Genomic DNA, 70677 nt, shown 5'->3' with positions numbered 1-70677 from the left:
ATTTGATATACCCTGAGAAAACCAACCACCAATATTACAGGGCAAGCCCTAATTTGGAACCCAGAAGGAAAAAGGAAAAGTGGGCACCCAAGGAACACATGATGAGCTGCGTCTACACGTGCACGCTACTTCGAAGTAGCGGCACCAATTTCGAAATAGCGCCCGTCGCGTCTACACGCGTCGGGCGCTATTTCGAATTTAACTTCGACGTTAGGCGGCGAGACGTCGAAGTTGCTAACCTCATGAGGGCTGCGTCTACACGTGCACGCTACTTCGAAGTAGAGGCAGTAACTTCGAAATAGCGCCCGTCACGTCTACACGTGTTGGGCGCTATTTCGAAGTTGAAATCGACGTTAGGCGGCGAGACGTCGAAGTCGCTAACCCCATGAGCGGATGGGAATAGCGCCCTACTTCGACGTTCAACGTCGAAGTAGGGACCGTGTAGACGATCCGCGTCCCGCAACGTCGAAATTGCGGGGTCCTCCATGGCGGCCATCAGCTGGGGGGTTGAGAGATGCTCTCTCTCCAGCCCCTGCGGGGCTCTGTGGTCACCGTGGGCAGCAGCCCTTAGCCCAGGGCTTCTGGCTGCTTCTGCGGCAGCTGGGGATCTATGCTGCAGGCACAGGGTCTGCAACCAGTTGTCAGCTCTGTGGATCTTGTGTTGTTTAGTGCAACTGTGTCTGGGAGGGGCCCTTTAAGGGAGCGGCTGGCTGTTGAGTCCGCCCTGTGACCCTGTCTGCAGCTGTGCCTGGCATCCCTATTTCGATGTGTGCTACTTTGACGTGTAGACGTTCCCTCGCTGCGCCTATTTCGATGTTGGCCTGAGCAACGTCGAAGTTGAACATCGACGTTGCCGGCCCTGGAGGACGCGTAGACGTTATTCATCGAAATAGCCTATTTCGATGTTGGCTGCACGTGTAGACGTAGCCCATGGTGTGCAGACCTGAAGGCAACCACAGATAAATGGAATACAGCTGGTCAGAACTGGAAAAGGTTGCCCAGGGCAGGGGATGCTGGTGAATAGCCATCAGTGGCCTCTGCTCCAAGAAGTAGGTGTGGAAGAGGCTTCCTACCAGTACTACAATGTTGCTGGATCTTTGCCGCCCCAGTGCAGACGTAGTTTATGTGGACACAAAACACGTCCTTGGATGAAGAGCTAGGAAGGTACGATATGTCAGGAAGTGTGCAGAGGAAAATCAATATATGTATTTCCGGCATATTGGCATGGGTACTTTTGCAATGATAACATGGATCTCCTACTTTTCTTGCAATGTATCTGTGGTTTAATATTCATTGCATTTGGAGAAAAAACAGTCTTATTTCCCTCTCTCAGATTTTGTCTCATTCTACCTCTATACGCCTCCTTTTTCTCCATTTCTCATTTCTCTCCAGGCACTTTTTCCTTTCTGGGTGAAAAATGACACTCTGCTTCCTCTTTTTATGGGCTTTCACGTTTATTTCACTTGTATTTCTTCACATGGGTTGGAATTCAGAACTCCCCTCCACTTATGGAAATCCACAGGCCCCTGATGTAGTTCACCTTGGAGAAAATGAGATTGGGTAGGACCTCAAGTGTGTGATTAGAGGTTTTATTTGTGTCTTTGTCTCTTTCTGAGAGGCATCTTTCAAATGATGTGGGTTTTTTTCTTCAGATATGCTCAGGCACAGAACAGCTGGAGAGACCTTCGGACAAACCTCAGCCACTTTGGCGTTTTGTTTTTTTGTCTTATTTGGTATATCTGTTTTCAACCTCACAAGTGTAATTCCCTGCTCCTTTAGAGCTACTCACACTGTCTTTGATTGTCCTATTATGCTACTAACAGCAGTGTAAGAGATGGACTCGCTTTGAACTTTAAATGTCTTTCATTTCCACTCTATTGACTTTTGTCCCATCCTGTGAGTAACCTGATATGACACTGACATGCTGAAGCGATTTGAAAATTCCAGGATAAAAGTATTTATTTAAAGTGTAAGAGAGCTGACTGTAGTTAGGTGGGACATTTCTGTAACATATTAAGGTTTCAGGCTCTTGATTCATGTCTATTGGTAACTTCATGTCTTAATATGAGATTTCCTCACCTTATTGACAAATCCACTCTCCCAGCGGACAGATACAATGGTAGGAGGTTACTGACCCAGGCTTCTAGCAACATAGCCACCAACACAACTGGAGTGAACGTCCTCCATAAATATGTAATGCTTTTGTGTTTCTAGATACACATGATGGAGCAAGCGGTAGGAAGAAATGAAACTCCCTTTACAGAACTAATCCTGTTAGGATTTGGGGATGTCCCTGAACTGCAGCCCCTTCTCTTCCTGCTGTTTCTACTGATCTACATTGTGGCTGTGGCTGGGAACCTCCCCATCGTTGTGCTGGTGGTGTCTGATCAGCACCTTCACACTCCCATGTACTACTTGGTGGCCAGCTTGTCTGGTGTGGAGATCAGCTATGTCTCCACCACCCTGCCCAGGCTGCTGGCCAGTCTCCTGACCGGGGACAGAACCATTTCTCTTAACGACTGTATTGTGCAATTTGACTTCTATTGTATCCTGTCCAATATAGAAGCTCTGCTGCTCACGGCAATGTGCTACGATCGGTACTTGGCCATATGCCACCCGCTCCGATACGCCGCTCTGATGAATGGCCAGGTCTGTTGCCGCATAGTGGCAGGGTGCTGGATCAGCAGCGCTCTGTATTCCATCATGGTACATATTTTCATTTTGCATTTAATATATTGTGGTCCCAGAGAAATCGACCATTTCTTTTGTGACTTTGGAACAGTTAAAGACCCGTTCTGTGGCAACACCAAGACCCTGCAACTGCTGACATTTTTCTTTTCTGTCATCGCGACACTTGTGTTCTTTCTACTGAACCTGACATCCTACGTTTGTATCATTGTCGCCATCCTGAGAATCTCGTCCAGCATGGGCAGGAAAAAGGCCTTTTCCACCTGCTCCTCCCACCTCATTCTGGTCACAGTTTACTATGTGTGCGTAATGACTGTCTATGTGGTTCCACTGCTCAGCCCTCCTGCGATCCTCCACAAAATATTGTCTGTCTTGTATGCTGTCTTGATTCCCTTGATCAACCCTGTCATCTACTGCCTGAGAAACAAGGAGGTCAGAGAGTCCCTGAGAAAAGCGATTTTGAAACTGGTTGCAAATTGGCATGGAGGGTAAAATGTCATGTTTTGGCATATCGTGAAACAGAAATGAACTGATATATTTCCTTACATATGGCCCATTTGATTCCTCGAGAACAAGGTTATACCTCATTACTTCACCTTCCTTCCTTTCTCGTTACTCTACTTCGTGTCGAGCATTCACCTTTTTACAGTGACTTATGCGGTGAACAGTCAGAGGTGTATATAGTTTGCAGTCTTCTTCGTCAGGCTGAGTTTGGATGAATAGTTGATTTGTTCAGCCCCAAACAATATGTGGATTTAATTCAAATTAGCTGAATATTCTTATCAGAAATCTCTGGCCTCTTTGAGGACTTCCACGTCCTGCTGGAGGTTAGTGCATGTGTGTGTTTTCGATATCCCTCCCCTCCATGAGCGGGAGGGGAGTCATCAGTTTACTGCTTTGGAAACAAGTGCGGGAGTGGTTCGATTTTTGTGTAAAATCTTAACGAGGAGCAGTGGCATTCTCAGACTTGCTCCCTGGCCCACTGGGTGTTGATTCTCTTCAGAAGAGAACAAGTAGTTCCTGGGCTGGGACCTGCCAGAGGAATGTAGAATCGCTGGTGTACTGAGCTCTCATTGTCATCTTCTGCCACAGAACTGCCAGCAGGACAGAACTGCACACTCCTTGGCTGTTCTATCAAGGGCTGGGTGTCCTGGGGTTCAGAAACTGCTGTGAGCATCAGGAGTTTTCATTTCTCTACCCAGGCGAGCCACTGATTCCCTGTAGGTCAGAAGCTTTGTCGCGAACTAGTTCATCCTCATCCTGAGTGTGGTGTTTTGCTAGAATGCCAAGCTCTCACTCCCACTCCAGCCTGCAGCCTGGGGAGCTCTGCATGGAAACATATGCTCTTGTGGTTGTGAACCATTCTGCACAAGCCAGCACAGAATAATGCCTTTGTGCTTCAGGGAGCAGCCTGCTTTGTCTCTCAGTTTTTGTGCCTGTGCATCTTCCAGGTCTCACTTGTAGGTAATAAAATCTCGTTATATTGCAACTTTTCCCTGTGTTTTTACTCTGCCTTCTTTCCTTTTAACTTTAACAACTTCAGAACATGGAAGGAAATAGTGAAAAAGGCATCAGACACCTATGGGTGCTAAGCCCAGGACTGTTGATGAAGATGATCTTCAAAACCAGCTCCATATTGACAAAGGCATTCAAGACAGGAAGGGAAAAACACAGCTGACTTTTCCAAGCCCCTTGAGCTAAAGCATTTGCAGCCACTGGGGAATTTGGGGTTTAAATAACTGAAGTACAAACACAACACAAGAATTCCTTGATGGATCCTCAGCTGTGCCTTCACTTAGATATCCCACCAGGGATGGAGTGTTTGCAGTTAAGACCTCTGGGTATTAATTAACAGCAACTTTGAGTCCATTGTGTCCTTTGAAATATTGCAGGCAAGTGTTCCATAGCTCGATCCAAATTGTCCCCTGCTGTAACTGCGCCCTTCCTCCTGTGGTTACACCTGGGATGTGTCTGCCCCAGCGTTTTTATCGTTGGATGGGGCTGCACTAGACGGATCTTTGGAAAGAGCCAAGTCTTTTCTGACAGAACCCATGGATCGTCTACACACGAAAGGCATTACTTCAAATGTAAGCGGAAGGATCAGGGCCCTTCTTTTGGAGGCGCGCCTCTGCACCTGGCTCAGAAGAGCGCCTTCGTTCGGAAGAATCTTTCAGAAAGAAGTGTGTGTAGCTGCTCCATGGGCCCTTCTTTTAGAAGAGGGGTCCTCCCTGGCTCCGGCCAGCTGGCGCAGGGAGACGCACCGGCCAGCACTCACAGAGCTCTATGCTCCTTGTGTCCTGCTGCCTTACAGGCGCAGGGAGCCCTGGAGACCATGTGGCACAAAGCTGAACGTGTGGTGGCAGTGAGCACAGGAGCTGCTGATACCCACACCCTCTCAGCCACCCCTGCAGTGACCGGCGCCACGTGGCGGACAGCCAGCCACTGTGCAACCATGAGGGCCCCCGGCTGAGCCAGGAAAGGTGTGCCAGGAGACAGACCCTGTCCTGAAAAGGAGGGCGCCCTCCTGGACTGAGCCAGAGCTCAGAGACTTGCTGGGCCTCTGGCATGAGGAGGACATGCTCCAGACAACCAGCGGGAAGCGGAGCAACGCCCCCGCCTACGGCCAGCTGGCCAGTGGAATGCGCACCCGTGGATGCCCCAGCCACACCTTGCAGCAGCTGCGCTCCAAGGTGCAGGAGCTGCTCCAGAGCTACGTTTGGGCAAGGGAGAGAGCCGGGCACTCGGGGGACAGGCTGGCCACCTGCCCCTTGTACAGGGAGCTGCACACCCTCTCCAGGGGCAAGGGCAGATTCCCAACTCCCAGCATCATAAACGCAGCGGCAGAGGAGCTTCCCGTGGCATCCAAGGAGGAGTCAGGGCCACCCCCGGACCAGCCAGGACCCTCCCTCTGGACCAGCCATGCAGCTCCGGGCTACGTCTACACGTGAAGCCAACATCGAAATAGCTTATTTAGATGCAGCAACATCGAAATAGGCTATTTTGATGAATAACGTCTACACGTCCTCCAGGGCTGGCAACGTCGATGTTCAACTTCGACGTTGCGCGGCACCACATCGAAATAGGCGCTGTGAGGGAACGTCTACACGCCAAAGTAGCACACATCGAAATAAGGGTGCCAGGCACAGCTGCAGACAGGGTCACAGGGAGGACTCAACAGCAAGCCGCTCCCTTAAAGGGCCCCTCCCAGACACAGTTGCACTAAACAACACAAGATACACAGAGCCGACAACTGGTTGCAGACCCTGTGCCTGCAGCATGGATCCCCAGCTGCCGCAGCAGCAGCCAGAAGCCCTGGGCTAAGGGCTGCTGCCCACGGTGACCATAGAGCCCCGCAGGGGCTGGAGAGAGAGCATCTCTCAACCCCCCAGCCGATGGCCGCCATGGAGGACCCGGCAATTTCGACGTTGCGGGACGCGGATCGTCTACACGGTCCCTACTTCGACGTTGAACGTCGTAGTAGGGCGCTATTCCGATCCCCTCATGAGGTTAGCGACTTCGACGTCTCGCCGCCTAACGTCGAAGTTAACTTCGAAATAGTGCCCGACGTGTGTAGCCGTAACGGGCGCTATTTCGAAGTTAGTGCCGCTACTTCGAAGTCGCGTGCACGTGTAGACACGGCTCTGGAGACCAAGGCCCCCTTGCATGACAACAAGGTGACCAACTGGACCTTGGTCACTGCTGTCCCTTTGGGGTTCTCCAACCAGGCAACCTCCAGTCAGGCATCTCCTGACATCACCCTGGGACCCTCTGGTAAGTGCTCGGCACACCCTGGGCCAGGGGGCACCCACCCCTGCCATGGCTGAAAGTGGGCGATGCCCCACAGAGAAGTGAATCCCTGGCACGTGGGTACGCCCACAGGTGACACGCATGCCCACCCCCATGGAGAGCACCGTGCGCTGTGCACAGAGTGGAGCTGGGGGGCGGAGGGCAAGATTGTGCCTGGCTCGCCCCGTCACTCATGCAGGGGACTCCTCTGTGGTCACACCCCCCACCCCCTTGGCCATCAGCCCATTTCCCGGGGGGGCGGGGGGCAGAGGCCCGCAATGGTCACACGCAGCCCATGGCATTGCAGAGCTCTTGTGCCACAGGGCCCACAAGCCCCATCCCTTGGCCTGGAGCTGGGGGCTGCTGCCCGCAGGAGACAGGAGCACAGCCCTCACAGCTGGGCTGGGCCAGCCTCCCTCCCCGTCTATCCCTACAGGTGCAGAGTCTGAGGGGCGGGAGAGCAGCCAGCCCCATCCCAGACACTGGGACAGGAGTCCCAGGACCGGTAGCGGAGAGGGCCAGGCACTGCCACCGCCATTGCCGGGCGGGCCCAGGTCCAGCAGGAGCATCACTGCAGCGGGGCCGGGGGCGGGGGCTGCCGTGTGCACCACTGCCCTCCCCAAGCAGAACCTGGTTTTGAGGGAGCGGCTGGCCCTGGAATGGGCCGACCAGGCCTGGTGGTTGGAGGTGTGGGGAGAGGTCACACTGACCATGCACAGCCTCTGCAGGGCCCTCAGCAACCAGCCGGTCTCTCCACAGCTGCCCCCACTGCCGCTGTCCTGCCATCCCCTGCAGCCGGTCCCAGTGCCACCCCAGCCCTCCCTACCTTGCACCCGCCTGACCTCCCCGCTGCCAGCATGTGGGGCCAGGGCAAGTAGCTTATGGCCAGGCCCCCCCCGACTTCTCCACCACCCATCTCCTGGCCTTGCAACTGCCCTTGCCCCACCAACTTCACTGCCGAGCTCCAGGCTGCTACCTCCTCCTGACCCCTCGCCCATCCCAGCTCTGATGGGGACTCCACAGCCAGGTGGGAGGGGCTCCTGTGGCTCACAGCCCCCCCGCCACCAAATGACTGAAGCTCCCCACTGTCTGCACCAAGACCAGCTCCAAATGTAGGTGTCCCCCCTTCCCTGTCCCCCCTGCCACTGCATATAGCTCCCCTGCCCGGAATAACTGTGAGGTTGTTTAACTTGTTTGCATTTGATTATTTAAGGGAATTGCTCATTTTCCTGCCGCCTCCCCTTGTTGGGAGGGATGGATGGGTGAGGGGAGAAGGGGCCATGCAGGGTGGGGTGGGCTGCAGGGACCCTGCAGACGGAGCCCGTCATGGAGGGCTTGCTGGCTGGGGGCCATGGCAGGCTGCTCAGAACCGTGGCCAGTCTCAACCCCTGGAAGAAGGTCTCCCACTTTACCTCGAGCAGGTTGTAGAGGGGCCCTTCCCACACCCCCTAAAGCCACCCCTCCATCACTTGGCCATGTGCGGGTGGGGCATCATGGGCCCCAGGTGCGAGCTCTGCCTGCCCCCTGCACCCCCCCGCCGGCCTCTGAGCGTCCCTCTTACCCAGCAGCCCCTCCTCATGCTGCGCCAGTGAGCAGCACATGCTTTACCTTGGAGAAGGAGAGGCAGAGGAGGCCGGGGCCAGTGTGGGGCACAGGGGAGGCAGAAGAGGCCGAGGGCAGTGTGGGGCACAGAGGAAGCGGAGGAGGTCGGGGGCAGTGTGGGGCACAGGGGAAGCGGAGGAGGCTGGGGGCAGTGTGGGGCACAGGGGAGGCGGAGGAGGTCGGGGGCAGTGTGGGGCACAGGGGAGGCGGAGGAGGTCGGGGGCAGTGTGAGGCACAGGGGAAGCGGAGGAAGCTGGGGGCAGTGTGGGGCACAGGGGAAGAGGAGGAGGTCGGGGGCAGTGTGGGGCACAGGGGAGGCGAAGGAGGCTGGGGGCAGTGTGGGGCACAGGGGAGGCGGAGGAGGCTGGGGGCAGTGTGGGGCACAGGGGAGGCGGAGGAGGTCGGGGGCAGTGTGGGGCACAGGGGAGGCGGAGGAGGCTGGGGGCAGTGTGGGGCACAGGGGAAGCGGAGGAGGTCGGGGGCAGTGTGGGGCACAGGGGAGGCGGAGGAGGCTGGGGGCAGTGTGGGGCACAGGGGAGGCGGAGGAGGCTGGGGGCAGTGTGGGGCACAGGGGAAGCGGAGGAGGTCGAGGGCAGTGTGGGGCACAGGGGAGGCGGAGGAGGCTGGGGGCAGTGTGGGGCACAGGGGAAGCGGAGGAGGTCGGGGGCAGTGTGGGGCACAGGGGAGGCGGAGGAGGTCGGGGGCAGTGTGGGGCACAGGGGAGGCGGAGGAGGCTGGGGGCAGTGTGGGGCACAGGGGAAGCGGAGGAGGTCGGGGGCAGTGTGGGGCACAGGGGAGGCGGAGGAGGTCGGGGGCAGTGTGGGGCACAGAGGAAGCGGAGGAGGCTGGGGGCAGTGTGGGGCACAGGGGAAGCGGAGGAGGCTGGGGGCAGTGTGGGGCACAGGGGAGGCGGAGGAGGCTGGGGGCAGTGTGGGGCACAGGGGAGGCGGAGGAGGTCGGGGGCAGTGTGAGGCACAGGGGAAGCGGAGGAGGCTGGGGGCAGTGTGGGGCACAGGGGAGGCGGAGGAGGCCGAGGGCAGTGTGGGGCACAGGGGAGGCGGAGGAGGTCGGGGGCAGTGTGGGGCACAGGGGAGGCGGAGGAGGCTGGGGGCAGTGTGGGGCACAGGGGAGGCGGAGGAGGCTGGGGGCAGTGTGGGGCACAGGGGAAGCGGAGGAGGTCAGGGGCAGTGTGGGGCACAGGGGAGGCGGAGGAGGTCAGGGGCAGTGTGGGGCACAGGGGAGGCGGAGGAGGCTGGGGGCAGTGTGGGGCACAGGGGAAGCGGAGGAGGCTGGGGGCAGTGTGAGGCACAGGGGAGGCGGAGGAGGCTGGGGGCAGTGTGAGGCACAGGGGAGGCGGAGGAGGCTGGGGGCAGTGTGAGGCACAGGGGAAGCGGAGGAGGTCGGGGGCAGTGTGAGGCACAGGGGAGGCGGAGGAGGCTGGGGGCAGTGTGGGGCACAGGGGAAGCGGAGGAGGTCGGGGGCAGTGTGGGGCACAGGGGAGGCGGAGGAGGCTGGGGGCAGTGTGAGGCACAGAGGAAGCGGAGAAGGTCGGGGGCAGTGTGGGGCACAGGGGAGGCGGAGGAGGTCGGGGGCAGTGTGGGGCACAGAGGAAGCGGAGGAGGCTGGGGGCAGTGTGGGGCACAGGGGAAGCGGAGGAGGCTGGGGGCAGTGTGGGGCACAGGGGAGGCGGAGGAGGCTGGGGGCAGTGTGGGGCACAGGGGAGGCGGAGGAGGCTGGGGGCAGTGTGGGGCACAGGGGAGGCGGAGGAGGTCGGGGGCAGTGTGGGGCACAGGGGAGGCGGAGGAGGCTGGGGGCAGTGTGGGGCACAGGGGAGGCGGAGGAGGTCGGGGGCAGTGTGGGGCACAGGGGAGGCGGAGGAGGCTGGGGGCAGTGTGGGGCACAGGGGAAGCGGAGGAGGTCAGGGGCAGTGTGGGGCACAGGGGAGGCGGAGGAGGCTGGGGGCAGTGTGGGGCACAGGGGAGGCGGAGGAGGCTGGGGGCAGTGTGGGGCACAGGGGAAGCGGAGGAGGCTGGGGGCAGTGTGAGGCACAGGGGAGGCGGAGGAGGCTGGGGGCAGTGTGAGGCACAGGGGAGGCGGAGGAGGCTGGGGGCAGTGTGAGGCACAGGGGAAGCGGAGGAGGTCGGGGGCAGTGTGGGGCACAGGGGAAGCGGAGGAGGCTGGGGGCAGTGTGGGGCACAGGGGAGGCGGAGGAGGTCGGGGGCAGTGTGGGGCACAGGGGAGGCGGAGGAGGTCGGGGGCAGTGTGGGGCACAGGGGAGGCGGAGGAGGTCGGGGGCAGTGTGGGGCACAGGGGAAGCGGAGGAGGCTGGGGGCAATGTGAGGCACAGGGGAAGCGAAGGAGGCTGGGGGCAGTGTGAGGCACAGGGGAGGCGGAGGAGGTCGGGGGCAGTGTGAGGCACAGGGGAGGCGGAGGAGGTCGGGGGCAGTGTGGGGCACAGGGGAGGCGGAGGAGGCTGGGGGCAGTGTGAGGCACAGGGGAAGCGGAGGAGGCTGGGGCCAGTGTGGGGCACAGGGGAGGCAGAGGATGCCGAGGGCAGTGTGGGGCACAGGGGAGGCAGAGGATGCCGAGGGCAGTGTGGGGCACAGGGGAAGCGGAGGAGGCTGGGGGCAGTGTGGGGCACAGGGGAAGCGGAGGAGGTTGGGGGCAGTGTGAGGCACAGGGGAGGCGGAGGAGGCTGGGGGCAGTGTGGGGCACAGGGGAGGCGGAGGAGGCTGGGGGCAGTGTGGGGCACAGGGGAGGCGGAGGAGGCTGGGGGCAGTGTGGGGCACAGGGGAGGCGGAGGAGGCTGGGGGCAGTGTGGGGCACAGGGGAGGCGGAGGAGGTCGGGGGCAGTGTGGGGCACAGGGGAAGCGGAGGAGGCTGGGGGCAGTGTGGGGCACAGGAAAAGCAGAGGAGGCTGGGGGCAGTGTGGGGCACAGGGGAGGCGGAGGAGGTCGGGGGCAGTGTGGGGCACAGGGGAAGCGGAGGAGGTCGGGGGCAGTGTGGGGCACAGGGGAGGCAGAGGATGCCGAGTGCAGTGTGGGGCACAGGGGAGGCGGAGGAGGCTGGGGGCAGTGTGGGGCACAGGGGAGGCGAAGGAGGCTGGGGGCAGTGTGGGGCACAGGGGAGGCGGAGGAGGTCGGGGGCAGTGTGGGGCACAGGGGAAGCGGAGGAGGCTGGGGGCAGTGTGAGGCACAGGGGAAGCGGAGGAGGCTGGGGGCAGTGTGGGGCACAGGGGAGGCGGAGGAGGCTGGGGGCAGTGTGGGGCACAGGGGAGGCGGAGGAGTTCGGGGGCAGTGTGAGGCACAGGGGAAGCGGAGGAGGCTGGGGGCAGTGTGGGGCACAGGGGAGGCGAAGGAGGCTGGGGGCAGTGTGGGGCACAGGGGAGGCGGAGGAGGTCGGGGGCAGTGTGGGGCACAGGGGAAGCGGAGGAGGCTGGGGGCAGTGTGAGGCACAGGGGAAGCGGAGGAGGCTGGGGGCAGTGTGGGGCACAGGGGAGGCGGAGGAGGCTGGGGGCAGTGTGGGGCACAGGGGAGGCGGAGGAGTTCGGGGGCAGTGTGAGGCACAGGGGAAGCGGAGGAGGCTGGGGGCAGTGTGGGGCACAGGGGAGGCGGAGGAGGCTGGGGGCAGTGTGGGGCACAGGGGAGGCGGAGGAGGTCGGGGGCAGTGTGGGGCACAGGAAAAGCAGAGGAGGCCGAGGGCAGTGTGGGGCACAGGGGAGGCGGAGGAGGTCGGGGGCAGTGTGGGGCACAGGGGAGGCGGAGGAGGCTGGGGGCAGTGTGGGGCACAGGGGAGGCGGAGGAGGCTGGGGGCAGTGTGGGGCACAGGGGAGGCGGAGGAGGTCGGGGGCAGTGTGGGGCACAGGGGAGGCGGAGGAGGCTGGGGGCAGTGTGGGGCACAGGGGAAGCGGAGGAGGTCGGGGGCAGTGTGGGGCACAGGGGAGGCGGAGGAGGCTGGGCCCAGTGTGGGGCACAGGAAAAGCAGAGGAGGCCGAGGGCAGTGTGGGGCACAGGGGAGGCGGAGGAGGTCGGGGGCAGTGTGGGGCACAGGGGAGGCGGAGGAGGTCGGGGGCAGTGTGGGGCACAGGGGAGGCGGAGGAGGCTGGGGGCAGTGTGGGGCACAGGGGAGGCGGAGGAGGCCGAGGGCAGTGTGGGGCACAGGGGAGGCGGAGGAGGTCGGGGGCAGTGTGGGGCACAGGGGAGGCGGAGGAGGCTGGGGGCAGTGTGGGGCACAGGGGAGGCGGAGGAGGTCGGGGGCAGTGTGGGGCACAGGGGAAGCGGAGGAGGTCGGGGGCAGTGTGGGGCACAGGGGAGGCGGAGGAGGCTGGGCCCAGTGTGGGGCACAGGAAAAGCAGAGGAGGCCGAGGGCAGTGTGGGGCACAGGGGAGGCGGAGGAGGCTGGGGGCAGTGTGAGGCACAGGGGAAGCGGAGGAGGTCGGGGGCAGTGTGGGGCACAGGGGAGGCGGAGGAGGCTGGGGGCAGTGTGGGGCACAGGGGAGGCGGAGGAGGTCGGGGGCAGTGTGGGGCACAGGGGAAGCGGAGGAGGTCGGGGGCAGTGTGGGTCACAGAGGAAGCAGTAGAGGCTGAGGGGGGGCCTTTGTGCTGCAGTCTCCCCACAGATCTTTCCCCCCCATGGTAGGACGCAGGCTGAGGTGGCGAGTTTTCGCCTGGGGGAGGAGGTCCCAGCCGGTGAGTCAGGAAGTCCCTCTGCTGCTGGGTGGGACTGGGGTAGCTCGGAATCGCTCCCCCAGTCCTGCCCCCTCCCCACAGCTCGAACCTGCCGCTCTGGGGCCCCGGGACTGCAGGGGTCGCCCAGCTGATGCCCAACCACATCTCCCTGACCGACAAAGCTTTACTGCTTCTCGTGTATCCTTCGCCAGCAGCTTGTTTAAAATGACAGAGGCTGTTCCAGCGAAATGTGGCTACCTCTGGGGTGGGGCTCAGGGAGCAGTTATACAGCAGCCCCTCACCTGGACTGGAAATGCAGCTACCTCTGGGGTGGGGCTCAGGGAGCAGTTATACAGCAGCCCCTCACCTGGACTGGAAATGCAGCTACCTCTGGGGTGGGGCTCAGGGAGCAGTTATACAGCAGCCCCTCACCTGGACTGGAAATGCAGCTACCTCTGGGGTGGGGCTCAGGGAGCGGTTATACAGCAGTCCCTCACCTGGACGGGAAATGCAGCTACCTCTGGGGTGGGGCTCAGGGAGCAGTTATACAGCAGCCCCTCACCTGGACTGGAAATGCAGCTACCTCTGGGGTGGGGCTCAGGGAGCAGTTATACAGCAGCCCCTCACCTGGACTGGAAATGCAGCTACCTCTGGGGTGGGGCTCAGGGAGCAGTTATACAGCAGCCCCTCACCTGGACTGGAAATGCAGCTACCTCTGGGGTGGGGCTCAGGGAGCAGTTATACAGCAGCCCCTCACCTGGACTGGAAATGCAGCTACCTCTGGGGTGGGGCTCAGGGAGCGGTTATACAGCAGCCCCTCACCTGGACTGTAAATGCAGCTACTGCTGGGGTGGGGGTGCGATGAGGGTTCAGGGGTCCCCAGGCGCTGCCCCCCCACCCGCAGGCAGGAGTGACTCTTACCCATCAGGTAGAACATGAGTCTTATGAGGCGACAAAGGCCCAGCTCAGCACAGAGGGGTCAGTACAGCTGGCAGAGACGGTCATTCCAACCCGTCCTGGGGAGAGCAGCCCGAGGGGTGCCCCTCTGGGGTGTAGCTTCCCCCCACGCCAGGCTGGCTGCCTTCCAGCTCCCTCTCCCCCTAGCTTCTAACTGCCGCCTCCTATTCAAACCCAGCTCGGCTCCTCCCTGCTCTGTGCTCAGGGCAGAGGTGTTACCTGCCGGCCTAGGTTATAGCCCCAGGGTCATCCTTAGCCTCTGGGAGCTGCTCTGCTTGTCACACACATCCAGCCTGACTCACACTTGCACCCCCCCCACTCCAACACATCTCTCCCCCCTTCCAGACCGAACTGAGCGGGGTCACTTAGCCAGTGACCTGGGGAAGTTCGGGGCCCTCCCTGCGTGACAGGGCATCAGCTATGGTGTTGTTGTTCCCCTTCACATGGACCACCTCCATGTCGTAGTCCTGCAGGAGCAGACTCCACCGCGGGAGCTTGGCGTTGGCCCCTTTCATGTGATGCAGCCAGGTCAGGGGTGAGTGATCGGTGTACACGGTGAAACGCCGTCCAAACAGGTACGGCTGCAGCTTCCCCAGTGCCCACACCATGGCCAGATATTCCTCCTCTATGGCCGCGTAGTTCTGCTCCCGGGGCAGCAGCTTCTTACTCAGGTACACGATGGGGTGTTTCTCCCCTTTGTCATTCACCTGCATTAGCACCGCCCCCAGCCCCACGTCTGAGGCATCGGTGAACACCAGGAAGGGCTTGTCGAAGTCTGGATTTGACAGCACTGGGGCCCTGACCGGAGCCTCCTTCAGCGCGCAAAGGGCCTCTTGGCACTGCTCGGTCCAGGCCATCTTGTCAGGCTTTGCTTTCTTACACAGCTCTGTGAGGGGGGGCTGCAATGGAGCTAAAGTGGGGCACAAACCTCCGGTAGTACCCCGCCATCCCAATGAAGGCCTGGACCTGCTTCTTAGTCTGGGGTGTTGGCCAATCTCTGACAGCCTCCACTTTAGCTGGCTCTGGCTTTAAGCAGCTGCTGCCCACCTTGTGGCCCAGGTAGGTCACCTCAGCCATCCCCACCTTGCACTTCCCTGCCTTGATAGTCAGCCTGGCGTTCTGAAGTCAGTCCAGCACCTGCTTGACCTGGGACACATGGTCCTCCCACGTCTGGCTGAAGATGCAAATGTCGTCCATGTAAGCCAGGGCAAAGCTCTCCATCCCTTTCAGTAGCTGGTCCACCAGACGCTGGAAGGTAGCGGGTGCCCCCTTGAGGCCGAAGGGCAGGACCAGGAACTCATAGAGCCCCACAGGGGTGATGAAAGCCGACTTGAGCCGGGTATCCTCATCCAATGGCACTTGCCAGTACCCCTTGGTGAGGTCTATGGTGGTGAGGTAACGGGCTCCCCACAGCTTGTCTAAAAGGTCACCAGGCCTGGGCATGGGGTAGGCGTCCGATACAGTGATGGCGTTAAGCTTGCGATAGTCCACACAAAACCTGACAGACCCATCTTTTTAGGGACTAACACCACAGGAGAGGCCCAGGGGCTGGAGGAGGGTTGGATCACCCCCAGAGCCAGCATGTCTTCAACCTCCTGCTCTATGTCCTGAGCTGTCCTCCCTGTGGCTCTGAATGGCACACACTTGATAGGGGCATGGGTGCCTGTCTCTATTCGGTGGACAGCTAGGTCAGTGCATCCGGGTCTGTCACAGAACAGCTGTTGGTGCGAATGCAGCACCTCCTTGATCTCCGTCTGCTGGACAGGGGTCAGCTGGTCTGAGAGGGGAATAGACTCCAGCAAGGAGCCGGCTCCAGTCCCTGTGAGCAAATCCACCAAGGGATCATCCCCCTGCCCCTCTCAGTGCCTGCACACAGCCAGCACCAAGTTCTCTCTGTCCCAGTAAGGTTTCATCATGTTCACATGATAGACCCGCTGGCTGTGGGCCCAGTTCGACAGTTCCACCACATAATTCACCTCATTTAGCTGTTTGACGACTTTGAAGGGTCCATCCCAGGCAGCTTGCAGCTTGTTCCGCCACACAGGTATAAGGACCATCACTTGGTCCCCGGTGGCATAGGCTCGGGCCCGGGCGTTACGGTCATACCAGACCTTTTGCTTCCTTTGGGCCGTGGAGAGGTTCTCCCTGGCCAGGCCCATGAGCTCGGTGAGTGTTTCCCAGAAGGTCAGTACATACTGTACCCTGACTCCCCTTCAGGAGAGGCCATCCCCTCCCACTCTTCTCTGAGCAAGTCCAATGGTCCCCGTACCCTCCTTCTATACAGCAGCTCAAATGGGGAGAACCCCGTGGATTCCTGGGGCACCTCCCTGTATGCAAAAAGCAGGTGGGGTAAGTACTTGTCCCAGTCATTGGGATGCTGATTCATGAAGGTTCTCAGCATCTGCTTCAGAGTCCCATTGAACCTCTCCACCAGCCCATTGGTCTGTGGGTGGTAGGCTGTGGCCCAGGTGTGCCGGACCCCACACTTGTCCCACAAGCTTTGCAGCAGGGCTGACATGAAGTTGGACCCCTGATCCCTGAGGACCTCCTTGGGGAACCCCACTCTGCTGAAAATGGACAGCAGTGCATCCGCCACGGTGTCAGCTTCGATAGAGGTCAGGTATCGTGGTATTTGGGTATCGTGTGGCAAAATGTACCACCACCAAGATATATTTCTTCCCAGAACACGTTTCCTTACTGAAGGGCCCCACTATCTCCATAGCCACTTTCTGGACAGGCTCCTCTGTGATGGGCAGTGGCCTCAGGGCAGCTTTCCCCTTGTTCTGGGTCTTCCCCACCCTCTGGCAGGGATCGCAGGACAGGCAATATTGACAGACAGCCACAAAGATCCCAGGCCAGAAAAAGTTCTGTAACAACCTTCCCCTGGTGTGGTGGATCCCCTGGTGTCCTCCGAGCGGGACATCATGGGCTAGGTACAGCAACCTGCGCCGGTACTTTTGGGGAACCACCAGCTGCCTCTGGACCTTCCATGGCTCCACTTTGCATCTGGGAGCCCATTCCCGGTACAGGAATCCCTTTTCCCACAGGAATCTCTCCCTGCAGCCCTCCCCCAGCTGTGGAGCTGGGCTGAGACTGGCCAGTTCCCTCAGCTTCTGCAAGGAGGGGCCTCTCTGCTGCTCTGCCTGGAACTCTTCAGCTGGGGCAGGGGCGGAAGCCACTTCCCCTTTCCTGCCTGGCTCCAGCACCCCTGGCCTGTGAGACCTGGTTTTTGGGGGCCCCCTTTCTCTCAAGGTCGGCCCCTGTGGCTTCCGTGGCTTTGGCAGGGCCTGTACCCCCGAATCTGGGGAACGCACCCCTCGTTTTCTTTGGCTACGGGTCAGGACCAGGGCACCTGGGCGTTCACCTGGCCAGTGCCCCCAATCACCCCCCATTAGTCCATCCGGAGGCAAATGGCTGTGCACACCCACCTCCTTGGGGCCTTCCTTCTTCCCCCATTTCAGGTGCACCCTCGCCATGGGCACCTTGAAAAGGGTCCCGTCAATTCCTGTTACAGTCAGGTGGGAATTGGGCATCATCCAGCCTGGTGCCACCACCCGAGGCCGGGCCAGCGTCACGTCAGCGCCTGTGTCCCAGAACCCCGTGGCCTTTCTCCCATCCACCTCGAGGGGTGTGAGACACTCGTTCCGCAGAGGCAGCACCGCCCCCACTCTGTAAACTGATCTCTGAGCATTTGGACCCCCTGAGGAGCTGGTCTGTGGAGCAGGCTCAGCCCAATCCGAGGACACACTGTTGGCACCACCTGCCTTGGCAGTCACTGGTATCAGGAGCCGCGGCTTGGACACTTCCACCTGAGGAGATGCCAGGGCCAAGAAGCACAGCCCTGAGCCACCCATGGACCAGCTCCACATTCTCTACTGTGGCTGCCCCTGGTAAACCCTCTGAGAGCTCCCAACCTTCTCACCTACCACCCCTGCTCTCCCACCCCCATCCTCTGGCTGGACCCTGCCACACATCAAACCCTATGCCCTGAGCCCTCCACCCCGGTCTGAGCTCTCCACACCCAAACCCTGCTGTGACTTCACCACTCCCACCCCCAACCACAGCCCCCTACACACACACCCCATTCCCTGCACCCACATTTCAAGCAAACAAGAAGGAGGAACACAGAGAAACTCGCTGGATTCTCTTAGGTGTTTATTATTGCAACCGTCTTTTCTCCCTCGTTTTCCAACAATACCATCATCTACAGAAATCAAAAAAGTTTTCCAAAAAAGGATTAAAAAAAAATCCCGTTTATTTAACTTGGGACCAACAGCGAGGGCCTTGGGGTCTGGGAGCACGGGCTCCTGGGGTCTGTTCCCAGCTCCGGCAGGGCAGTGGGGTGTAATGGTTAGAGCAGGTGGAACTGGGAGTCAGAGCTCCTGAGTTCTCATCATGGTGCTGAGAAAAGATTGGGGCCCACAGTCTGGGGTCAGACAAAAAGCATGAAACGACTTTCCAGTCAGTGAACCTCTGGTTATTTTCAACTAGAAAACACACGATGACGAGGATGATGTTATGATTTCCTATGAAACAACCAACATCATGAAGTCTGTTTTGGTGCAGGCTGAGGCAGTGTTGTTCTTCCCCGGAGGAATATGACAAGAAATTTCTATTGGGGATTTGGTCCCAGAAGCCCATGAGTGAAATAAAAACCCCTCTGTTTCCTTCAGAGCAGACAACACCAGCACCTCCGTGATGGGACAACTCTTCTTAAGCAACGTAAGCTATAAATGAGTGAGTGAAGCCCCCAGACGTTCTCCCACTGGAGTCCATTGGCATTGTGCTAGGGTCTGAAACTGGAACAAAATGATGTGACTAGTTCCTTTGTTTGAATTATCCAGACATAGGGAGGGAAGCTTTGTGTGTCTGAGAAACATAGGTTGTGTGTCTGTGTGTTTACATCTCTCCATCTACCCAATTCAGTCAAACCCACCCAGCAGTCTATTAGTTTAACAATTGTTATTATTCTCTGAGTCGATCGTACTGAATTTAACTAGTTTAATAATCATGGGTGAGATCATGAGCTTAATTTAAATATCATTATGCTAATTCAGACTCAGTGATGTTCTGACCCCATCATTACTTCACACCCACCAGAGTGATAAGTGAGCCCCAGACCTGCTCAGCACCCTCCCATCACTCTGTTGTTCTTGTTGTACTCTTTGAGTCAGTGGTGGCATTTATGGCTTGGCTCTTCTCTCTTCTTCACTCCCTTCTGTCCTCCAGCCTCCTCCTTGTCCAGTGGCTCGGAGGGGAGATGTTGTGTTTTGAAGTGGGTCTTGTGTAGGGATCTTAAACCTATCAGTGTCGTGAGCTCAGACTGGTCTGTTCTTATTAGAGAGGCCCTTGCAAGGAACCTACTATGGTGAAGGCTCTACAGCTGTGATGCAAATGTTCAGTCTGGTCTCTGTTAGCAAAATGTGCCTCGCAGCTCTCCACACCTAACATCTGCTCCTTTCATTGTGTGTCTGTTCTCCTGAAGGTCAATGGTGCCTTGAAGAGCTTTCTAAATATCACTCAGCTGCCTGTGACAAGAATCTTTACCTTATTCCAAATGGTGAGTCAATTTCTCCCTATGCTGGAGGCAGTGCAAATAGCAACTAACAAATAGAGAAATCAGAATCTCTTCTGAATAAACAGTTTCACCTACAGTAATGTTTTCCATGGGAACCATTTCTAGCGATGGAAGTTTTCAATTTCCCATTGGATTTCAGATCAACTTCTCTGGTTTGAAATAAGGGCATTCACCCTTCCAACTTTTCAGACGAATTCAGGATGAAGATGGCTCTTGGGATATTGGTATGTCCCAGGAGATGGACACTCAGTTCTCCAGCCAGCTCTGCATTGACTGTCATGGTTGGGCTTACGAAAATACTCACTAATGTAAATTTAAGAGCACTTAAGAAAGGAAAAATATTTTCTAGCTCTTCTCCAGGTCTCTCCATTTGGAGAGTATAATTGCTTCATATTTTCAATTGTTCTCTGCAATTCACTTTGCAGAATGGACCACCAGAGTTTGCACCAGCTGTTTGTGGAAATAACCACTCAGCATGCAGACCCAGGCTCTTAAGACCATAAGAAGCACCACACTGGCTCAGACCAAAGGTCCTTCTGACAATGGCCAATGCCAGGTGCCTCAGAGGAGTGAGCAGAAAATGGAATCATCAAGTGATCCCTCTCCTGTCATCTGTTTCCAGCTCCAGACAAACAGAGGCCAGGGACACCATTCCTCCTGTGGTGGTAGAGTCAGCCTTGCTCCTGGGCTTCAGACTCCTCACCCTGCTCAGCACCCCTCAGGCAACTGGGGTCTCACGGACCCAAGCCTCAGTCTGTCCCAATGTCCCTGGGCTGAAGGAGCTGGGGGAAAGTCCTTCCCCCGATTGCTTGGGAAAGGAAGGTTCCATTATTTCCCTGTAAGTGCTCTTCATCTCCCCTTGCTACTTCTGACATATCTGAAGCTTGCTTGCTTGCTTGCTTGCTTTCTTTGCTCTGCTCTGCTCTGCTCTGCTCTCACCTGCCTCCTCATCTATTCTCTCCACTGGTTCCCAGCAGGCCTTTTAACCAGTCCTAGAGCAGCCTTAAGTCTGCTCAGCTGGCCCGACTTAGCTTGTAGCAGCCCCTCCTTGGCTGCCTCCCCAGCTCAGCTGTTCCTTGCTGCCCTGAGATAGCCCTCTGTACCTCTGCCAGGTGTTGCCTCTCTCTTGGAGCTAGCTTTCTGTTGCACTGCCCATCCTGATGAATAGCTGTTGATGGACCTAACCTCCAGGAACTTATCTAGCTTTTTTTCTGAACCCTGTTAAAGTCCTGGTCTTCACAACCTCTTGTAGCCAGGAGTTCCATGGGATGACTGTGTGTGGCAGGAAGAAATATGTCCTGATGTTTGTATCAATCTTACTGTCTTAATTTCATCTGGTGACCCCTAGTTCTTATGTTATGGGAACAAGTAAATAGCTTTTCCATATTCACTTTCTCTGCATGAGACATAACTTCATAGAACTCTATCATATTCCCTCTTCACCACCTCTTCTCTAAGCTAAGGTGTCCCAATCATTTCATCTTTGCTCATATGGCAGCTTTTCCAAACCCCTCACCATTTTGTTGGCCTTTTCAGAACTTCTCCCTATTCTGAGATATCTTTCTTGAGATGAGGTGTTCGTACCTGCACACGCTACACAAGGTGTGGGGGTACCATGGACTTATGTAGGGAAAATAAGATGTTCTCTGTCTTAATCTCTATCACTTTTTAGATGATTTCTAACATTTTATTTGCTTTTCTAACTGCTGCTGCACTTTGAGAGGATGTTTTCAGGGAACTATCCGCAATGACTCCAAGATCTCTCTTGAAAGGCAATAGCTGATTTAGTCCCATCATTCTGTAGGCATGTCCAGGATTATGTTTTCTGTCGTGCGTTACCTTTCATTTGTCAACTTTAAAGGTCACCTGACATTTTGTTCCTCAGTCACCTACTTTTGTGAGATCCTTTTGAAGTGCCTCACGATCTGTGTTGGACTTTATTATGTGGAGGAATTTAGTGTCATCTGCAAATTTTGTCACCTAGTCATTTACCCCTTTCTCCAGATTGCTTAGGACTTCTATGGGAAACCAGAAGTTACCACTCTCCACTCTGAAAACTGACACATCATACCTACCCCCATTTTACTTTCTTTTAACCAGCATCAGTCCATGAGAGGACCTTCCCTCTTATCCCATGGCAGCTTACTTTACTTTACAGCCTTTTGTGAGGGAACTTGTGAAAAGCTTTCCGGAAATGTAAGAATACTATCTCCACTTGATCCTCCCTGTCCGCATGCTTACTGACCCCCTCAAAGATCTCTAGTAGATTAGCAAGGAATGATTTCCCTTTACAGAAATGATGTTGACTTTTCCCCAACAAATTTGATCATGCATGGTCTGACAATTCTCTTCTTTACCGTACTTTCAACTGCTTTTTCCAGGACTGATGAGAGACACATCAATTTGTTATTTCCAGGATGACCCCTAGAATCCTTTTTAAAGATTGGCATCACATTAGCGATCCTCCACTCATTTGGTGCAGAAGATGATTTAAAGGATAGGTTACAGACCAAGGTTAGTAGTTCCACAGTTTCATGTATGAATTCTTTCAGAACTCTTGGGTGAATGCCATCTGGTCCTGGTGACTTATTACCATTTAAGTTTATCAATTTATTCTAAAACCTCCTCTAAAGACACCTCAGTCTGGTTCAATTCCTCAGATTTGTCTCCTAAAAATAACGGCTCAGATTTGGGAATCTTCCTAACATCCTCAGCCATGAGCACTGATGCAACAAATTCATTTAACTTCTCCATAACTTCTCCTTATCATTCTTGAGTGCTCCTTTAGCATCTCGATCATTCACTGGCCCTAATGATTATTGAGCAGGTTTCCTGATCCTAAGGTACTTAATTTTTTCTTGATATTACTCTATTAGTGTTTGGTAAGGTGTTCTTCAAATTCCTTTTTTGGCCTTCCTAATTATATTTTTATACATCATTTGACACAATTTATGTTCCTTTCTATTTTCCTCACTAGTATTTAACTTCCATATTTTAAATGATGCCATTTGATCTCTCACTACTTCTTTTGTTTGGTTGTTAAGCCACAGAGGGACATTTTGGGTTTTCTTAATATGTTTTTTTTTAATCTGGAGCATACATTTAAATTGGGCCCCAATTATGGTGTTTTTGGAATTTTCCACGCAGCTTATAGGGACTATATTTTTGTCAGTGCACCTTTACTTTCTGTGTAATTAATCTCCTCATTTTTGTGTAGTTCCCGTTTCTGAAACAAAATGTCACAGCATTGGGCTGCTGAGATGCTTTTTCCTACCACATGGATGTTAGATTCAAGTATATTTCCAAGTGGTCCAGCTGTCCTCACCTCTTGGACCACGTCTTGCACTCCACTTAGGACCAAATTAGGAATGGACTCTCCCCTGCTGGGCTCCAGAACCAGCTGCTCCAAGAAGCAGTCATTTAAGGTGTCGAGGAACTTTATCTCTGAATCCCATCCTGAGGTGATGTGTACCTAGTCAATACAGAGGTAGCGGAGATCCCCCACTGTTACTGAGTCTTTTTTATTTTCATAGCCTGTCTAATCTTAGCATTTCATAGTCGTTATCACTATCCTCATCAGATAGTCGATAATGTATCCCTACTGCTATATTCTTATTACCTGAGCATGGAACTTTTATCTCAAAGGGTTCTGTGGTACAGTTCAGTTCAGTTACTATTTTGTTTCATTTGACTCTACGTTTTCTTTCACATAAGCTGCGTCTACACGAGCCGGCTACTTCGAAGTAGCTGTGCCAACTTTGAAATAGCGCCTGCCATGTCTACACGTGGCAAGCACTATTTCGAAGTTGAAATCGACGTAAGGCGGCAAGACGTCGAAGTCACTATCCCCGACAGGAGATGGGAATAGCGCCCTACTTTGACATTGAACGTCAAAGTAGGGCATGTGTAGACGAGCCGCGTCCTGCAACATCGAAATAGCGGGGTCCGCCATGGCGGCCATCAGCTGAGGGGTTGAGAGACGCTCCCTCCAGCCCCTGCAGGGCTCTATGGTCACCATGTGCAGCAGCCCTTAGCCCAGGGCTTCTGGCTGCTGCTGCTGCAGCTGGGGATCCATGCTGCATGCACAGGTCTGCAACCAGTTGTCGGCTCTGCTGCTGCTGCAGCTGGGGATCCATGCTGCATGCACAGGTCTGCAACCAGTTGTCGGCTCTGTGGATCTTGTGCTGTTTAGTGCAAGTGTGTCTGGGAGGGGCCGTTTAAGGGAGCGGCTTGCTGTTGCCCCGGAAGTGCTAGTCCGCCCTGTGACCCTGTGTGTAGCTGTTCCTGGCACCCTTATTTCGATGTGGGCCGCTTTGGTGTGCAGACGCTCCCCTGCAACGCCTACTTCGATGTAGTGCTGCCCATCATTGACGTTGAACGTCGACGGCACCAGCCCTGGAGGACGTGTAGACGCTATTCATCGAAATAGCTTATTTCGATTTCCCCGTGTAGACGTAGCTATAGAGTCACAATCAGAGAATGCTACAATTCAGGTCCTGGATTTCAGTCTCTTTCTTAGCAACCTAAATTTGGCCACCAGGACCTCTCTCCTGCCCTTCCCTAGGTCACTGACACCTACATGTACTACAATAACCAACTCCTGCCCCAGAATTACCCATAAATCTATCTAGCTGTCTTGAGAGATCTGCAACCCCAAGAGAGGTATCCTCAGTGCGAGAGGACTCCACAGCATCATCTGGAAGGAGGGTCCCACCTATGGGATTATTTCCCTGTGCTCCAGTTGGGTGTTCTCATTCCTGGAAACTTTCACCCTCCTTAGCAGAACATGGGGACTGTCTGAATGGGGGTGGGACTGTTGTACAGTGTCTTGGAAAATCTCATCTCTTTGCCTCTTTACCTCCCTGAGCACCTCCAATTTAGCCACGCTGGCCTCCAAACCACAGAATCACAGAATCATAGGGCTGGAAGGGACCTCAGGAGGTCTTCCAGTCCAGCTCCCTGCTTCAAGCAGGATCAACCCCAACTAAGTCATCCCAGGCAGGAACTTGTCCAGCTGGGACTTAAAAACCTCAAGGGATGGAGAATCCACCACCTCTCTAGACAACGTCTTCCAATGCTTCACCACCCACCTGGTGAAGTAATTGTTCCTAATATCTAACCTACACCTTTCCCTCTTCAACTTCAGACAATTACTCCTTGTTCTGCCATCTGACACCACTGAGAACAGTTTGTCACCCTTCTTTTTAGAGCTCCCCTTCAGGAAGTTGAAGGCTGCTATTAAATCACCTCTAAGTCTTCTCTTCTGTAAACTAAACAAGCCCAAATCCCTCAGCCTATCCCCATAGGTCTTGTGCTCCACACCCTTCATCATTTTTGTTGCTCTTTGATGAACCTGCTGCAGCAAATCCACATCCTTTTTATAGTGGGGGGCCCAAAACTGGACACAATATTCCAGATGTGGCCTCACCAGTGCTGAATAAAGAGGAATAACTACTTCTCTAGATCTGCTTGAAATGCTCCTCCTAATGCAACCCAGTATGCCGTTAGTTTTCTTGGCTACAAGGGCACAGTGTTTACTCATATCCAGCCTTTCATCCACCATAGCCCCTAGGTCCCTTTCCATCGTACTGCAGCTGAGCCAGTCAGTCCCCAGACTGTAACAATCTGTAGGATTCTTCCGCCCCAGGGGCAGGACTCTACACTTCTCCTTACTGAACTGCATCAGATTTCTTTTGGCCCAGTCCTCCAATTTATCCAGGCCCCTCTGGATTCTCTCTCTGCCCCCTAACATATCTACCTCTCCCCCTAGTTTTGTGTCATCTGCAAACTTGCTGAGGGTGCAACCCAGTCCCTCATCCAGGTCATTAAAAAAGATGTTGAATATCACCGGCCCCAGAACCGAGCCTTGCAGCACTCCGCTTGAAACAGACCGCCATCCAGATATTGAGCCATTGACCACTACCCGTTGGGCCCGACCATCAAGCCAGCTTTCTACCCATTTTATAGTCCAAGGATGCAATCCATATTTCCTTAACTTATGGACAAGAATGTTGTGGGAGACCGTATCAAAAGCCTTGCTGAAGTCAAAGTATATCACATCCACTGACTTCCCCATGTCCATAGAGCTTGTTACCTCATCACAGAAGCTAATCAGATTGGTCAGGCAGGACTTGCCCCTGGTGAATCCATGTTGGCTACTTTTGATCACTTTCTCCTCTTCCAAGTGCTTCAAAATGGATTCCTTGAGGATTTCCTCCATTATTTTCCCAGGGATTGAGGTAAGGCTAACGGGTCTATAGTTCCCTAGATTGTCCTTCTTTCCTTTTTTAAAGATGGGCTGTAGGAGTCCTGGGATGCCCAGCCCTCGGCCTAGGGTGGGGTGGCAACCAAAAAAGGGGTTATAACACCGGCCCAGCCCTCAGTTTGGGGCGGGGCAGCAATTCAGCGGTAATACAATACAGGCCCAGCCCTCAGTTCAGGGCGGGGCAGCAGCACAAGGGTTTGAGCACAGGCCCAACCCTCAGTTTGGGGTGGGGCAACAGCACAAGGGTTTGAGCACAAGGGTTTGAGCACAAGGGTTTGAGCACAGGCCCAGCGCGGGCCGGCCCTGTCAAGGAGGGGGTAGGGGGTTGCAGGCCCTCCCACTCCCCTGCGACCCGGCCCGGGGCCCTGGGGGTCGCTCACACACAACCACGGCAGTGGGGATCCAGGCCGCAACACACTGCCATGGGTTCGGGAGTGTCGTTCCCTGGGCCACTTCCTACCTCTCCCTCCACCGGGGGAAGATCCCAGTCCATCTGGTCAGGGGGTCCCGCAGGGTCAGTTTCCTCCAAATCGTCCACCTTCTGGGGCTCCGGCCAGTCGCTCATGTCGATATCATTGGGATAGTCGGCGGCGGTAGCACGGTGAGCCTGAGGCGATCCTGGGCCTGAGGGCTGCAGGGGTATGCCGGGACTCTGGGGCAGGTCGCTCCTGGGGCCTCCTGGCCACTCACCCTCGCCAGTCTGGCCACGTCCGGGGCTTCCTCCAAGGCAGGGGGTCTCCACCGGTGTGAGGGTCCTGGCAGGTCTGGGAAGTCTGGGAAGTCCCCCTTGGGCATCTGGATCTGTGGTTGCTCAGGGCCGCTGGGGGCTTGCTCCTCCGGCCCGGCTGTGCAGCAACAGGCCCTCTGCCCCTGGCGCCGGGGAGCTCACTCAGGCGCTTCCTCCTTGCTTGGAGGCCCAGGCTTTAATGGGTCCCGAGCCCTGCCCTTGGCCCTTCTAGCCCTGGGCCCCGCCCTCTGAGGGGTGGCCTCTGGTGTTCTGGCTCCGGGCCCGCCCACCTGGGCCTCTGCGCAGCCTCCTCTGCCTCTAAGTCAGAAGGAGGCCATACTGACTCACTACATGGGCACTATGTTTGCCTTCTTCCAGTCATCCAGTATCTCCCCCGATCTCCAAGAGTCTTCAAGGATAATGGCCAAAGGTTCAGCAATGACCTCTGCCAATTCCCTCAGTCCCCTGGGGTGCATTAAATCCAGACCCATGGACTTGTGCACATCTAGTTTTTCTAGGGAGCTCAGAACTTGTTCCTTCCCCACAGATGGCTGCCCTCCACCTTCCCATACTGCATCGTCTAGGACCGTCATGGGGAAGTTGACTTTGTCCATGAAGACTGAGGCAAAAAAAGCATTGAGTACTTCAGCTTTTCCTGCATCATCTGTCACTAGGTTACCTCCCTCATCCAGTAATGGCCCCACACCTTCTCTGATAACCCGTTTATTGTTCACATGCCTGTAGAAACCCTTCTTGTTACTCTTCACATCCCTTGCCAGCTGCAGTTCCAATTGTGCTTTCGGGCCAGAAGCGCCTTGCATTGAATGCACCCATACACCACCTGTCCACAGGGCAGGTAATCAGACATGCTCCATTGGGTGGAATAAACGGAATAGCCCCCACTCTGCTGTCGGGCTTCTGCCTGAGTTCTCTTTTCATTCCTAGTGCTGGTTAGTTTCTTGATAATTTTTTTTTGTTGAAAATAAGGTTATTTTGGTTCTAGTTTCATTTAAAGGATGCTGAATGTTTCTATCCTTCTTCAAAACCCTCTTTTAAATGTCCTTGCCAAACTACCTTTTAGTTGTTCCTTTTTTTAATTAGGTCTTCTTAGTGTCATTCCCAGCTGAGTACATCACTTCTGGTAGGCACTGCTAGTGCCTACCCAGCATGTGAAGTCAATGCCGGCGGACTGGGAGGAAGAGATCATTTAGATCCCATGGCCAAGATGGCGGTTCTGCAACGCTTTGTGGAAAGTGAAGGGCTTGACAAGGCACGAAAGACGTCAAGGCATCCACTGCAACCAAAGAATTTACCCGTCGTGATGATTCTACATACCACTGGTGCCTGGCTTCCAAGGTTGAGAGAGTGGGATTGTTCCCATGCAACGGCTCTACCACTTAAAAAGCTTTCACGCACAGGTCCTGTAATAATAGTAATAATTCATTGTCATCATTGGATTGATGTACTACCATTACATCACTGCTGGTGCATGAATAGCATCTACAGCCCCATATGGAAGGTGCTGAGGGTACGCAAAGTACAATGTTCATTATTGCTTCTTTTATTTCAACTTATCACTTCACTGTCACACCAGTTATTATGAAGTTCCTTACCCTCCTTGCAAAATTCTCTATACGGTCATGCGATAAAGCTGCACAATTGGTGTGAATCAGGGTAGGGTCTTTCTATACACATGGAGCTGTTAAGGTTTACGCCAGTAAGGAACAGGTCCTATCATCATCATCACTATTTCCTTCCATCTTTCCCTGTCCAGTGTGGAGTGACTTAATTTCTGTAGACTAGCTCTGCACCAGTCTGCTGTATAATCTACCCATTCTCTGTAGGGCCTGCCTCTCATGTTTGAACCATCCATTGTGATGAATACCAGGGTTTGATTTTTGTTTGTCATTCATTTGCAGACATGCCCAAATAGCTGTAACTTGCATTGTACAACCTTCTGCAGCAAACTGGTCCAAAATGTTAATTTAATTTAATTTAATTTAATTTAATTTAATTTAATATGGAGACAAACCAATGCTTTGTGAATGTTGCTATGAAATGGGAAAGATTCAAATCGTTCACAAATATTTAGGGAAGGATAATACTGTATGGTACACAAAAGGGCAAAATTTCCCATAATTTTCATCTTTCATCATGTCACTCATTCTTCAAGGGGCTTCAGACATGTTTGGCTTAGCAGCATCAGTTTACTGAAGTTAGTTGGCTTCACTTATGTGAGTTGTAACTACAGTGGGAATATTTGAATTAGAATAAGTATTGTTGTGGGTTAAGATAGGAGGGAGATGAGAATTTATCTTTATTTCAGAAATCCTATTTGGTGACTGTGGCTGAGTGCACAGTAACATTCTAAATGGAGAAAAAGAAAGAAAGAAAGAAAGAAAGAAAAAGAAAGCTAGCTAGCTATTGACACCGTTTTGAGTTTCTATCAAGAGAGAAACATGTATGTATGCACAGAGGAATAAGATCCCCTGATACTGGACATTGACAAATACCATTTACCGGGATAAATGGATGTAGCGCCTTTAGAGCTAATTTATCAAATCCTCATCTCTTGGAAATGAGCTATCCTACTGAGGTCAATGTAGTACTATCTCCAGATGAGCTACATTTACATAGCTTGCTATTCAAAATGGCAACATCAGTTCATTCATGATGATGTTTGGGCTCAGCTTCTTACTCATATACAGAATTATAGAAGTTTTAGGTCAGGAAATTTGCAATGCACTGGAGCCCAGTATGAATTGATGGATTAACCTTCATGTTTGCTGTTCCTCAGATTCACCTGTAGATCCTCTTTCTTTGTCACCCCTACAGATGACCCATACTGCAAGAGTCCCTGATAAGAACCAGACCATCTACAATGTCCTCATCTTGGTGGGGTTTTCATATCTTAACAAGCTTCAAATCCTTCTCTTTCTGGTGCTTCTGGTCATCTACTTGGCCACTCTGGTGGGGAACCTACTGGTTATCCTGCTTATAAAGATCACCCCTCCCTCTACACCTGCATGTATTTCTTCCTGGTGAGCCTGTCTTTCTTGGAAATCTGCTTCACTTCAAGTATGGTCCCTCAGCTGCTCGTTCACCTCCTGGTGGAGGAAAAGACCATCTCCATTGCAGGCTGTGCAGCCCAGATATACGTCATCACCACCATGGGCTTGACAGAATGTTGCCTACTCGCAGCCATGGCCTACGACTGCTATGTGGCCATATGTCACCCCCTGCACTACACAACCATCATGAGCGGCTGGGTGTGTGCTCTGCTCGTAGGGGCTTCCTGGTTCATTGGCATCTCAGTGAATGTAGCTGTGACCAGTTGGATCTTCAGCCTGCCCTTCTGTGGCTTCAGCCACATCCATCACTTTTTTTGTGATGGCCCACCAGTTATGAAGATGGCATGTACCGACACATCTCAGATTAAGATTTTAGGCTTCATTTTGACAGTGTTGTTTATCATGAGCCCTTTCCTGTTGATCCTCCTGTCCTACGTCTGCATTATCTCTACCATCCTCAAGCTGCCATCGGCGGAGGGAAGGCGTAAAGCCTTCTCCACCTGCTCCCCCCACCTCACGGTGGTGATTGTGTTTTATGGAACAGCCCTTATCGCCTATCTGGTGCCCAAGTCAAGTTCCATCACAGAGAGTGATCTACTGATTTCTCTCTTGAACACAATTGTCTCCCCAGTGTTGAACCCCATCATATACACTCTGAGGAATGCAGAGGTGAAGGAAGCCTTGAGAAACATCGTGGTGAAGAGCATCTTTTCACACAACCAGAGACTGAAAAGTAGAACTAGTTAAAATGGCAGATTTAAGGGAAATCCATAAATAATTTGTTGAATTTCTCACAATGAGTCTCAATATATTTATTCAAATTTCTTCATTTGCCAGACACACCTTATGAGCTGTTGCAAACCTGGCGGGATAAAGAGAGAGACATGTTATGAAAAATCCCTCCAAATGTGAATGTGTCTCTCTGTTCACCAGGAAGGCTCTTTAAGTCATCCCATGGTATCAATGACAGGGCAATACGCAATACCAACTGCTTCACCTACCAAGATGGTACATGCATAACAACACGTTTCACAGATCCATCAATAAACAACAGCAATAAAAATGATCAGCCACAGGCCACATCACATCCAAAGCATTTCTGAGTTACGCGTAGTTATATTCACAACCCATGTTTCCTGGTCACAGGTCTGTTTAGTGTTTTGATGTGATCACACACATTAGCTGTGTCTACATGTGCACGCTACTTCGAAGTAGCGGCACTAACTTCGAAATAGTGCCCGTTGCGGCTACACGCATCAGGCGCTATTTCGAAGTTAACTTCGACGTTAGGCGGCGAGACGTCGAAGTCGCTAACCTCATGAGGGCTGCGTCTACACGTGCACGCTACTTCGAAGTAGCGGCAGTAACTTCGAAATAGCGCCCGTCACGTCTACACGTGTTGGGCGCTATTTCGAAGTTGAAATCGATGTTAGGCGGCGAGACGTCGAAGTCGCTAACCCCATGAGCGGATGGGAATAGCGCCCTACTTCGACGTTCAACATCGAAGTAGGGACGTGTAGACGATCCGCGTCCCGCAACATCGAAATAGCGGGGTCCTCCATGGCGGCCATCAGCTGGGGGGTTGAGAGATACTCTCTCTCCAGCCCTTGCGGGGCTCTGTGGTCACCGTGGGCAGCAGCCCTTAGCCCAGGGCTTCTGGCTGCTGCTGCTGCAGCTGGGGGTCCGTGCTGCATATACAGGGTCTGCAACTAGTTGTTGGCTCTGTGTATCTTGCACTGTTTAATGAAAGTGTGTCTGGGAGGGGCCCTTTAAGGGAGCGACTTGCTGTTGAGTCCGCCCCGTGACCCTGTCTGCAGCTGTGCCTGGCTCCCTTATTTCGATGTGTGCTACTTTGGCGTGTAGACGTTCCCTCGCTGCGCCTATTTCGATGTTGGGCTGAGCAATGTCGAAGTTGAACATCGACGTTGCTGGCCCTGGAGGACGTGTAGACGTTATTCATCGAAATAGCCTATTTCGATGTCGCAACAGCGAAATAAGCTATTTCGAAGTTGGGTGCACGTGTAGACGTAGCCGAGGGGATCGGAATAGCGCCCTACTTCGATGTTCAACGTCGAAGTAGGGACCGTGAAGACGATCCGCGTCCCGCAACGTCGAAATTGCCGGGTCCTCCATGGCGGCCATCAGCTGGGGGGTTGAGAGATGCTCTCTCTCCAGCCCCTGCGGGGCTCTATGGTCACTGTGGGCAGCAGCCCTTAGCCCAGGGCTTCTGGCTGCTGCTGCGGCAGCTGGGGATCCATGCTGCAGGCACAGGGTCTGCAACCAGTTGTTGGCTCTGTGTATCTTGTGTTGTTTAGTGCAACTGTGTCTGGGAGGGGCCCTTTAAGGGAGCGGCTTGCTGTTGAGTCCGCCTGTGACCCTGTCTGCAGCTCTGCCTGGCACCCTTATTTCGATGTGTGCTACTTTGGCATGTAGACGTACCCTCGCAGCGCCTATTTCGATGTGGTGCCGCGCAACGTCGAAGTTGAACATCGACGTTGCCAGGCCTGGAGGACGTGTAGACGTTATTCATCGAAATAGCCTATTTTGATGTTGCTACATCGAAATAAGCTATTTCGATGTTGGCTTCACATGTAGACGTAGCCATTGTGAACAGGGAGTACGTAAGAATGAGATGGAACTGCATATCAGGCAGTGACATTCTGAGTCTGTGATGGGAGCACACGTCTGCTACCAGCAATGTCATGGTAAATAATTGAAAGACATGCTAATAAGCTTGTGATAAAAGAGATAATGGCCTATGGGAGAAGACCATTGTGATATGACTATGGTGATAGGAAAATGGTTGGGAACACCTGCTGACTATGCACAATACCATCAGTGTAACATGATGAACATGTATCCTGGGTTCTGTGGTCTAGGAGACAGGCAGCAGTTTTATGTCTACAAGAGATAGAGAGGAATGGAGGTAAGATGATAGCTAATTCTTTGGATTGTTTTGCAAGGGATGGCATAAGTTTGTGGATGCCCAACTTGTTCTGTGCGATCACCCTCTGGTGAGGAAGAATGAAGAGTTTGTGAATTCCTAATGGTGTTGTCAATATAGAGCCATCTCCTAAGTGTATTTCCGCTGTTCCTTGCAGGTTCCTAGGCCTGTAATTGTGACATATTGGGCCTAATCTTGGGAAATTACCTGACCAATTTTAAGAGGGAGAATAGGGGAAAGAAAATCTGCCACACACTGAGAACACCACCCAAATCCTGGGAGTACAGCCCCAATAGTCATACTGGAGCAATGGGGCAATAATGTATAACAATGAGATGGCTCTCAGCTGAGCCCATTGCAATGGGTCAGAAACTCTTCTTAAACCAAAGGAGCGATGACCCCAACATTTGCTACACAGCTTCCTCTCACCCAAATGGAACCCATGGGCCGGGCTTGGCCATGCCTGGGCAGGGGGAAGTGCCTGGAATCCCAGGGTTTCCCAGAGTGTGGGAAGGGAGGGGCACCGAGAAGAGGGGCGATACATGTTAGATTCAGCACAGGGGCAGCGAGCGCAGGGACCAGCCTTTCTGCAGAGTGAGCACTGGAGACAGAGCCCCACTCTGCTCCCCATGGGGGGAGCCCCCCAAGTTCTTCCTGAGCTCAACACAGGAGCCCTTCCCCCTGCCTTGCCCTCAGAGCTCCCCCTCCACCTGCCAGCTGCTAGGGCTCAGCACCACAGCCCAGCCCCAGCCCCAAAAGACCCCCAGTCTGAAGCTGAGACTGGCCCATGCACCCTGAAATTGGATCAGACCACTCATAGCTGGAGTCAGGCCCCCCCAGCTCGCCCCAGGACTGGGCTGTTGCTCCCATGACACACCCTTACCACCAGAGCTGTGGCTGCCCCCTCCCCCAGAGCTAAGGAAGTGGCCCCCTGGCTCACATTGGGGCTGGTCCCACCACTATGGCTCATCCACAGCTATCCCAGACTTGGGCTGGGGCAAGACCCCCAAACTGAAGCTGTGGCAACCCCTCTGCCCCGTGCTGGGGCTAGGACTGGCCTTCATGACACCCCCGTCTACTACCCCTTAGGCATTTATTATGGCAAAAGTCTTTTCTCTTTCATTTTCGAGCAATACCATCATCTACATAAATCATATTCATTTTCCAAACAAGGAGGAAAAGAAAACTTTACTTGACTTTGACCCAACAGTCAGGGAAGTGGGGTTTAGGAGTGAGGACTCCTGGGGTCTCTTCCCAGCTTGGGCAGAGGAGTTAGGTATAATGGTTAGAGCAGGTGGGTCTGGGAGTCAGAGTTCCTGGGTCCTCATCATGGCTCTGAGACAAGAGTGGGACCCACAGTCTGATCATCTGGGACCTGAAGTCCTGAGCCCTGGCCACTGCCTTGGACAGATATTTACACATTTTAGACGAAATGTGTCACTCGCTTTTCCAGGCAGGGACCCTGTGATTATTTTCACCTAGAAAACACACATGAAGGCGATGTCAGGGTTTCCCCTGAAACAGTCGAAATGGTGAAGTCTGTTTTGGTGCAGGCTGAGGCACTGTTGTTCTTCCCCGGAGGAATATGGCAAGAAATTTCCATCAGAGACTTGGTCCCAGGAGCTCACGAATGGAATAAGAACCCCTCTGTTTCCTTCAGCACAGACAGCACTAGCAGTCTGGACATGGGGCAGCACTTCTGAAGCAGCGCAAGCTATAAATGAGTGAGTGAAGCCCCCAGCCGTTCTCCCACTGGAGTCCATTGGCATTGTGCTGGGGCCTGAAACTGGCACAAAATGATGTGACTAGTTCCTTTGTTTGAGCTATGCAGACATGGGGAGGGAACCTCAGTGTGTCTGAGAATATAGCGGGGGGGTGTGTCTGTGTGTTCACATCTATCTATCCATCTATCCATCTATCTATCTGTCTATCTCTGTTCAATTCAATCAGACCCACCTGGCAGTCTCTGTCTCAGTTTAACAATTGACCTGCTGTTCTCTGAACGTACTGCACTGATTTAGCTCGTTGAACACTCGCAGGTCAGATCGCGATCGTGGCTCAGATATCGTTCTGCTATTGAAGAGGAGGTGACGCTCTGACCGCATCATTCCATTGTGCCCCCCCAGTGAGACGTGAGCCCCAGACGTGCTCGTCACCCGTCCGTGACGCTGTTGTCCTTGTTCCATGTGGGGCGGTGCTGGTGTTTATGGCTTCTCTCTTCTCTCTTCTCCGCTCTCCTCTGGCCCCCAACCCCCCCACCTCATCCAGTCACTCTGAGGGGAAATGTTGTGTTTTGAGGTGGGTCCTGTGTGTGGATCTGTCCCCTGTCAGTCACGTGGGCTCAGTCTGGTCTCTCCTAGTCAGACAGGGGATTGTTAGGAACCCACCATGGCAAAGGCTCCACAGCTGGGTGCAGATGTTCAGTGCAGGTCTCCTTTAGGAAAATTTACCTCACCCCTCTCCCCACGTAGCATCAGCCCCCTTCCTTGTGCGTCTGCTCTCCTGTGCCTCAGCGGGGTGTTGGGAGGCCTTGCAGAGCTGTGACAATATCGCTCAGCTGCCGCTGACACGGATTTTTACTTTATTGCAAGCATTGGAAATGCGTGTCCCTGCTTAGCTGTCTGCCGTTTCCTGGTGTGATTGAATGGACACTTTTCCATTTGACTGTTTCGAATCTGATCTCACCCAAATTTTATCGCCTTCCACCCTCTCCAGTTTACCAGGACATGGTGAGTATCTATGAATACACCCTCCCCAAGGGAACTCTCTGTCCTATTCGTGTGCTTCTCCGCACCTGTCCGCTTTCCCTCAGCCCTTCGCTTAAAAACTGCTCCACAACCTTTTTAATGTTAAGTGCCAGCAATCTGGTTGCATTTGGGTTTAGGAGGTGCCCATCCCAGCTCTATAGGCTCCCACTTCCCCAAAAGATTTCCCAGGTCCTAATGAATCTAACCACCCCACCCCCACACACACGCCATCATCTCATCCAGGCAGTGAGACCCTGCCTGTCTAACTCGCCCTGCATGTAAAACTGGAAGCATTTCACAGAACATGATAATTTGGGTCCAGGATTTCAGTGTCTTTCTTGGCAGCCTAAATTCGGCCACCAGGGCCCCTCCCTAGGTCACTGCTATCTACATGTAGCACAACGATTAACTTCTGCTCCAGCATAACACAAAAATCTTTTTAGATTTCTTGAGAGATTTGCAACCCCCAGGAAGGTGTCCTCAATGCGAGAGAACACCACAGCATCATCTGTAAGGAGAGTCCCACCTATGGGATCGTTTCCCTCTGGTCCAGTTGGATGTTTTCCTTCCTGGAGACTTTCACCCTCCTTAGCAGAACACTGGGGCTGCCTGTATAGGGGTGGGGCCATTATACAATATCCCAGCAAGTCTCATCCATGTGCCTCTCTGCTTCCCTGAGCACCTCCAGTTCAGCCACCCTGGCCTCCAAAGTCTGTATTTGGTCTCTGAGGGCCAGGAGCTCCTGGCCCCGAATGCACACGCACACCACTTGTCCACGGGGCAGGTAAACAGACATACTCCAGTGGGTGCAATCAATGGGATAGCCCCCACTCTGCTGTCCGGCTTCTGCCTGCGTTCCCTTTTTACTCTTAGCGCGAATTAGCTTCTTGACAGGGCTTTTTAAATCAGGTGGTTTGGGGAATAGTTTAGTTTAAAGGAAGCTGAATGTTTCTATCTCACTTCAAAATCCTCCTGAAACCTCTTTGCCAAAATCCCTCTCAGCTGCTCCTGTTCGTTAGCTCCTCTGCTTGTTTGGGAGTGGGTTTCTCAGAGCCTGGCCTTCCTCAATGGCCATGCTCCCAGATGATGCCTTGACAGGTTTGAAAAGGTTGAGGTATCAAAGCCTGGTTAAGAAGCTCTCAGCCTTGCCTTGCAGGCTGTTAACTTCAGCACGCGGTCCTTCAAACAAGCAAGCTCAGCAGCTGGACCTCTGGACAAACAAGCTTAGCACATGGGATCTTTCAGGCGAGCGATAAGTACAGCCCCCAAACACAAACACTCCAGACAACCAGTTCCATGGAGGGTTCCATAATCACTGCCTCACCTGGAGAAGTCCCTCGCCAAACTTCCTGTTAGCTGCTCCTGTTTGCTAGGGCATCTCAGTGTCATTCCCAGCTTACTGCTGAGTAAGTCACCGCTAATGCATGAGCAGCATTGACAGTCCCATACTGGAGGTGCTGAGGATATGCAAAATCTGACATTCATTACTGCTCCTTTTTATTTCAACTCTGTCACTTCACTGGCACACCAGGTATTATGAAGTTCCTTCTCAACAAATAACCTTGAAATAAAACGTCTGTGCAAACCATCTCTGATATTCTAGGCTCTTCTTTCTTGCAAAATGTTTATAGGAAAGTGATGGGAGAAAGACACACAACTGGTGTGAATAAGGATAGAATCTTTTATTCCCATGAGACAGTTAAAATTTACACCAGCTAAGGAACCAGCACTAGGTCTTAATTTAATTTAATTTAATTTAATTTAATACTGAGACAAACCAATGCCTTGAGGATGCTGCTATGAGGTAGGAAGGATTCGAATCATTCACTAATATTTTGGGAAGGATAATAACGCAATGTATCCAGAAGACCAAGATTTCCTGTTGTTTTCACCATTCATCATGACACTCATTCTTCAACGGCTTCAGACATGCTGGGCTCCGAAGCACCAGTTTGCTCTCATTAGTTGTCCTCACTGATGTGAGTTGTAATTACCATGGGAATACTTGCATTACAGAACCATCTTTGTGATTAAGGCAGGAGTGAGATGAGAATTTACTCAATTTCAGAAACCTTATTTGGTGATGAGGCTGTGGAGTAAGAAAGAAAGAAAGAAAGAGGGAAAATCCCTTCCTGAAATTCTCTTGAGAGAGCAAAGAACTGTGCATTCAAAGAGGATATTGGAGACTGGCCTGTACTCTTTCCTGGGATAAGTGGATGTAGCTCCTTTAGAGCTAATTTATCAGCTCCTCCTCTGCTTTAAATGAACTGTCCTTCTGCTGAGGTGCAAGTGGCCATTTCTCCAGCTGATCTGCACTGACATAGCTTGATTAACATCAAAACAGAAACACCAGTTTGTGTGTGATGATGATTGGCCCCAGTTACTCACTCACGTACAGAACTGTGGGAGGTTGAGTCCAGAAGCTTTGCAATGCACTGGAAATCAGTACGAACTGTCAGATTAACAGCCACACGTTTGGTATTTACCAAACTCAGCTTTAGAGTGTCTTCCTTTGTCACCCCTACAGGTGACCCGTTCTGCAAGAACCCCTGATGAGAACCAGACCATCTCCGACGTCCTTATCTTGGTCGGGTTTTCGTATCTTAACAAGCTGCAAATCCTTCTCTTTCTGCTGCTTTTGGTCATCTATTTGGCCACCCTGATGTGGAACCTGCTAGTTATCCTGCTGATAAAGCTGAACCCCTCCCTCCACACTCCCATGTATTTCTTCCTGGTGAACCTGTCTTTCTTGGATATCTGCTTCACTACAAGTATGGTCCCTCAGCTGCTGGTTCACCTCCTGGTCGAAGAAAAAACCATCTCCATTGTGGGTTGTGCAGCCCAGATGTGCGTCATCACCACCATGGGCATGACAGAATGCTGCCTCCTCGCAGTCATGGCCTACGACCGCTATGTGGCCATACGTCACCCCCTGCACTACGCAACCATCATGAGCAGCCGGGTGAGTGCTCTGCTTGCAGGTGCTTCGTGGTTCATCAGCATCTCGGTAGAAATCGCTCAGACCACATGGACCTTCAGCCTGCCCTTCTGTGGCTCCAACCGCATCCACCACTTCTTCTGCAACTTCCCACCAGTTTTGGAGATGGCATGTGCCGACACATCAAAGAATGTGGTTGTAGGCCTCACAGTGACAGTTGTGTTCATTCTGGGCCCTTTCCTGTTAATAGTCCTGTCCTACGTCCACATTGTCTCCACCATCCTCAAGCTGCCATCCGCAGAGGGAAGGAGTAAAGTCTTCTCCACCTGCTCCTCCCACCTCATGGTGGTGACTTTGCTCTATGGAACGGCCATTATCACCTTCCTGATGCCCAAGTCCAGTGCCAGCCTGGAGAGCTATCAAGTGATTTCTCTGTTGAACACAATTGTTGCACCGATGCTGAACCCCATAATATACACTCTGAGGAACAAAGAGGTGAAGGGAGCCTTGAGAAGAGCAGTGGAGAAAAGCCTCTTTCATACCGCCTGAGAAATTAGAGAAAGAAAAGTCGAGTGAGGCCAAATTGGAGGATTAAAGGAACGTCATAAACATTTTGCTGAATTTTCCACAATGTGTCTCCCTTTTTAAACTGACATTTGTGATTTGAAAACCCTGTTCTCAGCCTATCAGAAAAATGTGAAAATGTTGTTTCAGAATAAAAATATGAAATATCTCATTCTTCATGAACATTTGATTGAACTTTTGGACTGGATTTCAACTACACTGAAAAATCAAATGAGAATATTCAAGTCACGCTGTGTCTTTACTTAACATCCCAAAATTTAAAGTGTGAAAACAAAACAAAAACAAAGCTCAGAATGAGAAATATTGAAGGTAAATATTCTCCTCGGTTTGTTGAAACTTAACAATTCCAACCCGTCCTACAGCAAAGCCCATTTAGGTTTCTCCTGCTCCTGCGCTCCCACTCACATGTAGCGTCTGCTTAGAGATAGTGCAGTTTTGTTTTCTTTTGTTTTATTTCCTCTTGAACTCATTCCTCTGGCCTGATTAGAAACAACTTCCCTCAGCACTTACCAACAGCTTCCTATGGAAAGCGCTGCTCGACCTTTCCGGGCCTGACCTGAGCAGGTCACGCGACATCTCTGGGAAATGGAGCTTCACTTCCATGGCATTTGCACAGTGGCAGAGGCCAAGGCCAGCACACCACAGCGCAGAGCACAGACTCACTGAGTACAAAGTCCTGAGGGATCATTTTGATCATCCCTTCTGAGTAAGAGCACACCAGAAAATGTCCCCTGCTGATTGCTGTGTCTGAGGAGCACTGTACATATTTATATCATATCTGCCAAATAACAGGTGTGTTCAACATTCATAGAACTATGAGACTTGCCTCCAATGTACATCAATGTGGCACCACGTACCTGTGTATAAGGAACATATTTGTGTAATTATATAATAAAACATGTAAATATTCCTGGAATGAGAAATAGTTTGCTTGTCTGCCAGCATCACTGTTCACGTGTCATAAATATCAGGTTTAAGTCTTCTATCCCGACCTTTCAATAACCGAATACCCTTGCTCCTGACGCATGCATATAATGTCTGTCTGTCTGTGTTTGAGTCCATCTGTCTATGTCTCTGTGAGCCCATTTGTACAAGAATCCTCCAAAGCAGTAAGAGCTCGGACCACCATACGGCATATGCAGCTTCCACTCACCCTAACTTAAACCAGGGTCAAGGTTTGGTTGTGCCAGGAAAACGGGAAGTGCCTGAAAGCTGAAGAGTTTCCAGGACATGGGAAGGGGCACTGAGAGGAGGGACAACAAACCTCAGACTCACCACTGGGGGCAGCAACTGGAGTGATGGGATCAGGGGAGAGCTCAGGGCAGAGGGTTCAGTGTGTGTGGGAGGGGGGTCCAGCCAGAGGATGGGGGTGCAGAGCAGCGGAGGTTAGGCTGGGGGGGTGGGGGGTCTCGGGGGTTACCAGGGATGTTCACGGCATCGAAGGTTGAGCCAGTCCATGGAGGGGGTTCAGGGCTCTGCCAACCACCTCTGGTGTCTCCTCCGGTGGTGTCCATGCCACGGTTCTAGCTGCTGGCGTCTCTGGGGAGGGGGGCTGGGCTGGGCTGGCTTCGGCAGCCCCAGCCTTAGCTCCTGGTTGTGAGGACCCTTGTCACAGGTCACAGGGCGGCCGTGCTCCTTGGTGCATGTGGGGGTCGGCCACGACACTGGGCCCAGGCCCAGGGTGAGTCAAGGGTGGAGGGATGACCTCAGCCTCAGTTTCTGGGGGGCTGGTCCGAGCCCCTGTTCAGGGGTGGGGGGACTGTGGGGCCTGGAACTGGGCAGCTAGGCTGGGCACAGCCCTGGTGTGAGCCAGGGGGCCAGGCCTCAGCTCTGTGGGGAGAGAGGGGGCCGTGGGCTCTTGGGCTGGTGTTTGGTTGTGGGTCAGACCTTGAGCTGAGCTGTGGGCATAGACCAGGGTGTCCCGATCTAGGGGTCAGTCTGCAGACTCGCTGGGTCAGTGCTGAGTCTGACGTGTGTTGTCCCTCTTCTAGGTGCCCCTCCCTTCCATAGTGTGGGGAATCCTGGGATTTTGCCTACTGGCCCATGTCCAGGCATGTCTAAGCCCTGACCCTACTTTCAGTCAGGGTGAGAGAAGCTGCACAGCTCGTACAGTTTAAGAGGAGTTCTTGAACAGACGTAGCACAGTCAGACAGACGCACTCTCTAAATATACATGTAGAAAAGGAGATCGGATTTATGTGCTCACGACAGGCAGCAGACAGAACAAAGTAGGTAACTGAGCAATATCAACAAACGCACCAACTCAGCTCTACGACCTAAAGAAAATAATAGCCTGTAAAATCTCCCCCTATTCTTGGGTCTAATTGTCTCATTCACAGGCTTGATGCACACCCAGCCTGGGCCAGTTCCTTCCACCTCTTTGGCCTGAGTTCTTCCCAACAGCTATGCTAGGTGGGGCTGCCAGGGAAAGCAGCTGACCAGGGTTTCCTCACTCTGCAATTGGGTGTGCACGAGGCGGGAGCTCTTTGTGTCAGGGTTTGGCCCCTCCCAGATTCTCCTGGGAAATGACAGAAATCAAGATGGGTTCCAGCGTCAGGTGACAGGTCACATGGCTCGGCAGCCATTCTGCTTGGGCTGACCCAGCCCTCCCCAGGAAGGTTCAGCTCTTTCACAGCTCGTTGTCTCTTCCCACTGGGCCTCCAGCACTTTGGCCTCCGTCATTGTTGTCCCTTAAGGGTCCGGAGTGGGTGTGACCCACAGCACCACATTGGACATTGCAGATACAGACCTCAATAGTCCTGATGGCAGCTACAAAAGTGACACATTGGTACCCAGGGGATAATTGTATTCAGCCAGTCACAGCTGGCCCATTGACACCTCACCTGACCCACCCTGCCTACAGCGGACCTCAGCTGTGTCATGTCCCCATCACTGGCACATTTTCATTCACCACACGGAATATCCCGTCACACCCACCACCTCTCTGACTGCAGCACATGGCTCCCGAGACCCACCAGCTCCCAGCGTTTGTCTGAATACTCTGGGAGCTCACCTTGATTCTGGTCTTGCTGCAAACTGACTGGAACCAAAGGGACCCATCGCTCCGACGGCTCTGGGCTTTGAGTCTGCTCCTCCAGAAGGGAAATAGGAGCCATGGAGAGGGCAGTGGGGTCTGGGAGTGAGGACTCCTGGGGTCTGGTCTCATCTCTGGCAGAAGAATGGGGTGTAATGGTTAGAGCAGGTGGGACTGGAAGTCGGAGCTCCTGGGTTCTCATCATGGCCCTGAGACAAGAGAGGGGCCCACAGTCTGAGCATCTGGGGGTCAGGAGCCCTGAGTGTTGTTCTGGCCTCGGCTACTGACTCTGTGTGTTGTGTTGTATCGCACAGATCGTTCCTCCTTCTCGTCAGAAACGGTGTCGCACAATTCACCCCAGCCAGTAAATCCCAGGGTGATCTTCATTGGGAAACGCACACGGAGATGAAGATCGAATCCCCATAGAATGATGGGCCTGATGACTTGTGTTTGTCTGAGGCTCTGTTACTCTTCCTGCGAGATTCATTACAGGAACTTTCCACTGGGGAATTGGCCCTAGAACCCAGTGAATATAACATAAAAACACCAGTTTTCCTCAAAGGTGCAGTGTGCGGCCAGGAGATGCAACTGCACAGGCTGCACAAGGTCATTGAATCCACAAGCCGCGAAGTCACCAGTGTCCATCGGCGTTTTCTCCCACTCTGGAACTGGAGCAAACACAAGTCACTGGTATTTTCCTTGGAATTTTCTGTCCGTGCACAGAGAACCTCAGTGTGTGTCTGAGCACAAGAGTTGTGTTACTGTGTTCACATCTATCTTTGTGTTCAAATCCACCTGGCGGTCTGCCTTCTCCTGTACCATTTGAGCTCCTGCTCTCTGGATCTGTCCATCAGCATTTAGTGAATCTAACACTCATTGGTGAGGATAAAAGGTTAACTTCATCCCCAAGGTGCTATTTGCACGAGGTGAAGTTCTGGCCCAGGACTCCTGTTGTGCCCACCAGAGTGACGGGTGAGCACCAGACATCCCCAGATTCCAGCCAATAGTTTTGTTGTGTTGGTGGTGATGATTGTTTTCTCCTGTCTCTCGTCTTTACTCCCCTTTGTTCCCCAGACCTCATCAGCGTCCAGTGAATCAAAATGTATTTCTCAAGGTGTGTGTTGTGCTTGGATCTGAATATTGTCGGCCGGGTGGGCTCTGCCTGATCTCTTCCCATAAGAGTAAATGATTGACAATATCACTCCACTGCCAGTGACAAAAAAACCCTGTACGGACCTTATTGCTAGTGGTGAGTGAATTGCTGCATTTAGTTGAAGCTGTTCCCAATGTCAGCCCAGCTACGTATCAAAATGCCGTCAGCACCAACGAGTCCAACTCTATTGATGTTTTCCAGACGCGGCTGGAAGTTGTTCAGTTTCCCACTTCATTTCACACGAGGTCTTCCACACTGGAATTACATCTGTTGCTCTTTCCACTTTTCCTACCAATTCCCTGTGAAAGTAAATATTGGTACACGGGAGTTTGCCGCGTGATCGAAATTCCCTTTCCCAGCCAGTTCTGCATTTGCTGCCGTCAGCATGCTGATGGAAACCCTGACAAATGTCCATTAGGTTCCCTGAAGTAGCTCTTAACAGAGAGAGAGAATTCCCACTGCCTCTCCAGGGGTCTGTATTTGGAGCATATCATTGGTTTTCCTTTTAGGGTTTTCTCGGCAGGGCACTTAGCACAGTGCTCCACCTGACACTCCTTAGGTTTTTGGTTTTAGATTTCTCTCTGTGATTCTGTGGGTGGGTGGGGGTGTGCGCGCACGCTAGCCCCCATAACGGGTGCAAAGGGGTGGTGGGGTAAGCAGTTTCCTCTGTGTGTGCGTTTTTGTGTGTAGAGAGTATGCAATTTCCTGGAAAAAGGTGCTTTGGTCGTGACAGAGTTTGAGATATCAGGAGACCTTAACTTCCATTTCTGGAAGTTCACTGAATGCGCAACCTCAGACTCTTCTCTCGGTCTCTCCCAATTTCCCATGTTGTAGCCCAGTGTGATTTCATGTGTTGCTTTTCAGAGCCCCATGGTGAAGGTGCTAATGGTCTGCAAAGTGTGAGGTGTGTTAATTCTCATTTGTATTTCAACTCTGTCACTTCGAATCTTATGAAGTGCCTTGTCAAGGAGCTGTGAAGTCAAACATTCATGGAAAATGTCTTCTACATTGGAGACTCTTCCTTTTTGCAGATTTCTGTCCAGCCAGGCGGTAGAACAAGGACCTGCATATCGTGCTACTCAGCACAGCTCTACTTCTGCTCACTGAGCTGTTAAGATTTACTCCAGATAAAGAAATGGCCCAGTGTCCTTTTGTGTATATTGAGAGGAACTAATGTGTTCTGGAAGCTTCTTCAGTAAAGGCAGAAATTATTTATATTCTTTAATGCTAAGGAAGAGTGTTGCAGTACAAAAAGCAAAAACATCCAGTTGTTCTCAACATTCATGGTGCTTCTCGTTTGTCAAAGGGCTTCAGGCATATTGGGCTCAGGAGTTTACTTGTGTGAGCAACCCTCACTCATGGAAGTTGTGAGGACAGAACTGTTCTGGTGACTGAGAAATAAGTAAGATCACTTTTTTTTTTTACTCCTTGAGAAATTCTGTTTGTGGGAAATGGCTTTAGCTTGAGATTCCCAAAGAAAGAAAGAAAGAAAGAAGGAAAAGTCTTTTCTGTCATCCCTACAGATGACCTGTTCTGTGAGAATCCCTGATAGGAATGAGACAATCTCCGATGTGTTCATCCTGGTGGGGTTTTCATATCTGAACAAGCTGCAAATCCTTCTCTTTCTGGTGCTTCTGATCATCTACTTGGCCACCCTGTTGGGGAACCTGCTGGTTATCCTGCTTATAAAAATATCTCCCTCCCTCCACACACCCATGTATTTCTTCCTGGTGAATCTGTCATTCTTGGAAATCTGCTTCACTGTGAGTATGGTCCCTCAGCTGCTGATTCATCTCCTGGTGGAGGAAAAGACCATTTCCATTGCAGGCTGTGCAGCCCAGATGTACGTCATCACCATCATGGACCTTACGGAATGCTGCCTCCTCGCAGCCATGGCCTACGACCGCTATGTGGCCATATGTCACGCCCTGCACTACACAACCGTCATGCGTGGTCTGGTATGTGCACAGCTTGTGTGTGCTTCATCGGCATCTCAGTGGAAGTAGCTCAGACCACGTGGATCTTTAGCCTGCCCTTCTGTGGCTCCAACCGCATCCACCACTTCTTCTGTGACATCCCACCAATGTTGAAGATGGCATGCGCCGACACCTCCAAAAATGAGATTATGGTATATACTGTGTCAGTTGTGTTCATCCTGGGCCCTTTCTTGTTGATCCTCCTGTCCTACATCTGCATTTTCTCCACCATCCTCAAGCTGCCGTCAGCGGAGGAAAGGCAAAAAGCCTTCTCCACATGCTCTTCCCACCTCACTGTGGTGACTGTGTTCTATGGAACGACCCTCATCACCTACCTGCTGCCCAAGTCCAGCTCCAGCCTGGAGAGTGATCAAATGATTTCCCTGCTGAACACAATTGTCTGCCCAGTGCGGAACCCCATAATATACACTCTGAGGAACAAAGAGGTGAAGGGAGCCTTCCGGAGAGCTGTAGAGAAGAGCATCTTTGCACACAGCTAGTGAACTACTAGATTTTCTGCCATTGTGTAACAGTATTGCACCAAATGCCCCTGGAAATGGCACATATTTGTATATTTAGCTCATCAAATACATTTCTATACTACTAGAATGAGAAACAGCACTCTTTGCTTGTCTGCCAACTTCTCTGCCCTCACAGGATAAACACCAAATGTAAATCTTCTATTCCTCACTCAGCCTGTAATTAACTAAACGCCTTTGTTCCTAAATACCCGTATATATTATGTGCGTGTCTGTGTGTCGATCAGTGACTCCGTATGTCGACGTCTCTGTGAGTCCATTTGTACAAGAACTCCTCATAAACCTTAAGAGCTAGGACCACCAAATTATCCTAACTGACACCAAGCTCGGGGTTTGGTCGTGCCAGGAAAGAATAAGTGCCTAAAATCTGAGGGTTTTCCAGAACGTGGAAAGGGAGGGCCACAGACAGGAGGGACAACATACTTCAAACTCAACACTCGGTGGATCTATCTATCTCTATCCCGCCCTTGCTACCTCCCATCCCAGCAGACCACCCTGCCCCCCCAGCTCTCCCCAGGCTGGGCACAAGATACTCAGCTCCCCATCCTCCCAGCTGAGACTGCAGCCTGTCCCCATCCCACTCCCCTCTCCAGAGCTCCCAAAAGCAGGTGCTGGTGCCGTGGGCCCAAGCCCTTCCCCCAGTGGCCATGGCCCAGCCTGTCTTCCCTGCCCCCTCCTGGACTCCAGCCCTGGCCCCCAAGAGCACCTTGAAGCTGGGGCCAAGACTGCTCCCCCAGAGCTGGCCCTGTGGTGGGACTCCCCACTCCCACCCCCCATGGCAGCTCTGCCCCTACAGCTGTTGCTGGTACCTCTCCTGAGGGACGTTGAGGCCTGGCAGGGTTGGGCACAGCCCCAGCGAGGTGAGGCAGAGGGCCACAGTGCAGAGCCCAGCCCCGGTCCCAGCCCCTGCTGTGTGTGGGGGGGGGGGCGGTGGCAGCCATGCAGCCAGGGCTGGAACCCAGCCTGAACGCCCAGGGAGGGTTGAGGAGGTCAGTCCTGATCCCCACCAGTGTGACCCTCCCACGTGCTGGGTGCAGTTCACTGTCCCAGGGAGCGGCACCAAGCCCCTTACACAGAGAACAAATGAGCCTCCTCTGCAGCCATAGCTGGGCGCCAGCTGGCTCTGAGCTCAGCCTGTGGAGGCTCCCGCACTGAGCTCCCGAGGGCCCAGGTGCGAGTTTCCTAGGGGCAGGTCCACTGCAACAGCTCTGGTGGGGGTGGCCTTGGCCCCAGCTGCAGGGAACTGCAGGGAGGGAGGGGGCAGCTCACAGCCCTGATGGGGGAGGGGAAGCTGGGAAAGTTGGGGGCAGCTCACAGCTGTGATGGGGGAGGGGAAGCTGGGAAAGTGGGGGGGCAGCTCACAGCTGTGATGGGGGAGGGGATGGTGGGAGAGTGGGGGGGCAGCTCACAGCTCTGATGGGGAGGGGAAGCTGGGAGAGTGGGGGGGCAGCTCACAGCTCTGATGGGGGAGGAGATGCTGGGAGAAGCGGGGACACCTCACAGCCCTGATGGGGGAGGGGAAGCTGGGACATTCGGGGGTGACAGCTCACAGCTCTGATGGGGAGGGGATGCTGGGGGGGGGCAGCTCACAGCTCTGATGGGGGAGGGGATGCTGGGAGAGTGGGGGGGGCAGGTCACAGCCCTGATGGGGGAGGAGATGCTGGGAGAAGGGGGGACACCTCACAGCTCTGATGTGGGAGGGGATGGTGGGAGAGTGGGGGGCAGCTCACAGCCCTGATGGGGGAGGGGATGCTGGGACATTAAGAACATAAGAACATAAGAACATAAGAATGGCCATACTGGGTCAGACCAAAGGTCCATCAAGCCCAGCATCCCATCTGCCGACGGTGGCCAATGCCAGGTGCCCCAGAGAAGGAGAACAGAAGACAAGTGATTTATCTCCTGCCATCCATCTCCTGCCCTTGTTATGAAGGCTAGGGCACCATACTTTATCCCTGGCTAATAGCCATTTATGGACCTGACCTGCAAAAATTTATCAAGCTCTTTTTTAAACCCTAATAGAGTCCTGGCCTTCACAGCCTCCTCAGGCAAGGAGTTCCACAGGTTGACTGTGCGCTGTGTGAAGAAAAATTTCCTTTTATTAGTTTTGAACCTACTACCCATCAATTTCATTTGGTGTCCCCTAGTTCTTGTATTATGGGAAAAGGTAAATAATTTTTCTATATTCACTTTCTCCACACCATTTATGATTTTATATATAGACATTCGGGGGTGACAGCTCACAGCTCTGATGGGGAGGGGATGCTGGGACATTCGGGGGTGACAGCTCACAGCTCTGATGGGGGAGGGAAAGCTGGGACATTCGGGGGTGACAGCTCACAGCACTTCCCCAAGAGCTGGGGCTGGCCAGAATGACACCCCCTCCCCCCCAGAGCTCCCCCTGCAGCAGGGCCAGGCCCAGAGCTGGAGCTCAGCCCTGACCCTAATGATCCCCCCAACCTGATGTGGCGGATGACCCCCATGGTCCCCTCCCCCCAGCTCACCCTGGGGCCAGGCCCAGTGCTGTAGGCTGGCCCATGGCCCACCTGCCAGCTCTGGCAGGCACCAGCCCCCCATCCTGAGATGCAGCTGGACCCCCTCACCCTAGGACTGGGTCTGGAGCTGTGGCCTGGTCCTGGTCCCCTTGGTGCCTCATTCCCACTCTCAGCTCACCCCAGAGCCTGGCCCAGCCATGGCCACCCCACCCTGAAGCTGTGGCCAGCTCCCCACCTGCACAGCTGGGGCTGGGGCTGGCCCCCCAGCTCACCTCAGGGCTGGGCCGATAGCTCCCCCACCTCGGCCCCACAGCACCTTCCTCCCAGATCCCCGACGGGCAGGCAGCATCATGGTCCAGCCCGGCCCCACACCCCAGAGCTAGGGCTGGGCCTGGCCTCCCCAGCTCACCTGCTGCTGGGCCCGGCGCTGTGGACCAGCCCAAGCCCCCAAGGCCCATCCTTCTCCTCTCCCACTCTGAACCTGGGGCCACCCCCTCCCCCCGGAGCTGTGCCTGTGACTTCCAGCCCACCCCAGGGTCAGGTCCAGTTCAGCAGCCCAGGCCTGGCTCCCACAGACCCCTGCACTGGAGCTGGTGGGGCTTGACGGGACTCTCTGGATGGGAAAGTAATTAAGAATATTATAATGAGTCCCTGAACAAGGGAGCAGACTCCCTTTGTGTTGGACGCTGGGACCCAAACCAAAACCCTGCTGCAAAACCCAGCCTGGATAATGCCCACACAGGTGAGCGCCTGGACTCCGCCCCGAGCCTCCTGGAAGGGAGTGGCTAGCAGGAACAGTGAGACTAGGACAAGGGTGGACTGGTTTAAACAAAGTAACTACAAGCTTTATTAAAAAAACACAACAGGATTAAATCTATAACAAGTAACAACTCTTTAAATGTAACTCTCTTATACTCTAATAATACGTACATTCATAACAGTATCCATTTGACAGCTTGGTCTTAAGTCTTGAACTGGTTTTTATTTTTCCGCAAAATAAAAAGGATTTGATTATTGGGATAAAAGAGGAGGGGGAGAGGTTTATAGGGATGAGGGTTATTAGGTTTTTAGAAGGTCCCTGCTGTTTCCTTACAGAGCCGGGGTGGGGGTGCTAAACCCCACCTCCGTGCGGGGTCGGGTTGCTAGCTCGACCCTAGGGGTTGGTACCTGAGAGCCAGTCAGGACTGTCCCTTTATTTTGTAGGGGTCCCCGGTACCCTCTTAATGGGCCCAACGAGTGTTCCTGGGAGGCTTGTGCTCTTCCCAGATCACTAGGTAGGATAAACAGGTAGGGAGGCAGGGAGGCAGTGCCTTCTCCTGCAGTGTATAGAGTGGGGGTGAGCAAGGATAAGGGGAAAGGATAAAGGGGAAAAGGTTAGTTAAAACTTATACTTTATAACATTAAGAGTAACGTAACTATAACAACTTAAGCCTTAAGAATGAGCCTCAATTATTAACTAAATGTGCCGGTATTTGGCTGCAGTGATAATCCCTGCCTGGGATGTTCAGACCCGGCCGCAGATGGTCGAGTCCTTGGGTACTTCCCTCCCCTCATCAGGCAAGGGAACAACAGAGGAGCCACCCTCCGCTCCCTCGTAGAGGGTCCCAAATTCCTAGGTATAAAAGTAAAATAAGTTTACGTGTCCAAGTCCAGTTTGGTCAAGGTCCAGTCCACTGAAGAAGAATCAAGATGGCGGGCGGCGGGAGCGTAGGTGCCGCGAAGGTGGCAGGCTCTAGGCTTCAGCTGGTGTGTGCGCAGTACCTCACCCTAAGGGTAAGGCCAGTTCGTCACACACCAGATCCACTCTTGAGCCGCTTGTCGGCGGCGGGGTCGAGGGTGCCGCAGGGATGGCAGGCTCTGGGTGCTAACAGGCAGGAGCGCAGTACCTCACCCTAGGGGTGAGGCCAGTTCGCCTCCCGCCCAATTTACCTCAGAGCTGCTGCCTTAGCTCTTTTTGTGTCAGTGATACAGCGAGTGCCTCAGCAGGGCGGACCCTGCTGGGCGGAGGTGGAATTGTTTCAGGAGCTCTTCGAAAAGTCAGGAGCTCTTCGAAAAGTCTTCACCTCAGAGGCAGCTGGTACCAAGTGCCCTGAACTCTGTGGGGCGCTGCCTTATATTCCCTGATCTCATACATTATTCATGAGACTATTTACATATGAACATTCTGAAGGTCCTGCTTTCAAACAGGTCCTCCTCTAGAAGCTACCTCACCTTTGTCCAATGAGGAGCCTGGATTTCAAATCCATGATTTTGAAATGTCTGTGAGTTCAGGTTACCGGTAAAACCAACTGACACAGAGTGACCGTTACAGGGGGCTGCTAACTGGCAGCCTATGTACCTTTTAGAGTCTACCTGCCCCTGTAATGATATTTAAAGGCCGAAGGCTTGTTTCCCCTGGCCCACGGGGACGATTATGCCCGAGGGATGAAAAATCCCTGACAGGGCTGAGGTTGTCCTCCCAGCCTGGCTCATCCTGAGGCTGGGCCCAGAGCCATGGCCTCCCCAGAGCCCAGCCACCTCCGGACTGTGAAAAGCACTTCCCCCAGGAGCTGAGGCCGGGGCTGCAGGAGCCAGCCTGTCCAGCCCTCCTCCCCAGAGCTGCTGGGGCAGGAGCCATGGAACCCGAGTAGAGGCCAGGACTGAGCAGCACAACCCCGACCCCTCAGGGACCAGCTCCACCTTCATCTCTGCAGCTGTCCCTGGTAACCCCCTGAGACCGACAGCCCCCTTTCCTGAGCTCCATGATGTGCCACCCGCATCTTCTGACCGAACCTCCCGCTACACACACCGAACCCTCTGCTCTGAGCCCTCCACCCCCTGCCCTCACTCCACTGCCAGCCACCCTTGCCTGACCTCACACCTGGTCTTCACCCCCACCTCCTACCATGACCACCCCGACACACACACACCGAACCCCGTGCCAACATTGCAAGCAAACAAGAATGAGGAACACAGAGCAACTCGATGGCTTACTCTCACGCCTTTATTACGGCAAACTTCTTCTTTCCCTTGTCTTCCAAAACTGCAATCATTGACAGAAACCGCCTACGTCTTCCAAACAAGGAAAATAAACCTTACCTGACTTACACGCACGAGCAACACTGTGTAAACTTGCTAGGGTGAGGATAGATAGATAGATAGATATGGTGTACGGGGATAGATGGATAGATAGATAGATACAGTATATGGGGCTAGATAGATAGATACAGTGTATGGGGATAGATAGATAGATAGATAGATAGATAGATAGATAGACGAACCCTTTGTCACTCATGGTAAGTATCAATAGATGTGAAGCCAGAGAGCAAATCCAAGGGTGGTTATGTAATCTGGTAGGGGTAAGCCCAGAGGAGGACGGGGGGATCTGGACGGGAGAGGGTTATGGTTTCTAGGGTGGAACATTGATTAGAGGGGGAGTAGGGGTGGGAGTGGAGCGGGGAGCCAGGGTAGGAGCAGGGGCCAGGCCGGGAGCGGAGGGGATGTCAGGAGGGGGGACTTCCACAGGCTGTGGAAGAGGAGTTGGGGTTAAGGGCAAGGTCCCCACGCACTCGGCGGTGGGCACCAACGGGGCCGGGGGATAGTGTTGGAGTCCTCACATCCAAGAGGGGAAGGGAGGCATAAGGGGAACACTAGTTCTCCTGGGGTGTCTGGGGCTGACCGCCCCCCGCCGGCAGGTCAACCCCAATTGGGGGGGCACACCCTGCAACGTCCCAGAGCAGGGAGGGGTGGCAGTTAGAGGGGTGCTGGTGGGCGGGGAGAAGGGGAGCGAGGGGAGTGGGGAGTAGACGGATGGCCTTCAGGCCTCCCGTAGAAGGCCGTCTGTGCCCAGGGACGCTGGGGTGAGATCTAGGGCCTCGATCTCCTGCGACAGTAGGGCAAGGCTGAGGCTCACCTCCTCCGGATGCTCTGCAGCAGCGAGCTGGGCAGAGGCCGGAGGGGTGTTGGAGGAGGGTAAGCAGACAACGGAGGCCGTCTCCACTTTTGGAGGCTCCGGCTCCAGGGCAGAAGGGGTGGTGTCCTTTACGGCCGCCGCAGCAGCCTCAATCACCCCCAGCAGGTGGTCAGTGGCCGGGGCTTCAGAAGGTGGGCTGGGGCTAGTGGCCCTTTTAGGTGCTTTGAGGGGCACCTCCACCGTGTCCTCCGACGGGGTGGGGTGCTGGGCGCGCACACTCCTTTTTTTTCTTTTTCCCCCAACCAGCACCCAGTCCTCCGAGGAGGGGGCTGGGCGGCAGAGGAGGAAGGGCCGGGGGCTGAGGCAGCAAGAAGGGAGGGAGGGAAAGGGGCTGAGACAGTAGGGAGAAGGGACGGCCCACCCTGGGGTGGGCCCTGCCCAGGTTGTGCTGCTGGCCCTGCCTCTTGTGCCCGCTTGGGCACCGGTGCCCGCTTCTTCCTGCCTGGCACCATGCGATCAGGTGCCCTCCAAAGCCCAAGCAGCGATGGATCTGTCTGGGGTGAGAGGAGGAGGGGCGGTCCCAGGGCCTGTCACGGTCGGGGTGCCGCCGGTCTCATGGCTGGCACCCCCAAGGTTGGAGGAGGTCCCGGGCTCCTCTTCGTGCCGGGCCAGGGGGCAATCCCTCTGGACGGGCCCCACCACCCGGCACACGAAGCACTGCACATCCTCCAGAGTATAAAAGACCCGGTACTGGGCCCCTTGATAGGGCACCAGTATAGCCCCCTCCTGGGCTACCTTGCCCGGTGCTGCTGCCGGCGGCAGTTGGACATGGGCCTGCCAGCAGAAAGAAAGCACATGCCGGAGGGTGGGGTCCTTGCAGCCTACGGGGAGGGGGCTCAGGACCGACAGAGACCAGCCCAGGGCGGTAAGAAAAGGCAGAAGGGCGGAGTTGGGGAGGAAGGGTGGGACAGAAGAGAAGGCCACCCACCTGCCCAGGTCTTCGAGCGGCTCCAGGGGCACGTGAACGCCCCCGACCACCAAGCCCCTCTCTACTGCCTCCTGGGCAGTGACCTCTGAAGCCAGGAAGACGACAATCTTCCCGAACATCCGGGAGGCCGTCACCACGGCCGCGGGCCCCACCACCCGTGCCAACGCCCACACGTAGGTCTCCACATGGGGCGAGGCAGCCACCAGGAGGCAGCGGACTCCGTGCCTCCTGGTGAGCGCGGGGAAGGGGCCGCGACCATTGGGGGTGGAAGTCCTGGAGGAGGCGGAGGGAGCAGGGTGCAAGGCAGTGTCCACCACCTGGGTGTACGACCTGGGGGCCGAAGAATTGGAGCCCCCAGGTGCGGTGGTGGGAACAGTGGGGCAGGGAGAAGGGGGAGCTGCGCTGGATGTTGCAGCAGCAGGGGTAAGAGCCTCCACCATGGGAGGTTTGGCCTTCCGGGCTGAGCTCTTTGCCTTTCTTTTTCCCCTGGCCCTTCCTACCCCTTCGGGGGGTTGGGTTTGGGGTGGGGTCGCTGGAGGGTGCCTCAGCCGGGGTGGCAGGAGCCCCAGAGCCTACGCCCGCACCCTCAGCCGACGAGATGGCGAGGACCCCGGCAGCCCTGGATGAGGGGGCTGCCATTTGAGAGGTGGGAGGAAGACCAGTGAAGGGGGGGAAGGGAGGTGTCACCGGGCGACTCCCCCCAGTGGGCACGGTGGCCATGATGAGGGGTATAGGGCGAAGGGGATTTATTGAGGGCGGGGACCTCTAGGAAAGAGCGGGGGAGGGGAGAAATGCAGGAGGGGGTGGGAGGAAGTGTCTGCCCCTCCCCCACCAGCCAAGCTGAGGACCTGGTCAGGTGGGGGCGGGGCAGGAGGAGGGAGGGAGGAAAGGGAGGTGCAAGGGGGCCACAACTCCCAGCACAGGGTGGTAAGTGGCTCCTGCGACTGCGCTGGGATGTGTGTGTGGGGGGTACGATATGTGTAAGTGGGGGGGTGAGTGAGTGGAAGGGGAGGGGCTCAGGCACCTAACAGAAAGAAAAGGGGGGGAAACGTGGGCACAAAAAGCGGGGGGCAAGATGGAAGGGTGGTGAAGCCAACCAAAGGGGGGGTTGGGGGAGGAGTGTGCCCATGGGTGCCTGAGGGTGGGCCCACAGCAGCCACTGCAGAGCCCCACAGGTGCAGGAAGGAGGAAGGGGCAGGTGGTTAGGGTGGGACCCAGATGGGGAGGGCCCCGGCGGCAGCTGGGTATGGAGTGGGGGCGGTGGCTAACACCCCACCCCCAACTATGCAGCCTCCCCTCTGGAGCCCCAGTGGGGAGGGGCCCCACCCAAACTCACCCCCCCAGCCACACCACAGCAAGCTGTGGGGGAAGCCCAGCCACTGCCCAAGAAAGCCCCTCACCTTCTCCGGAGCAGTGAGGATGCAGCAGCCAGTGGATGGAGAGGTGGGCCCGAGCAGAGGGCCAGCAGAGTCCCCCCCCAGAAGATGGAAGGGGGGTACCCCCTCCCCACCAAGAGGCAGGGCAGCAGGAGTCCCCCCACACACCACCCACGCAGCAGGCCCAGAAGAAACTAGCTGGGGGGGTGGTGTGGGGGGAGAAGAAAGCAGCCTGCCTAAGGCAGGGAAGAGAAGCTGGCCCAGAAAGGGGCCAAAAGACAGCCCCAGGGGGTCCTGAAGCAGCCAAAGGCTGCCCACCCCCAGCACCTCACCTCCCACCCGCGGGCTCCCCAGGTGGGATCCCCACGGCATCCCTGCAGCCTGGAGGAGAGAGCGTTTCTGTTCCCTGTCTAGGCCCAGGCCCTCAGTGGTCAGATGGGCCCTCTGCTCCCTGTAAAAGGCTGCCCATCGGGTAGCAGGGGAAGGTTTGGAAGGCGCACTGGAGGAGCACAGAGCAAAGAGCAAGAGCAAGAGCAGAGCGAGAAGGTAGCACGGGGAAGCAGTGGGCGAAGTGGCCCAGGGTGAGGCTACTACTCTGGGGCAGGGGTGAAGGCCCTGCCAGTTGCCTCTTGTCCTTGTAGGGACCCTGGGCTGGAGTCCAGGGTAGAGGGTGGGTCTGGACTCCCCCGACCCTTCCCCAGAGGGATCACTCTCCTGGAGCAGGCGCGGGCCTGCAAGGGGACTGCTGGTATTCTCCCCACTCGGGACGTGCCTATGATGAGGATGTCTCGCTCGACGGAGACCCCTGCCTTTGGAAAGGCCTGGGCAAAAAGGGGGCCTCCGTGAGTCTCTGAGTCAGCATAGGACTGCCAGGGAGCGCAGGGACCCACAGGGGCTGACAAGGGACTTTGTCACTGTATATATATATATATATATATATATGTATGTGCCAACAAACATATTCTGGTCAGTATCACTGCAGTTATAGATGTTTTAATGTTTCCTTTACTTTGCAAAAGATGCCTTTTCACTGCAGTTCACACACCCATAGACAGAACCATAAAATCCTTCGGAAGTCTGACTGCAGAGTTGAGGGTAGGTGCCGACAGTGTTTTTTGGATCAGCATAGTGGCTGTTGAGAGAATCCTATTGGTGGCAGGAGCCTGGGACTTAGACTCCTCGGCTGCATCTGCACGAGTAAGTTCTTTTGGATATATCCAGCCATTTTTCAACTGAACATGCAAAGTTTCTACACACAAAATGCACTCTTGATCTGAAATGGAAAGAACATGGCTGTTCTTCTGGGAGCCGTCTTCTGCTCCCGGATCAAGAAGAATGCCTTCTCCTGAGAGATTCTTTCAAAAAAAGAGTGTGTGTAGGTGCTCTGTGGCCCTTCTCTGGAAAGAGCAGTACTCATGGCACCGGGTTTTTTTATCTCTGCCCATTCTCTCCAGAGAGCAGGGGCTGTGGGGATGCTCTCCAGCACAAGAGCAGATTGAGCTTTCCATCCACTTCTTTTGCCTGGCTGTGATCTCTCAAAAGAAGGTGTTTTGGAAGAGCTCGTCCAGAAGAACTTCTTCCAAAGCATCTCTGCAGTGCAGACGTCACCCTAAAATGATGAGGAGCCAAAGTCCATGTCTGTAGCTCACCCCCACCTGCTTTGGAACTTCTCACTTTGTTGCTAACCTGATTCTTTAGGCAAATAAATCCCATTAACTCCCTGGCCCTGAGTGTTGGAAATAAAGGACCAAGGCTCTCAAACCACCTGACCAGCTCTGTGTGCATTAATGGTACATGTTGGAACTGTGCCTCTCACCCTGGGGTCTCTGGGATTGGGTACAGTGGAATCCCCGTGTGTAACAGTTCTTCTGTGCTCTCCTTTTTATGGGGGTATTTGGTATCACACGGTGTGTTGAGAAGCTGGAGAATATTGAGTGCACACAACGGCCCAGATTCTCATCTCTGTTACACTGGTTTAAATGTGGCATATTTCCTCTTGCTCCAGTTGTGTCTCTCCTTTCAGCATCAGGCTCAGTATCGCAGGGATAAAAATAATCCTGGCTCAGACGCATCCCTGCTGCAACCCTAGGGAAAAGAGCAGAGTTACACCAGGGAACAGTTTGGACCATTGTATTGAAAACTAATTGCAACTTCTTAGCAATATTGCAGAAGACACGACACAATCAATGCTGCTGTTAATTAAAACCCCAAGGACCTAACCGCAAACCCCCCATCCTCAGGGGGATAGGTTAGTGAAGACACAGTTCAGAGCCAATGAGGAATTCTTGTGTTGTGTTTACACATTGGCCATTTAAATCCTGTATTCTCCAAGGTTACAAAGCAGGTAGCTCAAGGAGCTTGGAACAATCCTCTGGGCTTTTCATTGATCTGACTCCTGGTGCTTTGGCTGCTCTTTACATGCTGGTAAACGGTGATGACAAACTGGTCTCTTTTATTCCTGTCTTTGTGCACTCAGGTCGAAACCATTGTCATATCTCCAGGCCTCCCTGGCAGGCCTAGGCAATATTAGTGTTGCTTCTTGCCACCGATTGGAAATAACCTCCCACCTTTTCCTTGGCATCTCAGTGTCTGCACTGAGGTTGGGAGAGTACAGTTTTAACAATGCCAGTGTGGTACTCTGTGCATATCGATGAGACCTCGGCCTCCCCTTCTCTGTCACACTGTGACTTCTGTATTCTTTTCTCCGCTCTGCTTTCAATCTCTGTATTATGAACTCGCAAACTGGCCCAACGCTGCTCGGGTGCGTAAGTCCAGTCTAGTGTTTTTGATCCATTTTTGGAAGACACACAAGGTGTACGTCAATGGTGTATTTTTGGAAAATGAAGCCGAAAGGCGTTTGCAGTGACTGGGGAGAGAAGTTGTTGGAGCAGCAGGGCTCCCCTGGGGATGGCTGGGGGTCACTCACCCAGCTGGATGGAGGCAGCTCCATCTCCAGCTGACCGCTGTGTTCCAGCTGTGAATGCCTGCAGGGCTCACTCTGCAGAATGGCTGGTCCCTGTGCTCACTGCCCAGCACTGAGTCTGATGTGTGTCACCTTCCTCTCAGGGCCAGTTCCCTCCCACAGTCTGGGAAATCCTGGGATCTCAGCGCTTCCCCGTTCAGGCATGGCCAGTCCCTGACCTGTGTTATGTCTGGGTCAGAGGAAGCTGCGTACCAACTTTTGTGCTTGTCGCTGTAACAGGTTAAGAGGAGCTCTTGAGCAAAGGAAGCTCAGACAGACAGAGGCTGCGTCTACACTGGCGAGTTCTGTCGGAAGGTGTTTTGAAAGAAGGGGGCTCTTTGGGAAGAGCCCATGGAAGGTCTACACACAAAAACATTCTTTCAAAATAAATTGAAAGAATGTGGTGCCCCTTGTGAAATGGCTCTTCCCTTCCTGTGTCAGGAAGAGATCCCCCTTTCGAAAGCTTCTTTCCAAAGAAAACATGTGAAGATGCTCCGCAGGGCCCTTCTTTTGAAAGAACAGGCTTCATTTCCGATCCCTGGCCCATTCTTTCAAAAGAGTGGGAGGCTGGGTGGACGCTCTCTTTTGAAAGAGCGGATTGCTCTTTTGATCCACATTTTAGTCTGTGGACGCACTCTTTCGAAAGAAGTTCTTTCAGAAGAGCTCCTCCAGATGAGTCTCTTTCGACAGAGATCTGTAGTGTAGACAGAGACAGATAAATTCTCTAAAAGTCACATAGGCTGTTTCTACACAAGTCACTTTCTCCGAAAAGTGGCATGGGTAATACATGGCCCGAAATATGCTAATGAGGTGCAGATGCAAATTCCCCGTGCCTCATTTGCATACGGTCACGTGATTTGGATTCCGGAAGACTGTTCTTCCGGACTCCAAAACGCCGTTTAGAAGTGCGGCCCCAGGGAAGATTCCGGAAGGAAGTCCTTCTTCTGGACGTCCCTTCTTCCTGAAATTTTTTGGGAAGAAGGGGCCTCTGGAAGAAGAACTTCCTTCCGGAAGCTCCCCCAAGGCCACGCTTCTAAATGGCATTTTGGAGTCCGGAAGAACGGTCTTCCAGACTCCAAATCACGTGAGCGTATGCTAATGAGGTGCGGGGAATTTGCTTCCACCTCTCATTAGCCTGTTTTGGGCCGTGTATTACCATGCCACTTTTGGAGGAAGTGGCCTGTGTAGGAACGGCCATATAGATTTATATTTTCCCCCTGCTCTTTGAAAAGATGTGAGTCCCTGTGTTTGTTTAGTTTGGGCTTCAATTTTCAAAAGAACCTAGGTAATGTAGATATTCTTGGCAGTCACTTGGCAATGAGTAGGACATCTTCATGTCAGCTTCCTATTTGTGAGTCCATTGATGGTTCATCAGCCCAGTTCTGGAGCTGCAGATCTTATTACAGAAGGGGCAGGTGTTAGTAGCTGTTGGAGGGGTGTGGGGCAATTTTTAGACACTCTTTTCTTCTTCTCTGTCTCTCCTCATCCTCACTGCGGTGGCACCTCTCAAATACCGCCACACCCCCCATAGATTGTCTTTCTCCACTGGAGACAGTCCTGGACAAGGTTCTCCCATGTGTCAACACCGATGCTGCACTCTTTCATATGTGCCTTCAGCTGGCCTTATATCACTTCTGCTGGTCCCCGATGCTCCTCTGTTCTTCCTCCAACTTGGAGAACAGAATGTGTTCTGGGAGGTGCTGGGCAGACCTCCAAATCACAAACCATCATTATATTATTCTATAATCTAATAACTCAATTTATCTTCTAGGAGTTTGCAGGATTGGGGCTTGAGACTGATAGACTTCAAGTCAATTCAGAGAGGGAAGCACTAAGAAGTAATGAGCGAGCCGTGGCAGATAAGTCCCAGAATTGTAAGAGACCTCAGGAGGTCATCAAGTCCAGCCACCTGCCCAAAGCAGGACTAACCCCAACTAAATTATCCCAGCCTGGACTTTGCCAAGCCGGGACTTAGAAACCTCTGGGGTGGAGATTCCATCTCCTCTCTAGGTAACACATTTCAGTGCTTCACCATCCATTGTTCCTTGTTCCGACATCAGTTGCTTATGAGAACAGCACTCTCCATCCAATGTTGGGCTCCCTTTCAGGAATTTGAAGTCTGATCTCAAATTGCCCCTCATTCTTCTCTTTTGCAAACTAAATAAGCCCAGATCCCTCAGCCTCTCCTTGTACATCATGTGCTCCAGCCCCTTAATCATTTTTCACTGCCCTCCACTGAACCGTCTCTGATGCATCTATATCCTTTCTATCGTGGGGGGGCGTGGGCAGAACTGGACTCAATACTCCAGATTTGGTCTCTGCAGTGCTGAATAAAGAGGAATAAAAACTTCTCTAGATCTGCTGGAAATGGTCCTCTTAATGCACCCCAGTGTGCCATTAGCCTTCTTGGCTACAAGGACACACTGTTGACTCATATCCAGCTTCTCATCCACAGTAAAACCCACATCTTTCTCTGCTGCACTGCTACTTAGCCAGTCGGACCCCAGCCTGTAACAATGGTTGGGATTCTTCCATCCCAAGTGCAGGACTCTGCACTTCTCCTTGTTGAACCTCATCAGATTTCTTGGCTCAATCCTCCAATTTGTCTAGGTCACTCTGGGCCCTACTCTACCCTCCAATGGATCTACCCGATCTAGATCTGCCAGAATAATAGAAAAATCAAGCTAATGTCAATTGTAATGTTAGGGGAAAGAAAGAAATTCTGCCAGGATAAAAAAAAAGTCTTGGATAAAGTTTCCAGGTGACTGAAATGCCCAGTGCATCCAAGAAGTCCCCCAGTCTCCACTTGACAAAGGTTTCAATCTCCCTGTTCTCACTGGCAGTCACTTTGAAATACACCTCGGGGATTTGTGTATGAAACTGCCCTTTGGTGTCAAAGGGAGTTGGGTACCTCTCTTTTCCATGCTCCTGTAAATCCAGACTTTGACTCCTGATGGCCTAACTTGAACTCACCCTCCTGGTCTTTGCTGAACGAACGAGGGGCTCCTTCTCCCACAGCGTGACGGAACGTGCCGTGGACGTGGGGGTGGGAAAGCTGGAGGTGGATGGCTGTACTGTAAAGCAGCAATGCAATCTTCCACTGCTTGTTTTGAGAGTGGACAGAGGAGATTCAGGTCCTTGCCCTTATACACATGCAGAAAACGTCTCTGGTCTTTGCCCTGTTTGGGACCAGGAACAAAACACTTTATGGTCACTGACTGAGTCTTTGCCTTAACTACAAAGGACTTTGGCTCGTGATTACAAACTGCAAAATGTTGGAGCCTCTGAGCTGCAGATATAGAATGGTCTAGCCTGTAGCTGGTGCCTACTAAAAGGATGAGGACCACAGATTGAACCCGTCTCGTCTGGCATCCTTGGGGCCTGACCAGTACCAAACCAGAGAATTTGCTGAATCATGAGGGGTCATTATTGTCTGGCAGCTTTACCAACCCTTCCACAGTTGCGGGGCTCTTAGAAGACATGTGGGGGTAAATTACAGCTAAAGAACAGCACAGAACACTGAAGCCGTGTCTACACTAGCCGGCTATTTCGAAGTAGCCGTGCCAACTTCGAAATAGCGCCCGCTGCGTCTACACACGCTGAGCACTATTTCGAAGCTGAAATCAACGTAAGGTGGCGAGACGTCAAAGTCGCTATCCTCATGAGGAGACGGGAATAGCACCCTACTTTGATGTTGAACATCGAAGTAGGGCACGTGTAGACGATCCGTGTCCCACAACATCAAAATAGCAGGGTCCCTCATGGTGGCAATCAGCTGAGGGGTTGAGAGACGCTCTCTCCAGCCCCTGAGCTCTATGGTCGCCGCATGCAGCAGCCCCTTAAAGCTCCCCGCCCCCTTATTTCCTGTGCAGGAAGCTGAGAGCTTGTGCAGGCTGCAGCCCTGCCACGTGCCCAGCCTGCACGTCCCTCGGCAGACCCAAGCCACCACCCTGTGCCCCATGGCATCCAGCCAGCCCCCCAAGCGCCCACAGGCCACCCCCCCCAAGGGGACCCAGGGATCCCAGCCTGCCAGCCAGTGGGGGAAGAGGCAGTGGGGCCCCTCCTGGATGGAGGCCGAGATCTGGGACCTGCTGGGGCTCTGGGGCGAGGAGGAGGTGCTACAGGTAATGGGGAGCAAGAGGCGGTTGCTCTCGCTCAGCTGGCCGAGGGCCTGGCTGCCTGGGGTCACCCTGCCCGCACTCCTGACCACGTCAGGAATAAGGTGAAGGAGCTGTGGCAGGGTTACGCACAGGTCCAGGACACAGCCAGCCGATCTGGGGCCATCCCTGATGCTTGCCCCTTTTACAGGGACTCAGGGCCATCCTGGGCCCCCGGTACACCTCCTCCCCCCCGGCCAGCCTTGACACATTGGCCAATGAGCCCCAGCATACCCCAAAGATGGAGTCCGCCCCGGAGGCCAGCCCTACACCCCAGGACCACCCCCCAGTAACCCACCCCGGGACACCGGAGGAGGAGGAGGGGGCCTCCAGTGATGGGGGGCTCCAGATCGCCCTCCCCTCCTGCAGCTCCAGCAGGGCATCCGCCTGATAGCTGTCCCCCGACTGTGGGAGCGGAGCATCAGGTATGTATCCCCCTGGTGCACACCCCTGGGGTTAAGGTGCGGGGACAAGAGACATGACCAGGGCCCTCCACACACCCAGATGACCATGGCCCTGAGGACAGCAGTGGCATGTCCCTCAGAAGAATCCATCAGCCCCTGACCCCCAGCAGGACAGCGCCATGCCCCATCCCTGGGGGTGGGGGGAGCGGAACCTAGTGTCCCCCGGGGGGGGAGGGGGTTGGACACCCATCATCATCAGCACCAGCATCTCTGGGGGACGGGGATGGGGAACCAGCAGCAGAGGGGTGGGGGGACAAGGCCATGGGTCAGGGCCCAGACTAACAGCTGTCTCCACTCTTCTTCCCCACTCTGTTCCACAGCTGCACCATTGGAGGGCCCAGAGATCACCGGTGCACCGTCTGTGGTCCTGGAGAGCCCACCGGGGCCATCCCACCAGGCCAGCCCCTCGGCGGAGCACCGACCAGCCCCAGGACAAGCCCAACAGTGGCAGAGCCATCTGCAGGCGTCCACGGACCCCCAGCTACTCGCCACCCTCCGGCGTCAGCTGGAGGTGTCCGAGCGGCGCCTGCAGGTGGAGGAGCAGCGGCTCCATCTCCAGGAGCGAGCGCTGGCTTAGCGCCAGGAGGCTTGGGGGGTCCTTCATGCTCACGTTCGATGCCATCGCGCGGCACTTGGCCCCCCTGCCGCTCTGCCTGCCGTTCCACCTGCCGTCCCTCCACCATCGGCCGTCCTGGGGCCTGCCACCGAGGGGGACCATGGGCCTCCAGACTCCGCCCGGCCCTATCTGCCGGTTCTCCCAGCCCCCACGCAGCCTCGACCGGGCCTCCGGCCGAGATGTGGGTCGTAACCCCCAACACCAGGCGCAGGACAATAGGGGGTGCATGGCCAAGGACGTTGCCCCCCAACACCCCCTCCGGCCCCCTCCTTTGGACATATTCCCCCCATCTTTGTAAATAGGTTTTGTTCTACCCCGGTTTTGTACCTTCCCCCCCATGTACATAGTTCCCCCCGTCTTCTTCTGTTTTAATATTAATAATACAAGGTTGCAGGGTTTAGTTTAAAAAAAAATTCCATTTATTGCACAGAAGTGTGGGGGAGGTGTGTGCTCTCAGGTGCTCTATGGTGTGGGCGTGGGGGCAGGGAGTGTTGTGGAGGATTCGGGGGGGGGTGCAGTGGGTGGCTCACCCGCAGCTGGCCCTGCCAGCGTTCACCCTGCAGCCTGGTCAAAATGGGCCAGCAGGGCCTCCTGGACCCTGATCCCCTCAGGGTCAACCTGGTGACTGGGGGCAGCGGGTGGCTGGATGTCGGCCCTGCCAGCCTCCACAGCCCAGCGCTGGAAGAAGGCGCCTCCCTTGCTCTCCACCAGGTTGTGGAGTGCGCAGCACGTGCCCACAACCTGGGGGATGTTGGTGAGGCCTGCATCCAGGCGGGTGAGGAGACACCTCCAGCGCCCTTTGAGGCGGCCGAAAGTGCGCTTGACCACCTGGCGCGCATGGTTCAAGTGCGTGTTGAACCACTCCTGGCTGGCTGTGACATGGTCTGTGTAAGGGTGCATGAGCCAGGGCCGGAGGGGGTGCGCCGCGTCTGCGACGACGCAGAGGGGCATGGTGGTGTCCCCCACAGGAATCTCCCACTGGGGGACGTAGGTCCCCACCTCCAGCCGGCGGCACAGGCCCGAATTTCTGAACACCCAGACGTCATGGGTGCTGCCAGGCCAGCCAACATAAATGTCCAAGAGGCGGCCCCGGCTGTCCACCAAGGCCTGGAGGACCATCGAATGGTAGCCCTTCCTATTAAGGAAGTATCCTCCACTGTGCTCCGGAGCACGGATGGGAATATGAGTCCCATCCAGAGCCCTGAAGCAATTTGGGAAGCCCAGGCTGGCAAACCCCACAATGGCAGCATCCAGGTCCCCAAGCTGCATGAGCCTGTGGAGGAGTAGGGCATTGATTGTGTGGACCACCCGCAGGGGAAGGACATGAGAGAGCACCGGTGAGAGGTGTGCAGGGTATGTCTGGCCCTCCCCCCTGGGCTGCCCCCTGGGCTCTCCCCCCAGGCTCCCCCCTGGGCTCCCCCCTCCCCCTGGGTCCTCTTACCTCCATGAGGACAGCCCTGACGGTGGCCTTGCCCACGCCAAACTGCTGGCCCACAGATCGGTAGCTGTCTGGAGTGGCCAGCTTCCAGACAGCGATGCCGACCCGTTTCTCTACAGTGAGGGCACGTCACATGGGGGTGTCCTGGTGCCTCAGTGCCGGGGGTGAGCCACTGGCAGAGCTCCAGGAATGTCTGCCGGCTCATTCGGAAGTTCCCGAGCCAGCGGTCATTGTCCCACTCGCCGAGCACCAGCCGCTCCCACCAGTCCGTGCTCGTGGGGTATCTCCACAGCCGGCGGCATGTGCAGCGGGGGGGCGGGGTTGGAGGGCAGCAAGGTCTGGGGCTGCTTCCTCATCCCCTGAGGACAGCTCATCTTCCTCAAATAAAAGGTGGTCAGCTGCCTTCTGCATGGCACTGAGCAGGGCAACCACTGCTCCTCCAGGGGCTGGTGTGTGGGCCTCTGGCTGCTGCTGCTGCTGCTGCTGGGGGTCCATGCTGCTTACACGGGGTGTGTGTGCCTGTGGCTCTGCAGACCGCGTGCCGTGCAGGCTGAGTGTGTCTGGGAGGGGCCCTTTAAGGGAGCGGCTTGCTGTTGCCCCAGAAGTGCTAGTCTGCCCTGTGACCTTGTCTGCAGCTGTTCCTGGCACCCTTATTTCGATTTGGGCCGCTTTGGAGTGTAGACGCTCCCCTGCAGCGCCTACTTCGATGTGGTGCTGCCCGAATGTCGACGTTGAACGTCGACGGCACCAACCCTGGAGGAAGTGTAGACGCTATTCGTCGAAATAGCTTATTTTGATTTCGCTACATCGAAATGAGCTATTTTGATGTAGCATCCCAGTGTAGACGTAGCTTGTGAGCCAGAACTGTGGGTGGTAAACAAACTTCACGGGAGCACAGGATACTCGGCCACACCCATGAGAAGTGGACATTCCGCTAACAAAAGTCCTGCTGCGCTACAGCTATAGTGGATCAGAGTGTGCCGGATTAGAGGGCTCGACCTGTAACGTCTCAGGACAGTCTTTTTTGGATGGGAAGTTGGCTCTTAGGCAGGTATTGATCAGATGATGTGCAAAGACCGGTCCCTCTGATACCGTTCTCCCTTCGGTTCTACTACCACCAGCATCATGGTACTTACTTGCACAGAAGGTAACCTCCCAAGAGCCATCTTTTCATACCTCTCATTTAAAAGCTCGAGGTACGATGAACATCTTTTCAAATTAATCGCAGAATCATAGGATTGGAAGAGACCTCAGGAGGTCATCTAGTCCAACCCCCTGCTCAAAGCAGGACCAACCCCAGCTAAATCATCCCAGCCAGGGCTTTGTCTAACCGGGACTTAAAAACCTCCAGGGAAGACGACTCCACCACTTGTGTGGGTAATGCATTCCAGTCTTACACCTTGTTGCTCTGGGACTGTGATCTACCTCTGATCGCTGTAATCAGAACAGATGTTTTTTCAAGTGCCAAAAGCCATAAAAACACCTGCCAAACCTGTATTATTGTGAAACAGTCGCATGCCGTGAAATTATTTAACCATTCCTGCACAGGGACGAGAAAGTAAGTCTGCGGCTGTAGTGAGTGTAAAATAACCATATCCCTAGTTTCACCACTACCCGCACTACTTGAGCCAACACTGGCTTCAGCGAATGCTAGGGGGTCTGGACTGCGTGAGTATAACTCAGCTATTGGCCAGTTTCGTCCGTGAAGGTGGGGGGTATAATCCCCATCCCCTCAAGGAGATACTGGGGCTGGCAGTGAGCCACCTTCAATGCCCCCTTAGATCTCCCAACCCCCATGCTAAGCCCCCTGCCCTGATTCTTCCCTCATTCCTTCCTTATGCCCTACAGCATACTCAATCCCCTCCCCTGAACCTCCATCCCCTAACGCGTTCCCCAGCATATACCCAACCCGCGGTCTGGGCCGCTCACCCCATGCCCTCATTCCCCCACCCTCCCACCCTGCCCTGAGCTCCTCAAGCATCCCAGGTCCTGCCCTCACTCCTACACTCTCAGCCCCACTCCAGAGGCCCCCAACAACCCCCTGCTCTGAGATCCCCAAAGATCACCTTGACTCCTGTACACCACTCACCCCTGCCCTGTACAGCCATGTAACTAGATCATGTATGAGATCATGTCCTTTTAATTTTAAAGAAAAAATCACTGCAGTTATGGAGCTGAGCAGTATCTAGTTATCTAGTATATAATTATCTAGTATATAGATAATTTCATGTTGTTTGGCCCCCACAAAGATACGTGAACAGACAGGAAATCTCATATGGCTGAACACTGAGACATGTAACCCTGACTGGAAGGGTAGGTCTACACAGAGAAGTTATTTCAAAGCACCGGCTGTGATTTCAGAATAACTATCCTTGCAACTGCCCAAAGCAACTGCGATGTTGAAATTTCAAAATAGCGGTCAGCTTATTTCGAAATTGGCAAACCTCACCCCATGAGGAATAGCGCCTTTTTGGAAACAGCGATAGAGGTGCTGTTAAGACAGGGAAAGGAGCCTGTTTGGAAATAAGCTATCAGGTATCCTATGGCTGTATTTCAAAACAGGCTGTGAAGCTGGGTCTGCACTGCAGCGTTCTGTTGACAGAAGTCACTGTGGACAGATATTTTCCAACAGAACCTCTGTCTCCAGATCATGTCCACACCTACTGGAGGCTCCCCCGTCAACGCCCTCTGTAGACAGACTGTCCTCTCTCGACAGAACAGCTCACAAGAAGCTCTGCAAACAGGGCTGCCTGGTGAACCAGCATCCTCTCTGTTGAGGGAGGGCTCCCGCAGCATCCACACTATTTTTGTGCTGACGGTATCTGTGGACAGAGACACTCTGCCTCAAATAGTCACCACAGAAGTCGGCCAGGAAAACGGCCGCGTTCTGCGGGCAGATCCTCGACAGAGTGCGTCTGCAGCGTGGACGCTCCCCAGCTCTGTCGGCAGAAGGCCTCTTCTCTCCACAGAACTCCGGAGCGTGGACCCAGCGTACGTGTGTCGTTGCTGTATTTCGAAATAGCTACGTGCGAGTTGGAAATGCATTTTGTGTGCAGGCAGCTCGATTTCGGAAAAAGCTGTTCCACAATAGCTCTTCCACAAGAGCTCATTTCGACACAAGGCTGCTGTGCAGACACACCCTCGTGTAGTCTCCTGGGGCAGGGCTGTTCTGCTCCCTGTGCTTGCGTGCTTAGAATTGTTGGGATGTTCGGAATGAACCCCAGCAGTGCTCGGCCGGATGCAGAGGATGACTTTCACAGTCAATGTTGAGTTCAATCACCGCACACCTCAACTCACATGTCTTTGCTTTGCACGTGTGTGACTGTAGTAATAACAATGGGGGGAAATCTACACTGACATAAACAAAGGAATACGGCGACCCTTTGTGTGAGCAATGGTAAACAAAACGGCTCTCGGGTCCAACATTCAACCATGAGGAGCAGCAAGTTGCCCGTCATTGTGCTATAATGAATCCTTGAAACTTCTAAGACTGTTACTGAAAGCAATGAGTTTCAGAAGAGCTTTTCTCAGAGACTCTTTGACATCCTTGTTTCTCAGGCAGTAGATGACAGGGTTGAGCATGGGAGTCAGGACGGTGTAGAAGACAGAGAAGATTTTGTGTAGGACCTTGGGCGTGTTGGCTGTTGGAACAACATAGACAGTAATCACGGTCCCATAATAAACTAAAAGGACAATGAGGTGAGAGGAGCAGGTGGAAAATGCCTTTTTCCTGCCAGTGGTGGATGGGATTCTCAGGATGGTGGTGATGATACAAACGTAGGATGTCAGGGTCAGAAGAGAAGACACAAATGTGCCGGTGGCTGCACTAACAAATGTCACCAATTCCAGAGTCTGGGTATCACAGCAGGACAGTTTTATCAGGGGTGTAAAATCACAGAAAAAATGGTCAATTTCTTTGGAATCACAGAACGTTAACTGGAACAAGGAAATATTGACTACGCTGCAGAGCAGAAAGCTGCATAACCAGCACCCTGCCACAAGCTGGCAGCAAACCCGGCCATTCATCAGAGCAGCGTAACGGAGTGGGTGGCATATTGCTAAATACCGATCATAGGACATTGCCGAGAGCAGCAGAGATTCTGCAGTTATGAGGATACCAAAGAAATATAATTGTACAATACAGCCCTTAATAGAGATGGCTCGGTCCCCAGTCCGGAGACTGGCCAAAAGCCTGGGCAGGTAGGTGGAGCAGTAACAGATATCCAGGAAGGAAAAGTTCCCCAGTAAGTAGTACATGGGGGTGTGAAGGTGCTGATCAGCTGCAACTAGCCCAACAATGAGGCTGTTCCCAGTCATGGTCACAAAGTAGATCATTAGAAAAAGCAAGAAAAGAAGGGGCTGTGGTTCTGGGCCATTCCCGAAGCCTAAGAGGATGAATTCCATGATGAGCATTTGGTTTCTTCCTTCCGCTTTCTCCATCCTATGTATCAAGAAAAGGAAAACAGATCAGATTGTGCTGTGTTACATGGATAGGTGAATTGATAGACAGAGGTAATCTCATACCCCTGCATCTCTCCACTGGCGACTCGTATAATTCAATGTGTGAGCTTATACTCTAGCTGAGCACAGCTCACAGAACTCTAATGAATGACCTAACTCCCTAAAGCTCTTTTGAACAGTAAATAAAATTTTGGCTAGGATTTTGATGTGTATTTATTATATCAGTATTGTATCAACAAATCCAGGAGACATGAGAAAATCAATAAGTTAAAAATGAGAGATACTTAGAGGTTAACCACAGGTACATCTGCCCTGGAGCTGGGATTGCTACTTCCCCACTAGGGCAGACATATGTACACTAATTTGATGAAGACAGTCAGATGAAACTAGCAGTGAGAACACAAAGGTAGTGGCAGTGGCTGGGAATAGCCACCTGTCCATGTAGCTAGGATCTCAGATGAAATTCAGACAGTCTGCGTTGATGAGACTACATTGCTGCTTTTAGCATGATAGCTCGATCAAACCAGTGTGTGTTGCTTTACCAGAGCAGGGAATTCCACTGCCCTTATGCACTGTCGATGTAATCCATGAGACAGAAACTGAAACCCCAAAGAATTGGTGGTTGCTGTGAAGTTTGAGCCACCTGTCCTCTAGAACAGCAGATTCAAAGAAAAAAATGGCACCGTTTGATAGATGTAGCTGAGAGATGAAAGAAGTCCAGAAAACCGTGGGCTGCTACGGCTACGTCTACACGTGAAGCCAACATCGAAATAGTTTATTTCGATGTAGCAACATCGAAATAGGCTATTTCGATGAATAACGTCTACACGTCCTCCAGGGCTGGCAACGTCGACGTTCAACTTCGACGTTGCGCGGCACCACATCGAAATAGGCGCTGCGAGGGTACGTCTACACGCCAAAGTAGCACACATCGAAATAAGGGTGCCAGGCACAGCTGCAGACAGGGTCACAGGGCGGACTCAACAGCAAGCTGCTCCCTTAAAGGGCCCCTCCCAGACACAGTTGCACTAAACAACACAAGATACACAGAGCTGACAACTGGTTGCAGACCCTGTGCCTGCAGCATGGATCCCCAGCTGCCGCAGCAGCAGCCAGAAGCCCTGGGCTAAGGGCTGCTGCCCACGGTGACCATAGAGCCCCGCAGGGTCTGGAGAGAGAGCATCTCTCAACCCCCCAGCTGATGGCCGCCATGGAGGACCCAGCAATTTCGATGTTGCGGGACGCAGATCGTCTACACGGTCGCTACTTCGACGTTCAACGTCGAAGTAGGGCGCTATTCCGATCCCCTCATGAGGTTAGCGACTTCGACGTCTCACCGCCTAACGTCGAAGTTAACTTCGAAATAGCGCCCGACGCGTGTAGCCGCAACGGGCGCTATTTCGAAGTTAGTGCCGCTACTTCGAAGTAGCGTGCACGTGTAGACACAGCTTACCTGTTCTTGATAGCACCCGGGTAAACTGCACCAGCTTCAGGTGAATTTACAAAATGACGTGAGTGAAATAGGAGAGCCATTTTTATCCAGGAGGAAGAATGTGCTGTAAGAAAAGTGAAAAAAGCTGAAGGAAAAAGGAAGAAATATATAGAATGAGATAACAATACAAACTGCAAGTGAAAGAAAGGATTTAGTTCTACAGGTGTTATGAGCAATAAAACATGGATCAATAGAAAGGGATGTAACAGATTCTTGCTTTTTAAGCAAAGCCATTGGAGCCAATCAATCTGATACCCTTTCATTTCTTTTCCCAAACACTTCTCTTCATATATCTTAAGTCCTGAGGACTTCTTACATGGACACATGATAAACCCACACCAAGTTAGTCCTCACTTTTAGTGGTAATGATACTTTAACATACACCAACAAGAATGAAAAAGAGAAAAATGGGAAATCCAGGAGAACACACACACACACAGAGACAAAAGAGACAACTTTTTGTTTCAAAATGCATATGAAATAAGAGACACAGGTGGAAAATAAAACACACAAACATGGAGAAAATAAACAAGATGAAATCTGGGGGGTTAGATATTAGCCGGGAGAGATCAGGACGGTGCGTCTACATTCTGGTTGCCAGAAGCTGGGAGCAGCGATCGTTCTGTTTGTTGCCTTTGAAGTCCATAGAATTGGTGACTGTGGGAAGCAGGATATGGGGCTAGACGGACCCCAATATGGCTGTTCTGATGTTCTAAAGGTGAGAGCCATTGACAGATCTTTCACACCCATGTTTTGCAATAAACCGTCTGTGACGGACTCTTACAGAAACAGAGTCATAGGGCTGGAAGGGACTCAGAGGTCATTCAGTTGAGCCCCCTGCTGGATCAACCCCTCTAAATCATCCCAGCAGCATGTTGTCAAGCCAGGAGTTAAAAACCTTCAGGGGTGGAGATTCTACCACCTCTCTAGGCAACGCATTCCAGTGCTTCACTACCCTCCTAGCGAAATAGTTTTCCTAATATCCACCTTACACCTCCCCCTCTGTAACTTGAGACCATTGCTCCTTGTTCTGCCATTCAACACTTCTGAGAACAGCCTCTCTCCAACCTCTTTAGAGCC

At 53.6% G+C, this 70677-nt stretch overlaps 2 protein-coding genes and 1 pseudogene across 2 annotated transcripts; 2 read left to right on the top strand and 1 right to left on the bottom strand.

The window, feature by feature from the left end:
* The first annotated feature begins 32261 nt into the window (after positions 1-32261).
* On the top strand, positions 32262-38519 carry LOC142004932 (olfactory receptor 10A4-like). Its single transcript, XM_074982611.1, has 2 exons — positions 32262-32267; positions 37560-38519. The coding sequence occupies exons 1-2, from the start codon at positions 32262-32264 to the stop codon at positions 38517-38519; spliced, it is 966 nt and encodes a 321-aa protein (XP_074838712.1).
* A 5745-nt stretch (positions 38520-44264) lies between these two features.
* On the top strand, positions 44265-45217 carry LOC142004931 (olfactory receptor 10A4-like; annotated as a pseudogene).
* A 21889-nt stretch (positions 45218-67106) lies between these two features.
* On the bottom strand, positions 67107-68084 carry LOC142004930 (olfactory receptor 6C74-like). Its single transcript, XM_074982609.1, has one exon. The coding sequence runs from the start codon at positions 68082-68084 to the stop codon at positions 67107-67109; it is 978 nt and encodes a 325-aa protein (XP_074838710.1).
* Positions 68085-70677: the final 2593 nt, after the last annotated feature.

Source organism: Carettochelys insculpta, chromosome 32 (genome assembly GCF_033958435.1).
Source record: "Carettochelys insculpta isolate YL-2023 chromosome 32, ASM3395843v1, whole genome shotgun sequence".
In the NCBI taxonomy this organism is placed as follows: Eukaryota; Metazoa; Chordata; order Testudines; family Carettochelyidae; genus Carettochelys; species Carettochelys insculpta.
Note: the sequence above shows the minus strand (reverse complement) of the source record. Positions and strands in the feature narration are given on the sequence as shown.

What these genes read in the sequence shown, in the direction of transcription:
- LOC142004930 (XM_074982609.1), bottom strand. Translation starts at nt 68,084, where the DNA reads ATGGAGAAAGCGGAAGGAAGAAACCAAATGCTCATCATGGAATTCATC.